At 42.8% G+C, this 63,463-nt stretch overlaps 6 protein-coding genes across 7 annotated transcripts; 3 read left to right on the top strand and 3 right to left on the bottom strand.

Moving 5' to 3' along the window:
* Window positions 1–713: 713 nt before the first annotated feature.
* Window positions 714–9,679, top strand: LOC307255189 (protein zyg-11 homolog). The gene is made up of 14 exons (XM_080033832.1): window positions 714–826; window positions 1,731–1,896; window positions 2,489–3,270; window positions 4,064–4,204; window positions 5,120–5,296; window positions 5,572–5,636; window positions 5,937–6,036; window positions 6,317–6,367; window positions 6,802–6,963; window positions 7,353–7,400; window positions 7,764–7,964; window positions 8,070–8,122; window positions 8,528–8,625; window positions 9,466–9,679. Exons 1-14 carry the CDS (start codon window positions 824–826, stop codon window positions 9,636–9,638), a joined length of 2,220 nt encoding a protein of 739 aa, XP_079889958.1. The 5' UTR covers window positions 714–823; the 3' UTR covers window positions 9,639–9,679.
* A 4,616-nt stretch (window positions 9,680–14,295) lies between these two features.
* LOC307255419 (leucine-rich repeat-containing protein 52-like) lies at window positions 14,296–25,271 on the bottom strand (the record flags this gene model as incomplete). Its single annotated transcript, XM_080034101.1, has 3 exons — window positions 24,399–25,271; window positions 17,798–18,085; window positions 14,296–14,354 (listed from the first exon to the last, which is right to left on the bottom strand). Exons 1-3 carry the CDS (start codon window positions 25,045–25,047, stop codon window positions 14,296–14,298), a joined length of 996 nt encoding a protein of 331 aa, XP_079890227.1. The 5' UTR covers window positions 25,048–25,271.
* A 5,816-nt stretch (window positions 25,272–31,087) lies between these two features.
* On the top strand, window positions 31,088–33,507 carry mgst3a (microsomal glutathione S-transferase 3a). 2 transcript variants are annotated; one of them, XM_080034703.1, is made up of 6 exons: window positions 31,088–31,285; window positions 31,837–31,963; window positions 32,182–32,255; window positions 32,377–32,434; window positions 32,621–32,693; window positions 32,809–33,507. In XM_080034703.1, the coding sequence occupies exons 2-6, from the start codon at window positions 31,847–31,849 to the stop codon at window positions 32,964–32,966; spliced, it is 480 nt and encodes a 159-aa protein (XP_079890829.1). In that variant the 5' UTR covers window positions 31,088–31,285; window positions 31,837–31,846; the 3' UTR covers window positions 32,967–33,507. The 2 variants fall into 2 exon arrangements, with proteins under 2 accessions (XP_079890829.1, XP_079890828.1); XM_080034702.1 differs by having other exon boundaries at window positions 31,091–31,290.
* A 514-nt stretch (window positions 33,508–34,021) lies between these two features.
* On the bottom strand, window positions 34,022–41,015 carry LOC307255802 (uncharacterized protein). Its single transcript, XM_080034592.1, has 5 exons — window positions 40,602–41,015; window positions 39,130–39,426; window positions 36,067–36,390; window positions 35,784–35,944; window positions 34,022–35,254 (listed from the first exon to the last, which is right to left on the bottom strand). The coding sequence occupies exons 1-5, from the start codon at window positions 40,669–40,671 to the stop codon at window positions 35,210–35,212; spliced, it is 897 nt and encodes a 298-aa protein (XP_079890718.1). The 5' UTR covers window positions 40,672–41,015; the 3' UTR covers window positions 34,022–35,209.
* A 489-nt stretch (window positions 41,016–41,504) lies between these two features.
* LOC307255157 (importin-13-like) lies at window positions 41,505–50,291 on the top strand (the record flags this gene model as incomplete). The annotated part of the gene is made up of 21 exons (XM_080033793.1): window positions 41,505–41,595; window positions 42,256–42,381; window positions 42,911–43,551; window positions 44,009–44,149; window positions 44,317–44,458; window positions 44,566–44,732; window positions 45,510–45,630; window positions 45,889–46,036; window positions 46,215–46,396; window positions 46,469–46,495; window positions 46,754–46,888; window positions 47,074–47,220; window positions 47,426–47,506; window positions 47,682–47,819; window positions 47,922–48,018; window positions 48,103–48,155; window positions 48,248–48,314; window positions 48,896–48,954; window positions 49,062–49,151; window positions 49,287–49,468; window positions 50,207–50,291. The coding sequence occupies exons 1-21, from the start codon at window positions 41,530–41,532 to the stop codon at window positions 50,289–50,291; spliced, it is 2,895 nt and encodes a 964-aa protein (XP_079889919.1). The 5' UTR covers window positions 41,505–41,529.
* A 316-nt stretch (window positions 50,292–50,607) lies between these two features.
* fzr1b (fizzy/cell division cycle 20 related 1b) lies at window positions 50,608–58,626 on the bottom strand. The gene is made up of 13 exons (XM_080033451.1): window positions 58,517–58,626; window positions 57,737–57,838; window positions 57,568–57,631; window positions 56,934–57,061; window positions 56,756–56,838; window positions 56,469–56,652; window positions 55,965–56,030; window positions 55,756–55,858; window positions 53,825–54,006; window positions 52,969–53,202; window positions 52,254–52,358; window positions 51,770–51,862; window positions 50,608–51,288 (listed from the first exon to the last, which is right to left on the bottom strand). The coding sequence occupies exons 1-13, from the start codon at window positions 58,592–58,594 to the stop codon at window positions 51,247–51,249; spliced, it is 1,464 nt and encodes a 487-aa protein (XP_079889577.1). The 5' UTR covers window positions 58,595–58,626; the 3' UTR covers window positions 50,608–51,246.
* Between the last annotated feature and the right edge of the window lie 4,837 nt (window positions 58,627–63,463).

Below are 63,463 nucleotides of genomic sequence, written 5' to 3' on the forward strand. Positions count from 1 at the left end.
CTCAAACTGTCTAATAAAGCAGAAGAATGCCAAAAAATTATCTTAAACAAATAAAATGCGTGTTTCTCACACAACACAGTTATACACACACGTTACCCTAAGATGATCTTATAAATATGATAATATAGAAACAAGGTACGTCGCTGTTGTTGACCCAACAATCAGCTGTATAGTTACAATGTGCTCAACAGCAATTTACAACAAACAAATGCAACATTATTGTAGCAATGCTATTAATCCAAGAGGCAATTTTACTGAAATAAAGGACCTAAATATCAACCACTGAGAATTTGCAACGAAGTGTAGATAGATAGATAGATAGATAGATAGATAGATAGATAGATAGATAGATAGATAGATAGATAGATAGATAGATAGATAGATAGATAGATAGATAGATAGATAGATAGATAGATAGATAGATAGATAGATAGATAGATAGAGATAGATAGCCGTAAAACTGTGTAAACATGAATCAACCATAAGACTGTAGGCCTGTCAATATACTGTATATGTAGGAGTAGGCAATAGGGCCCATATATCAACAAGTCAACATTATCTTTAACAAGCTCTGGATGACGTCACGTGGACTGGCCAATAGGAGGCGGTCAGCCTGTGACAGTTGATAGCATACTGTTGACGGTTAGCTGCAACGGCTGAAAAATCCAAAACAGAAGATTTCGCCACTTCTCCTTTTCTTTTAAAGCAATGACATTGGTTAAAATAAGGATGCCTTTTCGTTTACCAATTTGTTGAACTACGTGGTACCGTCATATGTTTTTATTTTGTTATTCCTGACGACTGTTTAGGCTACTTTTCAAGCATGGTGAGTGAGTGGCTGTGTGTGTGTGTGTGTGTGTGTGTGTGTGTGTGTGTGTGTGTGTGTGTGAGTGAGTGAGTGTGAGTATGTGATCCCCTTCTGTTATGTTTCTCAATGTTTTCCTTTTTTGTGTGTGTGTGTGTCTGAATTTCAGACAGACGCTTTAGCTCACGAACAGCGCTGGGACCAAGTGTCTTTGCCCACCGTGCCAGAGACCGGTTGGATTAGGCGATTTAAACGGGCTTTACTACTTGTCTCATCTGTTGCGGTTAAAATTAGACTCGTGCGAGGTCCTGTGTCAATGTATGAGCCTGACAGACAATTCTCAGGGCATAAGTGTGTCTGAGATATATGAACAAACAATAACAAAAAGCCTCTCGAGTCTCGAACAAGTTAAGAGTAGTACTTCACAGATGTATTGCACACTGTAAAACATAATTATTCATATCAATAATATATATAAGTATAATATGGCCTTGTATAAAATATAAAGGCATAGGCTGCAAAGGATTTTTACACCTAAAATGATTTATTTTTATTTTCAATATATGGCCCATAGTATGTTAAGTTTCTTTGTCAAAGGTACATCAAATTTCGTTCTTTGCATATCCCCTCTCAAGTGAATACAATACGGAGGGGGTCAGAGGTAGAGCGCAGGGTCAGCCATTACGGCACCCCCGAGTTCTCGGTTTAGTGCCTTGCTCAAGGACACAATGGTAGAAATGGTGGGCAATGGGCATGTACATGTAATACCAGCCACCACTAGTTTTACAAATAACACCCTACCACCCATAATGTAATGTTGTTAGATCATTTTTGGTGAATTGAACCTTAGAAGTGACTGCACTTGCCCTATATGTTAAGTATAGTATGATATGTTCTGGTAGTAATACCTGTTTATGTGTTGCAGGATGCTGAGGGGCCCCAGGCCCTGTGCGACCTCTGCTTGGCCAAGGTGTGTTGCAGCCTGGACGCTCTGTGCAGCAGGCGAGCAGACGGCTCCATGTGCCTCAGCTGTGTCCCACTCTTCCCACAGGAGATGGCTGACCAGTTACTGCTAAAGATGGCAACTAATGGTAGGTCAGGAGTTGTAGGGGAATTTTAAAAACAAGGGTGATAGTAGTTCTGTGGAAAGTTCTAGAAAAGGGACAAATGTACCATAACATGTGACTTACCGATAACCTTCATGTAGTTGAAATTCCCCAGGCACACAACATCATATGCAAAAAGTAATTACAATGTGAGAATATCGTTAATGCCGTTATATGACAGTAGTTCAAAGTGTACTTTGCCAGGCTGAAACTTTGGAAAAAGTAAATTCCACAAACTTAAAGGTGGAGGCAGCGATTCTTAAGAATGCTTCTTGTCAAAATAAGTGAGTATCTCCCCACGATGTTTGTGCACGCTGAAGAAAACATAGCTCTGTAAACTGGCATGTAAACAAAGGGGGCCCACCGTAGCTTACAAAATGCCCATTTACAGAACCTAGGCTGTGTATCAACACAATACGTACAGGTAGCGGATCATGAGGAGATATTAACTGATTTTGACAAAAAGGGGATTTGGACAAGTAGCATTCTCCAATATCGCTGACTCCACCTTTTTAAATGTGGCTCAATTGATGCTACATTTTCAACAAAGTCTCTCTTGATTTCTTCTCCCTTCAAGGGATACTGAACGACACAACTGTTCGGATTTTCCAAAACTGCAAAGAGCTCCGTCTGCGGCGAGCCTCCATCCGCTGCTGTCCGGTATCTGCTGTAGCTTTTCGCCTGGCCCTGTGCCCTCACCGGCTCCAGGAACTAGATGCCTCCTGGGTCTCTGGCGGCGGGCTCACTGGTGCTAACATCATCTCGGGCCTGGCTTCCAACCCTGAGTGCAGATCCAGCGTTCAGAGGCTGACCCTTAGTGGACTACAGCTGGACTTGGGGTCTGGACCTGGCTTTAGCTCCCTGCGGGGCTTGAGAATGCTCAACCTTGCCCACACAGACCTGACTGATGCCGCCCTCGAAGACATCTGCACCCTCCCTCAGCTAGAGAGCCTAGATATCTCCAGTAGTGCCGTCTCAAAGCTAACCGCACTGCTCGACTGCAAGAACACGCTGAGATCTCTGATGGCCCACCAGCTACGGCAATTGGATATGTCTCCAGCCAGGTTACTCTTTGTCCTCAGCCAGCTTCACGCTCTCAGGTATCTGGACTTTTCATACGACCATTTTACTGTGGACGATGGTGACGGAAAAGAAGGGGACGAGACGGTGAGGCAGCTTCTGGAGGGCAGTCCCCAAGTTCTCCCTTCACTTGTTTCTCTAGATATCTCCGGACGGAAGGGAGTCACAGAAGCAGCGGTCAGAGCGTTTGTGGAGGCCAGGGCAGGACTGCTCTTTTTGGGCCTGCTAGCCACCGGAGCTAGCTCCTTGGATATCCTGTCGTCACTGAAAAACTTAAAAGTAAGGACCAAGCAGGGTTTTTGTTGCCTCAGTCAGGATTGGCCTTTGGGGGTTGGCTACACGGATACATTTTCGTGTCACAACTATGTGCAACAGTAACGGCAAGAAGTCGGTGTTATCTTATTTAAAAAAAAAAGTTTTATAATGCTTGAGTAAAGGAGATCCGCCCGTATTCTGTGTAAGTGGATCCATACTCTCACTCTAGGGAAAACGGTTGCATCAGAAGAACTTTTTGTAGTTGAACAGATGAAATTTTAATATTAAGGTCGCACGGATTGCATTTTGGCCTGCGCTGCGTTACCATAGAGATCACTGACTCTGAGCCATGGGAAATCTCCGACGTGACTCAATAAAGAAACCCTAGAAATTATTTACTATTTATCCAAACCACCGAAACCGCAAAAAATATGGGTAGAATTTGACTGAACTAGAAACACATTATTTGTATTCTCAATTTTTTTTTATCATTTTGGCTAAAGTGATTTTCCTTTGGGTCTGGAAAAAACCTCTTTGGGTGGTGCCAAAAATTCCGCTATGAAGAAAAAACCTGCAGTGCCTGCATCGGACGCAGAGTGAATGTTTGTGACATGTCAGGGCATCAGAGAATGTTATGGCTAGACACGTGAGCTTGGCTCTCGCATATGTTTCCCATTTATTTGTGTTTGACTTTAGGCCCTGTTTGTATTTATACTGAGTGTGCCCGCTGCATTTCCTGTCTCTCTGACAGCGCTGCTCTGCTGTTTGTGTGTGTTTGTGTGTGTGTGTGTGTGTGTGTGTGTGTGTGTTTTTTCAGGTAACCGGAGAGGCTAATGAAAGCCAGGTGTGTGAGGCCCTGAGAAGGTACAGAGACCGCGAGTGTTTCATACGAGAGGCCCTTGTCCATCTCTACAACCTAATCACTGACATTGACAAACCGCGACCAGACATGCTGCAGGTACTATGGTTGGCATTGTGTTTAAATTATAATGTTTTGAAGGATAATTCTGGTTTATTACAACACGGGTCTCACTTCTGTGATTTTGAACATCATTTAGTTTGGTTATGATTACATTGGCTCACAAAGTAAATTGCTCAGATCTTGAATGCCGAACAACAATGCTAAAACAATATATAATGGTAGGTTTAGAAAAGGTTAGGTAAGCCACTTGATTAAGGTAAAGCTTAGGTACAAGTTCAAACTGTTTAAAGTTAAAGGTGCTCCGAGGAACTTTGAGTTTTTGTTAATTTTGTACCCTTCATAAAGTATTCAGGTAAAACTATATGAAAATAGCATTCTTTGCACTGATGGTCTTGTTTGCTGTAACATGTCATTTATGATCATCAGAGGAAACATAAGACCATTTCAGTAATATTTAAAAAATAGTCGTAGCACCTTTTAAGCACACCATAAATGTCAAGTGATGTTTAAGCGATGTCACCATAATCACTGATCTCAGCTTTCCTCGGTACAGTGTTTTTAATATAGATAGCCTTTTGTAAGGAGCAGTTGTGTTGAGATTAGTTTGAACATACTGTACAGCTAAAGTGTCTCCTAACCTGACATTAAAAGTATGTTATTATTAGAAAGGGATTGGAAATAGAAGGTAGAGGCAGATTCTAGTAGAGCATTAAGATTCAAAGCTGGTTTGAAAAGTAGTGTTTAGGAGGTGGGAGGGTTACACAATGACTATACTAGAGAGATAACCTGTCCCAGTTCCGGATTCAGTCAAGCAGCTGATCGGTAGAAAGAAAAACAGTCACCCATATGGGAAAGAAGAGCACACATGCTTCCCCTGCACCCCTCATAACAAAAACACTTTGTTATTCTGGAGCACATGTGATTATGACACAAAGTTGTTTTGTCCTGTAGCTGGTGCTGAGTGGGATGCAGAGCCACCCCTCCTCCCTGAACGTCCACCTGGTGGCCTCAGCGTGTGTGTTCAACCTGACCACTCAGGACCTGGCAGAGAACATGCCCGTCAGCCTGATCAGCTCCACTGTCTCCCAGCTGCTGTATGCTATGAAGACCTTCCCCAACCACCATCAGGTACGGGGAGGGGGGGGGGGGGGGGTGGGGGGGGGATATGCTCAGCGTCTCCCATAGTATACATAACAATATTGTATAGTTACACAACAGCAAACTGGGGCACAATGTGGTTCTGTTGCTACCAGCTGCCTTCCTCAGATTTTGACCTCATATTTGCCGTCTTTGCTGCTACCATTCTGCAACCTTCTTACAGTGTTTGGAGTTAACTTCATACACATTTTTTTTTTTTTTACCCATATTGTTTTTCATCTCATAAACTATTTCCATCTCTCCAGGTGCAAAAGAATTGTCTGCTGGCGCTCTGCAGCGACTACATCCTCCAGGACGTCCCGTTTGACAAGTTAGTTTACTCTCTGAGTTGTAATATGATGTACGAGGCCCACGGCTGCGCAGTAGCCAAGATAAGCAGTGTGCTCATAGAGTGGCACAATACTGTTTTTCTAACAAATTGTGTGCAAGCTCATATATATTTTGTCTTGGAAATGTAAGTGCCAAAGGAAATAGTTCCTCCAGATGTAAAAGTGCATACCCAAACTCAAATTCTTTCCCAAGGCTTGTCTGTACATCAATGGTATATTTTTCTAAAACTGTGTGTTGCCATGTTACCGTACCTTATGTCCACACTGTGATCATGGTTCAGGTATTTAGCAGCAACGCTGGTGATTAACTGGCTGAGCAGCCACGAGGATCCGACCCTTCAGAGGATGGCTGTGGCTGTCATCTCCATTCTGGTGGCCAAGGTCAAGACACTGCTCTATTAATGTGTATTAAGTCTACTGCAGCAGGGAAATAGCATGGCACCTGTTAGTCCCACTTATTAAGAGCCTCGTGCCTCAGTGTGTGTGTGTCCCGCACCTCTGTGACCCTAGCTCCAACAGTCGGCTTTATGCTTTCATTTAGTCCATTTAAGTGGGATGCGATTTCTCTGTGCGATTAAAAGCACAGTTTGTTGTAGTTTGACATTTGGGAAAATGGGTAGAATTCAAAAAAGCACGACTCAACTATTTGTTTAATTTGCAGTTGTCTACAGAGGAGACCGCTCAGCTCGGCAAGGACGTCTTCATTATGAAGGTACTTTGACACTTTAGAGTATTTAGCTTCCCGGCTTAGCACTAGATATGTGTAAGTGTATTTCGAGTTCTCTCTGTATCTCTCACCTGCTATATTTTCCATTGCCTCCCTACTGTGTGCACCCATTTACCCCAGTCCTCCCATTGCACCAAGCATCCATCTTTCTCAGTTCACTGTTACCCCATTATTTACTCAACTCCATATTTCTCTCTTTGTGTACTGTATGTAATCAAGCTTCCCTCTACACTTCAGTTATTTTTTTGTGTATTGTATGTCTGGGGATATGTAAACAATTTTATGCAACCGCAAAATAATGTTTCTCATTAGCCTAAACATTATTATTTACAAACATTCATATCCTTTTTCTCATTTTTGGCTGACCTACCATCCATCTCTTCTTCCCACTACCTCTCACGTTTGTCTCTGTCTCACAGCAGCTGCTGGCAATAGTGCAGCAGAAAGCCATGGTGGGAGTGGTGGACTCCACTCTGAAGTTTGCCCTGAGCGCTCTGTGGAACCTGACAGACGAGATGCCCAATGCCGCTCGCAACTTCATCGAGTGCCAGGGCCTGGAGCTGTACGAGGAGGTTCTGGAGGTGAAGGAGCCCCAGAAATACACATTTTAATGGTGGAGTCAGCCATTTTGGAGAACGCTTGTTAAAAAAAATTGCTTTAAGTCAAAATCTGTACATACCTCCCCACGGTACCCTGTCTGTCCGTACTGTGTGTGTGTGCACTGAAACAAAATCTGGTGATAATACACAGCCTAGGCTCTGTAAACCGGTATGTAAACAAAGGGGGGCCATTGTAGCTAGCAACAAGCCTGTTTAGGAGAGATGCACTGATTTTGACAAAAAAAAAAAGTGTTTGACTACAAGCATTCTCCAGAATTGCTGACTCCCCCTTTTAATAAGGAACATGCAGCACCCACACAGAGGGTCAAAAAACATTTCCACTCTTATGCCGTTACTTTTTTGTGTTGCAGTCCTACTACACCGAACCTTCGGTTCAGCAGAAAGTCCTTGGCCTCCTGGTGGGTTAAGTGTGTGTGTGTTTGTGTTGAGGGTTTTGTTTTTTATTGTATGTTGTTTTTTTTAATTGTGTGTTGATGTTTTTATAGCTTGTTTAAATTAAAAAGTGATTGCAGTGTTTACAGCAGATTGTGCTAATTTTCTTGAAGCAATCACTCCCACATGTAGGGTGTAATGCTGTATTTCCCCAAACATTTTCCAATTATTTGACCTAGACTAGAGGAATCAAAATCAAATCCGTCTGTTGGCAATCCGACACACAATAGTTCTTGTATCCTTTCTGGCCGTATCACCTATCTGCAAATTTACATCCAACACTATAATGGCATGTTATCGCTGCTCCCATTTGTCTTGCTGTGTTTCAGAACAACATAGCAGAGGTGGAGGTGTTACAGGCAAACCTGATGGAGGAAGACCTGCTGGAGCACATCCTCAGCCTGCTGAAGGACTCCCAGGTAGAGGTGGGCGTGCGCTACTTTGCAGGAGGGATTCTGGCCCACCTCGCATCCAGACCAGAGGTTTGGAGCCTGGGCGAAGAGCTACGTAGCACTATACTGGAGCAGCTGGTGCGTGGCGAGAATCAGTCTAGGGTTTTCTGGTTTGCATTTATTTAACAGACAGTTCAATTCACCAGTTGGCCCATTTCAACAGTGTCTCTCTTTCTTTTGCAGCATGCATCCATAATGACATGGACCCAACTGGAAAGAGAAATGGTCTCTTACCGGTGAGAGAAAAAAAAAATGCCTAGAAGAAAGAAAGCTTTGTAGAGAGGCAGAGTCATCTTTAATGCATTTCCTCATCCAGTCTGTTCAATTCATCATCAAATGAGTGAGCTACACGTTGCGTAACACTTCATTTAAATAAGTTCCCATCAATAATACATCCTACGTTTGCTCTCAGCAGTCTTACATAAAAGTTGGCCCCGCTGTTGCTGATTGAACACAATCGTAATTAATTGTATTGGCACTATTTGGGAAAGCACTTTAAACTCTATTGAAAATCATTTGCTCCGAGTGACACCTCAATTTACATTCCCCGGGACAGCATCAGTGCCAAAGAAAATCGACCGTCTGGTAGTTCAAATTACGCTCAAAAGTACAACGTTTTCTTCCTTGTGTCCACATTTCAGGTCGTTCCATCCATTTGGCCCTCTGCTGCAGACCTGTCAGCCCTCAGGAGTGCAGCTGTGGGCTGTCTGGGCGATCCATCTGGTCTGCAGTCAAAACAGTAAGACACATAAACAGCCTGCTGTGGGGATATCAGTAGGGGGAGGTTCACTATGGAGAGCACTGTGGGTGGAATAGCAGGGGCGAGCAAGTTAACACTTATTTGTCATACAGCACTGTCTGTGTATTACAAACTGAAGCTGCAAAGGTTTTGCTATTATTCTGATTAATAACTATTATGATAATCAATCCATCATTAAAGCAATGTAAGCCTCTCAAATATGAAGATGGTTAATTATCATATTATAGTTCTATACATTTTTCACTATATTTTGACATTTTATGGAATAAACAATTATAGGGGGAGTCGGCAGATCCGGAGAATTCTTGTTATGTTGTCAAAACCCCTATTCGTCAAAATCAGTGAATATCTCCTCACAATCTGCAGCCTGTACATGCTCTGAAAGAAAATCCAGTGTTATTACACAACCTAGGCTCTGTAAACGGGTATATTGCTAGCTACGGTGGGCACCTGTGTTTACATACGCTTTGTTAACATACCAGTTTACAGAGCCTAGGCTGTGTATTAACGCCATTTTTTCTTCGCACACAGTAAATTGGTGGTGGATCGTAAGGAGATATTCACTGATTTTGACAAAAAGTGCTTTTGATTAGCGTCAACCTTTAATTGATAGAAACATTAGTTGCCGGCCTAAACATTACCCATTTTGATGTCAAACAGGATTGTTTGTTGTCCTCTTTTATCACTTTACATGTGCCACATCAGGTGCACCCTATGCAATGTTAAACAGATTCATATGGACTTCTTCATAGTATAAATATTCAGATGGTGGTTTTGCTCTATCACTTTACATTGTAATCTCATCTCTCTATCCCCTAGCTCCACATTACAGCAGCATGCTGGATAGGGAAGGTGTGACTGAACTTCTGAAGGCTTTGGCCGCACATCCCCAAACACACAGGGACATCAAAGGACTATCAGACAGCATCTTGCGCATGGTAGATCGTCACCCAGGGCCCCTCAACAACCAGACGCGACCTCAAAACTCTTGACAAATGGAAGATTTCTTGTATTTGAGCTGTGGCAAATGTGCTCGATTTCAGTTTGCAGATAAGTACAGACATTTCTTGTCAATCTGGCTTGGAATTCAAGTTAAATTGATCTAATTATGAACTATGTATATTATAGAGAGAGTATTTTTATCTATGTCATTGTCTACTTTTAAACTGTTGATATAGTTTGAAATCCTTTTGGAAACTAAAGAAAGGCTGTTTACAGACCATAGTGAAAGTCCTAATGAATATGTGCACTAATTAATATGAGGTCAATTTGCTGTTAAGTCTAAAAAAAATGTGACCTTATGAAAGCGTTCCAAATAAACTAAAGGTAGAGAAAGCCTGTGTGTTTGAAGTCATGCATAATTCCAAAACCTGTCACTAGAGGGTGCTTTAGTAATAACTACGGCCTACGGGGCTGTCTTGCCCTCCTTATAAGATCGGTTAAATTTCATCATAAAAGGCATATATTAAGCAGCAAAAATTCGAAACCATCTGAATCTGGTGTGTTTATCAGTCTGTAGCAAGGGCCTCATTATAAAGCAGGGTGCTCTAAAATAAGTTATCTCCTCTTCCTCTTGCCGTCTCTCTCACCCCCGGGTGTCCTGAATAAGGAATTCATTATATTTTATGTAACACTGCTGGAAGACAGAACTGCTCCTAAACTTCTTCACAGTCTATTCTAAGTTGCTCTATAAATAATGAATGGATTAACATCCTCACATGAATCATTTTGAGTTGTACCACACCACGTTCAACTTTTAGGTGTCAAATGTCTTTGATTCACTTTTCTAAAACCCATCAAAGGAATTCAAAGGGCTCTAGCAAATAGGATATGTCTCTGCGTGCTTGTGATTCAGCCAAGTGAGTCGTCTCCTTGCCAGTTATAAGTGAGAAAAGAACTGTGTGTAAACTGATCCGGGGTCAGTGTTTAGCAACGTCTCCGACACCTTAAAACATTAATGTCACACCGGTAGCCATGTGTGGGATCAAAAGGTCAAGTGTGCATGGTGTGGCGCTACCATGACAAGATCAAGGCAAGTCATGGGGATGGGAAAATCCTACTGCTTGCCAGGAGCTGTAGGTTATTCTAGTATAGCGTGGATGGTGACTTTGCACGGGTGTCTGTTGTGCACGTGGAAAACGTAGCATGTGAGGAGATGAGTTGAACAGAAGAGCTTAATGTTCGTCGTGGTGTGCATTGCGTTAATCAGGTGTTGAGTTTCTGTTTGCGGCTCAGCGATTAACGTGAATATTCAAGAGACACACGAGACAGACACAAAAGACGTGTCAAATAGCATCCTCCTTTTAGAGTAGTTCATCAATTTGGGAAATGGCTTTTTTTGCTTTCTTTGCAGAGATGAATAGAAGTTGATTACCACTCTCATCTCTGTGCGTTAAATACAAAGTGACCGCTAGTTAGCCTAGCGTTGCATTAGGACTGGAAATAGGGGAAAACAGCTAGCAATGTCTTTCGAAAGGAAACAAAATCGGCCTGCAGGACCTCTTAAAAGAATTATCAACTCATTATATCTTGTATCTCTAAATTAGAACAAAAAAGATAAGTATAAACATGTCCAGTTGTGGTTTTACTCCAGGAAATCACTGCTCGTGAAAGGGCCAGTAGTTGCTTTTTTTTTTGGTATCGATTAAACAAACAAGATACGATATGTGAATTTGTGAGCTTTCGAAATACCTGTAGATGGATTTTATCTTATTGTTTTACGCTGAACTAGCCTCGAATTTACCGTAGAGACAGGAAAGTGGTGTCACATCTCATTTAACGCTAGGCAAGAAAGCAAATAAGCATATTTCTAATAGTGTCAAAGTGCTCCTTTGAGAGAACAGAAGGATAAGTATGGGCAAAAAGATCGAAATAGAGATGTCTGCAGGGAAATTGACAGGTTCAAAAATAGGATTTAAATGGCCAAAAATATCTTGAGACTGATTAAATTAAGCGTGGGCTGGATGCAGCAGATAAGGGGAATGGAGTTGGTCAAAGGAAATTAACAAACCCCTCGGGCTCCACGACTGCTTGTGCAAAAATATTACATACCCCATTTCCCCCTCTCAGTTTAAAATATAATTGTGCTCCTTTTTGGTGAGAGCTTAGCGTGAGCAAGCATCTCGTTATCTCACTCGTGCAGCCTGCTCCATTGGATTAACATAACTGGAAACTGGTCAGAATCCCAGAATACACTAATGTACAACGGAACAATCTCTCCAGCTGCGAACATAAGTGCGTGTGTGTGCACTTGTGTGGCAGTGTTCTCAGTGCTCGTGTGTATTCGTACAGCTTTGTCTGTGAGCTAACGAGGGCCCTTAGTTTTTAGACCATAAGGCAGACATACAGGTTTTTTGATTGGACGCTAATTAGACACCCACTAACCTTTTGAAATACCCAGAGGGCAGAAGAGGGGAAAAGTACATTCAAAGAACATAAAGGGAGGTCGAACAACAAGGGGAAAAAATCAAATAACCCACTTCTCCTGGCAGAACTGCGATGCACAAAATGACAAAGCATCTCTTCTCAAATGACCTTTTATTGCTGGGGAAGTATACAGAGTTGGCAGACAGGCCTTGGGGCCCGTATGCAGATGATATGTAACGGCAGAATGACCATCATCCTCTCTGCCAAGTGAAGGGGCTTCCTCCCTCACCCTCAATCGATAGTCAATTTGGCAGAGGAGGGCTAAGTTGAGCTTGTCGATATAAAGTTCAATAGAAAAACAAAAATAATCTGACAAGAGGGTCGAACGCAATCATTTCATTAAGTTGAAATAAATCCTAGCTGATAATAAAAGCTTCCTGATAATTATTTCATCATGATGAGCAAAAACAACCGGCCCTTTTGTGGATTCACTTCCCTCTTCTGAGCTTCAGTGTGGTCAAAAATGTGAAGTGAGAAATACTTCAAGCAAAAGAAAGAACAAAACGGGAGCATTCACTGTAGTCTGTCTGTATGTTTACGATGATATGCATAAGAATGTGTATTAAACTCAATATAAGTTGCAACTCAATATAGTGTAGCATTGCGGCATGGTTTGTTGGACTTAGCTTTTGGTGCTGTCATCCATATGCGGCTGTGATTAATGATCAATGATTGTTAAAATAACCGAAACACAGGCACCAGTCTCCGGAAATGTATCCCTCATTTAGAACTTTGGTGAGTCACGCCATTGATCCGCGACGGAAGGATTTTCTTCCAATGTTGCCCGTGTTTAAGTGTGAGTGAGCACACGTCTAAGTTGATGCGTCAGAAAGCTATTATGGTCGGTTAGAGCCACTCTTGACTTGACGTCACATCTCCCATCTGCTGGCCTTTTACACTCAGCTCAGTACAGATGCATACAATGGGGGGGGGGAAACACACACAACTGTAAGATCAACGGGCAGGAAACAAGCCTGGAGGAGCTTCCGCATCCAATAGCTGTGTGCATTTGCTCGTCTAACCACTGAACCGGCTTGCTGTCACAGCTGTGCTATTGATGTGGCCATAGCCAGCTGAGTGCATCTCTGTCCTCAAGCACATCATGACCATTACCTCAGCCAGCAGGGCCGGTGAATGATGGCATACAGAGACAAAAATCAACCAGTCTCAAGCACAACAACAACATACCCATTATTGCCACTATATGTCAACTCAAAGCTGTACTACAACATGTTTGGGAAATGTGCTCATGTTTTTTTCTTCCCAAGAGTTAGGTGAAAAGGTTGTTGTATTATTTGAATGTCTGTATGCTGAAGCTACAGCCAGTAGCTTAGCTTAAAATAAAGAATGGAAGCAGGAGGAAACCGCAAGCCTGGCTCTGTGAAAACCTAACAATGGGGGGAACTAAATGTATTAAATCCATACAAAGGATAAGTGTAAAAAGGTCAATTATAGGGAGAAATTAATTCCCGGGTTGTGTCTGAAATCACTCCCTCGTTCACTCACTCACAACTCCCTAGACATTCGACCGTGATCAGTAAATATAGAGAGTTCATTCATACGAGTCCTCGTCAGGTATTCTGTTGTCCAGCTGTTATTTATTAGTGTGTCATTGTTAGAATGCAAGAAGGCAGAGACAGTAAATGATAGTCAAATGGAGAGCTTTAAAAGTGCCAGTAGGTTTGTGTACATTTGGTCAGAGCCAGGATAACTGTTTCTTTGTCATGAAAGCAAATAAGCACATTTTCCAAAACATATTTTTTGATATTGTTCGTTTTTTTTTGTGAGAAGATGCTGTTTTGGTTGCCAGCAGTAATGTAGTTTAAGTGAGAGTAGAGCACTTGTAAGCTTTTACACAGTGCACTGTGCTCACAGGTGATTCCTGTTGGGGTCGGTAATGCACTGATGCTTTTATCTCTGAGCACAATGCATACATGTGCCTAAAATATGTCTGAGTTTGCCGTGTGGGGGAGTAAAAAGGGTCCGCAGTCTCCATTTCAGCTCATCCACTTAGTGTATTTTTGAAGCTGGCATATTCAGCTTACCTTAGCTTTAGGGCCTTACAAGTGCCCATATGGAACAAAAGCTGTCAATACCAAGAGTTTCCACGGCCAAGAATAGCAAATATGTACATGTTTATTAAGAAAGGGAGACATGTGACTGACTTTTCCGTAGTCATTCAATCCGCCTTGCTGACATGAATTGGGGCAACCAGCTATCCTATTACCAGGCCGCACTCTCACGTTTTCCTGTGGCGTCACATGGCCTGATCAGTGTGCTTCCTAGAACGCAATACACCTTCACAGTTGAGACATATATGCATGTGTTGTGTGTAGATATAAATGAGAGTTTACATCACAGACCTCCATAGACATGCACATTAGGCAACACATACACCGAAGGAGCCCATGCAAATATTACATCCAAAGCCATGAGAGTAACCAGCCACCATTGACTGAAATGCTAACAGGCATATCTCAGCATACTGCTTCGGTAGGCAACTTACATGTACAGTACACGGGTCACTATTTTGGATCGACACTTCTGGCATCCAATTACGTATGCTATGCCGGGGAAGTATGTTTAGATGCATAGATATGTATGAGCCGAGATTACTCCCATATTTGACGAAAAAGAGTGCAAGCAAAAACAGACGTACACATCCGGTTCCCACCACTTTCTCACTTATTGCAACAACAAAAACATTACTTTTCACTGCAGGGAAAGCAAATGTGCAATTAAAATCACTTTTGATGCATGACACCAGATCCCTTTACCCAAGACAAATTTCCTTAACAGGACAATAAAGTTTACCCTGACCCTGACCCTGACCCCTGACCCTCTAATGCTATCATAAGTCAAACACTGACACTACAGAGTCCATCCACAATACTGTATATTACACAGTTGTTTTACTGTTCTGTTCCAGTCAGTCAATAGTTGGACAATCCAACAGCTAAAAAAGACACATAGAGAGACATAGACATTTTGACATGTCACAGCAGTTACTGATAACATTACCTATGGCTCTGTTATATTCCTTTAACACTTTAAGCCGTGATAGTGTGATAGTGAGCCAGCATGCACAACACCAGGACCCTGTAACTGAAACAGCTAGATTGAATTCAGCCGCCATTCATTTTATTATCTACACACCTAAAGTGTCAAAATGTCTTCTGTGGAAAAGGAATTTTTGATTTAAGGATGAGGGGGGGGGGGGGGGAAACCAGCTCGTCCAAACATTTTGAGAGGATATCCCTTCTTCTCAGGTCACTCAAAGGTAAAATGTAGTTATTCAATGAAAAAATCCCAGACATATAAGATTATACAGATACAGTAAACACACAGAGGACAACCTATCGGAGCAGCTTTCTGATTGATAGCTCTGGCCCAAACAAGATTATTTTTTTCACAACTAAGTTAATTTAAGTTAACAGTCAATGTGAGAGATAACTATAAGCAAACATATGGAAGTGGTCATTCTGCTCCAAGTTTGCGATCAGGGACGTTGCAAACTGCGGGTGTAGATATTTACCATTGGGATCTAAAATGATCCTTTCACATTTTTTTTCCTGACAGCAGTGTCTTTGCTATTGCTGTAAAACTGTTACAATCGTAGATTTGGTAAACAACAGGTTTTATGTAATTTCACTCGATTTGAAATGTACATACAAAGTAAATCACTTTACTTAGCAATAAGGATGGTCGTTTTAAGAAATGAAATCATTATATTTAGCATCTTTTGCATTAAATCCTTCAGCCTCAAAGCTTGTTACCATCTCATAAGACTTTTCGGTGCATCAACAGTGCATGCAGAAAACGATAGGTCACTGCACTCAAACCTGTTAGTTACCAAACAAAGAGCGGCTGACTCAGAAATCAAATATCCCACTTTCCTGTTTACTTGCCATCTAGCAGGGGCCCACTGCCAAAAAAGACCTCAGCAGTTGGCTCCCAAATTCACAAATAGATCTGCAACACAAAATCATTGACTGCAGTTTGTTTTCTGGATAAGAACTAACCGTAAGAAGCAACACACCACTGGACCATAGAATGACACGCATACGTCGCCTGCAAAGGCTCGGACACACGTACAGCTACACGGTATACTCTGATGTGTCCATGTGTATGCACACATTTGTTCTCCTACACAGACACACAGTATGCATTGTGTCACTGCATGTTATAATTTTCCTTGCGTACCTATGGGGAGATTGCCCACACAACATAAAATGTCACACAAAGAGGTTGGATGCAATCTTTCTATGCTTGCTGCATCATGGAGGTCAACTGTCGACCGGTTTGTGTGCCATTAATGCTAATTAAGAAGGGTCTAAAGTTAGATTGTCAGATGAATTGGTAGAAGGTGTAACCGACCAATTAGTAAACAAACAAAAAAAAACATTGCATAATAGAATTAAACCAAGTATTCTCTGTTTATTGAAAAACAGCTTTTGTGTTTAGGTTTTATTCTCTACATCTCTGATTTTGTGAAAAGACCTTATGTTCCACACAAATTAACAATGGTTTCAAACACTACTTTTAGATGGGTGATGGTATTTTGATGGGTGACTTATTGCTGCTCCATAGTTAGTCTTACCAGGTGGTGGTTAAAAAAATAGTTTGACTTTTTTGATAACTGGTGTCATTCACTTTCTTCCCAAGAGTTAGATGAGACGATAGATACCACTGTCTGTCAATTATAAAGCTACAGCCACCAGCTGCTTAACTTAGCTTAGCATAAAGACGGGAAACAGGGGCACTGCTGGACTGGCTTTTGTGAAAAGTTAGGAAAATAGCACCCCTTAGAACTTACCAATGAACAATCAATCAACAACAAAATTCGAAGGGCAAAAATGACAATTTGACGTTTCATTGGGTGTCACATGCCTGTCAAATTCTAGGCTGGGAGCAGTTGCAAGGTGAGTGGTACGTTGCTGCTCTTGGCCAAGAAAACAACAACAAAAAACAACATGACATTTGAGTAAGAGAGCTTTAGAAGTGCTGGAAGGCAGATTAAGAGTCAGGATAGCTGTTTCCCCCCATTTCTGGCTTTTATGCTAAACTATGCTTTGCTGTCTATGGTAGCCTCATATTACACGTACAGTTGTGAGAGTGGGATCTACCTTTTTATCCAAGTTTAAGCAAGGAAGTGAATAAGCACAGTTGCCGAAATGTAAAACACTTTTTAGGCTGGTAAATGTGACCATTCACTGATTTCCAGCTAAAACAAGCTCCTTCTGAGATGTTTGGCTAATATCGGCTCCTTTGTCAACCCGTATCCCAGTCAAATATTAGGCTACAGAGTGACAAACCATAGGCATATAGCAAAGACATAGGCCTACAGGAACAGGAACACCCTAGGGGCTGGGGACCTCCACAACGGCAGCCACTGTGTGTGTGTGTGTGTGTGTGTGTGTGTGTGTGTGTGTGTGTGTGTGTGTGTGTGTGTGTGTGTGTGTGTGTTACATCACATGAAAGCACACAAAATAAGAGGAATGACATTTATCGTCTCTGGTTGAATCCTCTCTCTCTTTTCCCATTCAGAGCTGAGCGTGCTAGACAAGACTCAGTTTGACTGGAGTGTAATCAGACTTCACACAGACAGACAAGTCATGGAAGTTGACAGGAGGCACTGTGGGAAATCCATGGTGTGTGCGGAGTGGGATTAAATCTATTTTTTTATTTTTTTAAACAGTATGTTGCATTTTCAAATTCCCGTTGCCATGGTCGCCCCTGGGTCCCTGCATGTCATTGTCATTGTCCGGTTCGTCTTCCGGGTCCAGCTGTTCGTCTTTCTTCTTGATGTAGCGCTCGTACAGCACCATGACGACGCCCATCACCCACGCCGACACCGTGCCCGCCGCGAAGATGACAAAGCCGATGACCACAAAGAAGAGGTAGTCCCAGGAGCCCAGCGTCTGGTGACACAACGTCCGTAGCTGTAAGCCCACCTCGCCCAGCCGACGGCCCTGCATGTCAGCAGGCGCGCCACACACCGTCTGGCCCTCATCTAGTCACATACAAGACACAACATGAAGGAATGATGAGCATTAATCATAGCCTATAGGACGACAGGATTTTTAAATACATCTTGTTCTTCTTCTTCTTATTCTGGATTGCACGTGCAGGATAACACTAAACTTTAGTGACAAAACCAAGGACAGAAAAACAAATACATGAAGAGAAACCTTTTCATGTGAAATGACTTGTTTTAAAGCTATAGGGGAGAACGGGGTAATTTGTCACACGGGTTGGTTGTCACAATCGTTATATCTCGGAACCAGAAGGCGCTTGTCTGTGAAATTTTGGTATGTAAATATCCAGAATTAGGATCAGAGGTCACCTACATAGTCTTCCTTGGAGTTAGACTGCTGAATTTGAGGTGAGAGGACTGTTTGTGTTTTTCATGTCAAATTGAAAATATTTAGCTCCTCAGTATTTTTCTTCTAGGCTTTTACAGAATGGGTTTATAACAAAACACTTGTTACCCATAAAAAGTGTGAAGGGTAAACTATAGTTTAGATTGTGGTTAGCAAGCTAATTAGTTGTCAGACGGTTGTTGGCCTTGATGCTAGCAAAAAATTCAAGTTGGGGTTGGTCGTCACATTTTTGGGGGGGTTGGTTATCACAAGTTATCCAAAGGCTACAGCCAGAAAAGGAACCCAATAACGAAATAAATTGTCAAGCTGTATCCTCACTGACACCCCAGAGAAGGATAGAATAGAGCAGGAAAAGGCAACTAGCATGCAAAGGAAAAAAGGGCAACAAAATCAAAACAACCCAGTGCATCCCAAACTAGACAAGCTGCCAAGGCTACGGTAAGTTATATAGGCCTATTTGTCAACTTGACAATGCAATTGCATTTTCAAATTTAGTTCTACTTCCTTTCCTTCTTTTCAAGATTATTCCCATTAAGATAACATTGTGACAAACAACCCCATAGTGTATGACAACCGACCCCTTGATGGGGTTGATTGTCACAATGTGTAAGGGTGTCTTTGATGATTCATTTCTTCTTTATTACAATAAGATAGAAAAAGTGAGGGGTACACATTTCAAGCCAACACTTTAAGCTTCAATGTAATGTAGGAATGACTATCGAAAGATGTTTAGTTGATGAGCAATTCTCAGTAGAGTAAAAAGTGTGCCTACTTACCCCGTTCTCCCCTATTGCGTAACTTTTTAATATAAATGAATGTCGGTTACATTCAAGCCATCGCAGAGTTGAAACAAAGCTGATTAGGCACAACAGAAATCTCTATTTGTCAGTATGGCAGAGTTTACAAACTGTTGTTGCCCCCCTGACACTGGCGCAGGAGCTCACAAAAATCCCCAAAAGAGCACAAGAAATGTTCCAGTTGTTAATTCTACTGCTAAGAAATAACTTGGACGTACAGCAGAAGGTATAAAATCCATGCATGATCACTGAAGCTGTACCTCATGTAGACGTGCCGACTGTGTTGTTGTCATTACTTTGAATTAGGCCTACTTATGGTAATTCAATCCTATTTATCCATTAGAAAATTGTGTTCAGGTACAACTCTGTCACTCAGAGCGGAATGAGTAAATATTTCTTCAGGGCCTTCGAAGCGTAAAGTACCTTTATTTACTGATCGCAAACATGTACACAGCCTCAGCATATGATTTTCGTTTGATTTGAAGGATCCTTCGATGTTGTGAAAGCCATAAAAAATGCACAAGTAGCAAATAATACAATTCTCATATGGCATTACACAGAGCAGCCTGTTATTCAAGCATATTACTTTGTATATCTATTTGCATAATACGAAACTAAATGTTTCCATAACATATTCAAGTTCACACAGCTAAAATCCTAAAATGCAGATAACCGCTCAAGCATATCAATGTTGCCTTCTTTATCGGAAAGCGACTAGGCTTTAGGAGCTCCCTGTGCTCCCCAGCTTTGAGTTGATGCTGCATTAAATTACAAAAAAATAAATATTATAATGGGGGAAAAAATCATGGATGAATTATTCAAAACTCCTTACTCCCACACAGGATTAGAGAGCGACGTTGGCCTTTGTGTCTGGCTATAAGCACAGATAAAATGGTTCATTCACCGGGTATGACTGTGTGTACGCCTAAGAAGACCTCGCTGAAATCCACAAATCCAAATGAAAATGTTGAGTCGCTTCTCGTTCATAAAACTACAGTTGATGGATTCTGCTTTTTAAAGGCCTATCAGTTGAATTAAATATGCCACATGATGGCCGTGGAGCTATGCAGCAGCTGACAAGAGAGGCATTTTTATTTTTTTTACAAGAAACAATCTGGGACACTGGCTGAGACTTTTGTTAGCGTGAGCAGAAACTCAGCACAACACAGTGTTGTAATACGGCCACTTTTTTTAATTAGGTACTTTTCTTTTTCTTCTTTTTTTTTTAAATATTTTGTGCTGGGGGGAATTCCCACTGGGAGAGATCAAAAGACTTGGAAGTTTCTGCACAGGGAACAGTTTTCTGTAACCCCATTTCTGCACCAACTGCGCCTTTGAACTCCATTCTCATTATGCTGGCATACTGTTGGGTTTTTGCACACATGTAGACCTGATAAAATATGTAGAATCTGCACGGAGACGAGCTGATTTCACAATGTGCACCCAGTAAGACATTTTGGGAAAAGGTGGTCTGTCAGGGAATAACTGTATAACAATCCTACACTAATAACTCACCAATATGGTGTGTTGTCGATACATGTATTATTGTTTATCTCACCTTATGATTGTTTGATGTTTACAAATGTATGATTCTTGTCTCATGGAAAAACTGCATAACTATTCATGATGAAAATGAATGTTAGGTATTGTTATTTCAAGCATTTAGCCTTTGTTAAGAAACTATTTAAACCATTTATAGATTACCTTTAGCTAAATATTTTAGTTGTTTATCCAATTAATTTAAAGTCATCATATCAATTGTTTATCCTCTCTTAATTAGCAGCAATTTGACCTAGTTGTACTTCTCTTCTATAGCTTTATTACTAGTTTTCACGCACACTCAGTAGCAACATGAGGTGTTGAGTTGTTATGACTGACTTAGATTGGCGAGCAGTTTGACTTGACAGAGGCTTGACAAGAGGCTGAGGCTTGACAGGAGGCTGAGCACATACTGTTGCTTTCAATCAAATCACATGACAGATTCATTTCATAGGACGACTGAAAAGCCCATTTTTCACTGGCTCACTGATCTGAAACCAGTGAGCAGCTGAAGAACACAAGGACAGTCTGCTTCTCTAAGCTCCAGCTCCCACGGAGAATGTCAAAGCCTATACTCTGATCCTCTCGGAGGCTGCTGATGTGCACTGTTCAACTTCACACAATATGCTGTGAGACACATCTATGCACACACTCACACACACAAACCCCCTCCACGAGACTTAACTTTCCCATATTCTATCTCCATCCTTGAGAGTATGCTAATGCACATGTGTGTGTGTGTGTGTGTGTGTGTGTGTGTGTGTGTGTGTGTGTGTGTGTGTGTGTGTGTGCGCGCGGGCACTTCTGTCTGACAGCTAGAAAAGGAAACCCTTCTGGCTTCACCCCCACACCCACCTCCTCATCCCCCAAAGGGACAGGCATCAAAGAAGAGGGCTTCCCCCCCTCCCCCCCTCCCCCCATCCACACTCTGCTCTATTTCTAGACACTCTCCTTATATAACAGCTGAGAGAGTGCTAATCTAGCCAGGAAGGCGAGACGGAGGAGAATCTACTGGTTCCTTCCCGAAGCTCTCTCACTCTCTCTCATGCTCACTCGCTCGCTTATTGACGCCTTCCCTAAAGCGAGGTGACAAGCACGCGCCGATGCATGAGCCAGGTGAGATACAAGGCAAAGAGATAACAAGGCTTCACAGACTAGAGCTCGCAGGCGGGACGCAGCTGTCTCCAAAATGTTCTCCCTCTGTTCCCCTCCTCCCGTGTCCTCAAGCAATAAAAGTGGGCTTTATCTGTGTTCACGTGTGTCTAAATGTAGAATCAGCTAGTGTGTATTTTGGGGGATCCGTATGCATGTGTGTCCATGACTTTCCACATGCTTTAGTTAAGGAGACAAGGTGCTCGGTTTGAGAGAGGTGTGAGGCACTGGCTGCAGTGGTGCTGTCTCCTTGGGAGAAATGGACAGACTGTGTTAAAACATAAACAGAGGTGGAGAATGTGTTGTTATCTCTGCGTGTGCCTTCTTCCTTGCTGGCGGCAGCTGTCACCGGGAAGAGGCTCCACTCCAAATTAAGCTAGACAATGGCAATAAGCAGCAGGAAAATAGGACAGCTCTTGCAGGACTTGGTTTGGAATCGCCCTATAAGCTTCACAGGGACCATGGTGTTATGAATTATAGTGTCTGTGTGTGAGTGTGTGAGTGGGAGAGAGAAGCAGGGAATGCCTCTTTAGTAAGCGTGGCGGGTGCATTATAGCTATGGTGTTCAAATTATAAATGGCTTCTCGCTCAGTTTAAGACACATTATAAATAGCGGCTGCCCTTTTGCATAGTGACACATCCACACTCCAAAGCATGAGCACAATAACTCTAAGTAAGAAAGATTGCTGTATATCAGACACATCTATCAGCTTGACGGTAATAAAAAGAATGGGGGGGATCGATATTTGATGGTGGAACTATGCTCGATTCATCACATCTGTATCCCAATATCTGGATACAATAGATGATTTCAAGGTAAACGATTCTCTTGTTTTCCTCCAAAGAGTTGAATTAATGAACACTGTCGCAAGAGGAGTAATCCAATGGCTCCCTGCCTCCGATCTTCTTTCCCCCTCTTTGTTATCTGATAGTCTGCATGCTGTCACGCTCCAATGCCGTCACCTGTCTCCCATGATCCAGCTGAAAGCTGAGAGAGGGCTGATCTTTGCAGACCAAACTGCATGATGGTTATGTGGTGGTATACATAAGACAACATAACTTTATGTGCTACACTGTATCTACTACGGGTGTAAACCATTGGTTTTATCGTGATGCGATATAAGATTGTCCGTCGCACTACGAGTACGATTTCAATTCGATTCAGGGCCCTGCGATCGATATGAGACGTATATCAAAGACGGCGTTGTGCATTTTGGTGTTGCATCAATGCTGTATAATCTTTTGCCAATGAATCGATATATCAATCTGTATGGATGTATGTTGTACCCCTAGTATACCACACCGTAATAGAACTGAGGGAGATGATGATATGGTCTGTTGTTTGTGACATGGCGGTTTTTTTGTGAGGGCATTCCAGCTGTGCAGACTCTTCATGTGTTTGAAAAGATTGTTAGAACTGGATTCAATCGTTCTCTGATACTTTTACAGCAATGAGGAGTTCTCTTTTTTACAATAGGTTTTTTGTTTTTTACCTCTCCTCTTTCTATGTTTTATTGGCACCAACCATTTAATAAGACACCTGTAACTGAGGGCTTATAAATAAATCAAAAAGTATTAAACCGATATAAGTCATTAATGAAAATAGTTTTAGGGTTATCAGGTTGTGAAAAATCACTCTGATCTCGGATTAGCTTAGTCATGCTGACGGAGGATAAAGATCACCAGGTGGGAACTGGTTAATACTAATTTCCTTGCAAATGAATTTGGCAAATAGTGAGCAGTATGCAGAACAATATGTGACAAGAGGGACATAATGAGTCCCTCAAGGTACATCCTGCTTTTTTGTAATATGTCAACTATAGTATATAGACACATATTATACCAGTTTTACACGTATTTGTTATATATTTTGAAATTGTGTTTTCAAAGTGTTTAATCAAACCTCAACCATATACAGTCCAAAGCTAGTGAGGAGAACGGTGTTGATATGGGCTTTTGCCAAGGAGCCCAACAGGTCAATCCAGAAAGGAGGATTTTTTCAGAACCTAATAACATGAAAGTTGGCGTTATAACTGATATATTAAGCATTAGCAAATGGTTGTTTATAAACCACAAGTTACTTATGAGCTTTTTATAAAGGGTGACAGAGGGGGGAACTATACAAACCTAATCTAATATTTAGGCCTTCTCTTTCATAACTATTTATAGAATGTTCCAAATTAATATTTAACAATACAGCTGCATCTTGTATAGCCTACAATGTGGAAGTTGAAAATGTTTTCATCTGTTTATGGCATATGGTTTGTTTATTGAGGCCAGCCACCTGCGAAAGGTCACTAGTTTACGTAACCCATTATGTATCATCCTATAATTAAAAACTGGAGCACAGCAGTCGTTATATGATTGGCTCTCTGGGCATGAGTATATGGACATGCTGGGATTATGTCACCTTTTATGACATAAGAATACAAAAGAATATGGTAACGGGTTAAACCTTGGAACTTGAAGCCCTCCAGGTGGACCCACAGACACAGGTCCTCGTTCTCGCACTCGCAGCTCCACGGGTTCCCGCTCAGCCCCATGGAGCGCAGGCCGGGCAGCGCGATCAGAGAGGTGATGTTGAGGACCGTCAGGTTGTTCCTACTCACGTCCAGCACCTGCAAAGCCGTGTTTTCTGCAAAGGCTTCTGGGTGAATCTCCGAGAGCCCCGGGTTGTCGGTCATCCTCAGCATCACCAGACTGTTCAAGGGGCCGAACGTCCTGTCCTCAATCCGGATCAAGGTATTGAAGGATAGGTCCAGGTAGGCCAGCTTTCGTAGATTCCCAAAAGTAGACTCGGAGATCTCCGTCAGGGAGTTGTTGCTGCAGTCCAGGTACACCAGGTCGGAGAGGTAGTTGAGCGTGAGCGGCGGAAGCTCCGCGATGCGATTGTTGGAGATGATGAGCTGCCGCGTGGCCAGCGGCAGGTTGACCGGGAAGCGGGTGAGGTGCTTCCCGGCACATTGGACCACCAGCTGGTCATCACACACGCACCTGTCCGGGCAGCCCGAGGAGAGCACCGGGGACGTTATAACCCCAGAGTTGAGGAAGAACAGAACTATGAGCCGCAAGGGTCGCGCGCTTGGCTGCGGGGCAAGACGCATGACACCACCGAGGGCTTCATCTAGCCTACCCCGTTTGGAGAGAGTCAAACGTAGTCACATACTTCATTGATACAATCCTCCCCCAGGTGTTTGTCCCAGAAGTGATTCCCACAGAGGTCAAATCTAACGCGAGCCCGTGGCAACCTCTTGCGCGTAATGTCTCACTTCATCCTGTCGTTGGTTCTGGATCCAGCGGTGCATCCACTGTCTGGAACTTGACAGTTAGCCTTAATGATGTCTCAAAATGTCATTGAAATATCGGGTTCCTTCCATCGGAACAAATCTATTCTCACATTGCATACGCTCACGGCGTCCTCTCATGCTACGCTGCTTGCAATGATCACGGTCAGTTGTTCCACAGCGTGTTTGTCATCCTGGCTTTCTCCGAAACTGAAACCAAATGAGGGGGGAGCACTGAGCTGCTCGGCGGAGGGCGGGGGTGCGCTGTGGAGTGAGCTCACGCGCTTTGTAGTGACGGGGGGGTGGGGGGTCAGTGTAATCCATGCACACTTGTGGAATTTATAGTGAGGGTGACATTCAATGCTCCAGCATATAGACACAGGACGTACAGCCACACTTGCCTCAGGTTTGTGTGTGTGTGTGTGTGTGTGTGTGTGTGTGTGTGTGTGTGTGTGTGTCTGAGTGTTTTGTGTGTGTGTCTGTGTTTTGTGCGTGTGTGCTTATGTTTGTGTGTGTGCATATTCCTCGTTTTCCTCTTTGTGGGGACTTTTTTAGTGTTTACACAGTGATTCTGTGGTGACTTGCTTTCCTTTTGGGGACAAAATTGAAATCCCTATGATGTAAATAATTCCAATTTAGTTTGAAGACTTGCTGTGTAATATGAAATCATCACAACAGTTGGTCCCTATGGCTCCCGTTCAGAGAAGCATCAGAAATTCTTCAAGAACATTCCAGCTGGTAGTTCTGATGGACACAGTGTGGCCAACTGTTCCATTCTGTGCTTCTGTAGAGCTGAAGACATTCCAACTATGACGCTTCCAAAATGGTGGCGCCCATGCCTTGGTCCATGGTATGGAGAAATATGGAGATATAAGAGACCCTTTCTAAGGGAAAAAATAATAATTCTAAAAAGAAATTCAGCTATTATGCACTAAATTAAACGTACTTAGGGATATTATAATTATTTTCTAACAAGTCTGCTATGAAAGAAATCCCAAAATTCTACACACTGCAGGTTTAAGGTAAGGGTAGAGTTCCGCTTAGGTCAGGGTTAGGGTAGGGGGTTAGGCAAGTGTAGCGGTTATGGTTAGGGCAAGTCTCAAGAAAATTAATGTAGGGGAGAACGGGGTAAGTAGGCTAGGCACAGTTATTACTCTAGTGAGAATTGCTCATCACCTAAACATCTTTCAATAGTTATTCCTACATTAAATTGAGGCTTAAGGTGTTGGCTTGAAATGTGTACCCCTCACTTTTTCTATCTTATTGTAATAAAGAAGAAATAAATCATCAAAGACATCCTTACACATTGTGACAACCAACCCCATCAAGGGATCGGTTGTCACACACTATGGGGTTGTTTGTCACAATGTTATCTTAATGGGAATAATCTTAAAAAGAAGGCAAGAAAGTAAAACTAAAGTTTAATTGCATTGTCAAGTTGACAAATAGGCCTACATAACTTACCGTAGCCTTGGCAGCTGGTCTAGTTTGGGATGCACTGGGTTGTTTTGATTTTGTTGCCCTTTTTTCTTTTGCATGATCGATGCCTTTTCCTGCTCTATTCTTCCCTTCTCTGGGGTGTCAGTGAGGATACAGCTTGACAATTTCTTTCGTTATTGGGTTCCTTTTCTGGCTGCAGCCTTGAGATAACATGTGACAACCAACCCCCCAAAAAATGTGACGACCAACCCCAATTTGAATTTCTTGCTAGCATCAAGGCCAACAACCATCTGACAACTAATTAGCTTGCTAACCACAATCTAAACTATAGTTTACCCTTCACACTTTGTATGAGTAACAAGTGTTTCGTTATAAACCCATTGTGTAAAAGCCTAGAAGAAAAATACTGAGAAGCAAAATATTTTCAATTTGACATGAAAAACACAAACAGTCCTCTCACCTCAAAATCAGCAGTCTAACTCCAAGGAAGACTATGTAGGTGACCTCTGATCCCAATTCTGGATATTTACATACCAAAATTTCACAGACAGCGCCTTCCGGTTCCGAGATATAACGATTGTGACAACCAACCCGTGTGACATATTACCCCGTTCTCCCCTACTTCTATGTTGTGTCCTCAGAAGTGTTGAAAACACGACTGTGTGTGTGTGTGGTTGTATGTGTGTGTGTGTGTGTGTGTGTGTGAGTGAAGGTTACATCCATATTAATTAAGAAGGAGTGTCTGTGAATGTAAATATCGGTTTCTGTGAGCATGTACGTGTTAGTGTGACCTTCGTCCTGTGTGCCTGTGGACGTGGAAAAAAGCAAGTAGGCTATACACCTGACACCTTGGAAGCTCAGTATGTGATCTGATCACAGACAGGTTATTAGGCTTTGGAAACACAAGAGTGCATGGGGCACTGATTAGTGTTGAGTGAGGTGGCTTCCCTAATAGCCTTATCACTCACACCTAAATGTGCAATGAGGCTCATACAACATTGGCAATTACGTGACCCCCACAAATTCAAGCAATTCATTTACAGCCAGCGAATGATTACATGATATGTGATTTTGCAGGGTGGTCTCAGGCAGCAGCAGTTGTTTTTCTCCCTCTCTCCAGTCTCAGTATGAGTCGTCCTGAGTCTATTCTTGGTTCTCCATGTAGGTGTTGAAGTGCTGAATCAGACTCAGCATGAGGATAGAGGAGGAGGAGGAGGACAGATGTGCTGCTGACAGTCCGTGAAAGAAACCTCCCCGAGTCGACAGTCAACCACCCCACTGCACAGTGACCTCGCACACGCACACACACACACACACACACACACACACACACACACACACACACACACACACACACACACACACACACACACATCTATAATATGAAATTTAGCCCTCTTCCCTGTATGTATTCCCAGCTGTCAATAATAGAGGAGGAGGCCTATGCATGGACAACCTAATGCATCTTCACAAATTCTCCTCCTGTGTGGACTGAACTAATAAACACAGTTGTTTTGTCTCAAGGATATTCAGTGACTTGATGAGGACATCTAGTGGCGAACATGTGGTAATGTTTTGCACAGTGAGCATATGCCATGCAACAGTCTTCCCTACTCACTTTATTTTCTGATGCAAGATCAGAGCTTGACTGGTAATTGCCCATGCCATATAATTGTATCTACTTTGTTTTTAACTAAATGCAATGGTCTATTCTTTAACTTCTGAATAAGCAGTGGCCTACGCATTACTCATCATGCCATACACTCATATATTGTTTAAACCCAAAAACTTATTTATTTTAAATTCTGGGAGAGATCCCAAGTTTCCAGAGAGACCAAATATATCTGCCATCATTTTCAGAAAATGTGTAATAGCCTATGTCTTAAAAATGTCTATTTGATGGAATGGTTCTGCCACAAGAACCTGTAGTCCTTCATATTTCATGAAACACCATGTAGCTTCTTTGAGGTGAGACGGACTGGAAGAAGACTGTTAAAGACTAGGCAAATTGTATGTTATGCGTTTGAACAATAGTCCTTTAATACAGACTTACTCTTCAATGTTTTTACCCAAAGAGGTTGGTGCTGACAGAAACTACACAACTCATGTCTACAAAATACAGGATATATGTTTCCTCCAGTAAAGTATAACGTTAGAGATGTGATTTGATCTCCTTCCTGGTCTACACTCTCACACCTTCAACTGTGCACATGGATTGGTCTCCACCTCAAACATTCTTGGTGGACAGTTATTACACATTAGTATGACAGGTACATTGTACAATATATAAAACACACTATCAAACCAGAAAGGGTGTAGATGTGTTTGTTTTATGTAATCCCTTGGTTTACAACACTCCAGCTCAGTCACGTTTTCCTGTAGTTGCAAGGACTTGCCTCCCATAGTATAGTCTCTGGAGACAATCAGCATTCATAAAAGAAAACTTGTTCAGGTAATACAGCGCATGTGATTTGATCTCCTTCCAGCTAGTGTTATAGGTCATACAAACATAACTAGACATAAAAGCCTCTCACTGCTGTTTGAGTGACTTAGCAAAATTCAATTCAATTGCAGTTAAAGGCACTAAGGAATTTAATACATATTCAAATACATTGATTTATATGGTTGTGTTATATCTTGTTTACTCTGATACTTTTTCTTCTTTTTACAGAATGATGTTGATTGTTTTTTTTTTAAGATAATCTTTTGGGCATTTTTATTCTTTAATAGACAGTTTGGAGAGACAGAGATTAAATGGGGCAGAGAGGGGAATGACATGCAGAGAACGACCAAGGGACAGATTTGAACCTGTTGTCTGCTGCTTCTGAGGACTGAGCCTCTATGGGTGGGCACTGAAACCACTACACCACAAGCCCCCCCCCCCCCCCCCCCCCCCCCATTATGTTGCTTGTTTGAGAAAAAATCAATCAATCAAAGAGACACTATTAACAGTGGATTGCATACCTCAACATGATCTGATAAGAACTCGGGCCTGCCAGGTCACTGCTCACTTTTTCATTGCCTTCCATTTAAGTTGACCAGGATCAGGGCACTGCTACTGTGAACTTGCATATTGACATTGCATACAGGGGCCACTTCAAAAGGAAGGAGCCATCTTTAATGTTTGAACCTGAAAGTGCTTTTCCTACCAAGTCATACGGCTGTCATAAATAACAATTGCAATGGCAATAAAATCTGACACTATCAGATATACTGATGCCTTGTTGAAGATATTGACCGTTGACATATTTCAATCTGAAATATAACCGTTAATAATTAACTGTTTTGAACAATCTGTATGCATTTATTAAAGCGATGGTAAATGCCCCTCCGGTTATGGAACAAACCAGATAGGAGGAGGTGATCACCCATGAGGTGTATGCATCACCTTATCGTCCCGAATGCAGCCTTTCTTTCAACTTGTTTCATGAGACAAATGATATAGCCTACTCGTTTTTTCCTTTCCTCTGGTAGTCTTGTGGAAGACAACTGTGTCTCCTTTAAAGAATAATAATAATAATACATTTTATTTATATAGCGCTCTTCTCTCACTCAGAGCGCTTTACAAAAACAAAACAATAAACAAACAAAAATGTCATGTAGAGTTGGGTTGGTGGGTGAACTAGGGGTAGGCAGAGGAGAAGAGATGGGTCTTGAGTTTGGACTGGAAGATGGTGAGGGACTCAGAGTCACGGATATGTTGGGGGAGGCTGTTCCAGAGCCTGGGAGCTGCCCTGGAGAAAGCTCTGTCACCAAAGCTGCAGAGTTTAGATGTGTGGGTGGAGAGGAGACTGGCTGAGGAGGATCTGAGGGCCCGAGGGGGTTGATAGGGGGAGAGAAGGCTGCAGGTTCCCAAAGTTTTGCTTGATGAGTGTAATATTAGTGAATATTGCAACCCCAATTTGTCACTGGTACTATTATACGTTTCTAAGAAGTTTAGACAGTTTTCAATTCTGAATGACAATGTGAAACCCCACACACACACAAGCTTAGAAAAGATGTTAGGTAGCACACAAAAAACCCTATGTAGTAGGTAACACAAAAAAACCTGTGTGTTAGGTAGCACAAAAGAGACCTAAGCCTATGTAGTAGTAGGTAACACAAAAAAACAATTAGGTAACAAAAAAAACTGTGTTAGGTAGCACGTCATTATGTGTACATTATAAATAGGTTATTTTAAATATTTTATTAGACTGTGTATGGCATGGCATGCTCGTTGGGAGATTGACCATGGTGATAAGCGGCTTACCTGCTGTGGGCTTTATATGTCCATGGGGGGCGCGTGAAAGATAGGCCGTCAAGTGGAACTGAATCTTTGGGGAAATGTTGCTGAGGAGCATTGTATCTCTCGGAGTAGTATCACGGAAAAGCAAAACCGGATGTTACCGTGACATTTAACACACATTCGTCATAAAACCATGGAACTATTATGCATAAAACCGGTCCAGTAAATTATTATCTAAACGGCTGTCAGTCTCTGTAGTAGGCAGGCTAAGCGGCCACCACGCCCTCGGTGTGTGTTTGCTACGCAGTAGGCTACGTTACGCACACTTACGTATTTATTTGGAAACTTCAGTGTGGTGCTGTACAGCTGCCAGTCTCGTACATCTCTACATCTGTAAGGTAAACGCTTCTGCTCTGGTTGTCTCTTTGAATAATATTGCCTAGATGTTACAGCTCTGTGTATTCTTTTGAAGTCGTTAGTCTAAAGTCAATTGCGCCTGTTGTATCCTCATTTGACCTTACGTTTACAAGGCGTCCTTGCTCTTCGCTGTTGCTTTTAAATCCGCTTTTTTCCCCCTTCTTTGACAAGTCTTTAAACCATGTGTTTGGCGCAGGACAAGGAAGCACACACGCACCCGAATGATACTGCATCGATATGCTCGAAAAAAGCTGCATTTTCTGTTCTATTTTTGACCGACGAATCCTCCCCTCCCATCGTCCTTTTTTTTTCTTCTTCTTCTTCTTTTTTTAAAGCTAGGCCCCCAGCCTTTTAAAACTTTTTTATACACAGTCTATGCTTAAAACATGAAAACGAATTTGTTTAAAATTTAAAAGGAAAGTTATACATTTCAAAACCAGGCGAAAGTTGAAATAAGGGAGCGATATGTTATTTGGAGAAACAAAACTGTGACTAACTCCTCGGCTATGTTGTTTTCCTTTTCTCAGAATCGTCAGGATGCCGGCGCTGTCTAAAGAGTATGGATATGTGGTGCTCACTGGTGTGGCCAGTGTTGTGATGGTTTGGCATCTGGCCATCAGAGTTGGCAAAGCCCGCAATAAGTACAATGTGCAGGTGAGCAAAAGTATTTAGCTGTGTAATAGAATATAGTGCACCCTTTCTTATTCACATGGTTTAAAAATCTGCACCCACCCCTTTGAAACACCACCGCAGCATGCCTATGTCTGTTTCATAGATAGTATAATCTGTTTACATAGTTGTGTAATGTGGGCTGGGCACTGCCTTTATGTAAAGCCACTGGAACGTACCAAAAACCCTGTCTTGCCTTGCAGTTACCTCAGATGTACAGTGACGACCCGGAAACTGGGAACATTTTCAACTGTATCCAGCGTGCCCACCAAAACACGTACGTATGAACCGACTGATATTAAACCGCACTTTGATGATTCAATCATGAATTAGTGATTGAAACAGTGGGAGGGGATTAGGCCAAAGTTAACATCCTCGCCTCTATCACCTTTCACCAGCCTGGAGACCTACCCCATCTTTCTTTTCTGCCTTGCCACCAGTGGTTTGAATTGTCCTGTAAGTTGAGTTTTTACACTGTCATACCGTATTACCAACATACTGATTAAAATAATGTGTTCCATCCAACACTTTAGCAATTAAAGCCAAAGTTTGACATTTTTTTATATTAAAATGTATGTAGGGCCTGTGGGATAAAAACCCTGTCATATCTGAATGTATTTCCTGTCTGTCTGCTTATCACAGCGTCTCGCCAGTGGACTTGGAGTTGTGTGGATTATAAGCAGAGAGGTCTACGCAAATGGATACTCCACAGGAGGTAAAAACGTGTTGTGTGTATTGTCTTTCACGTCTCAATTCGCAATTTCTTTTCTTCTGAAACAAAAAGCAGGGTGAGAAATACATGCTAATAGTGTGCTATTAATCTCAATCAGATCCTGAGAAAAGAATGCGGGGGGGGAAGTTCGGTGCCTTGGCGTTGTTGGGGCTGATGCTGACCACAGTCAACTGCGGCCGCACCATGCTCGGCTGGACGGGACCACCGATGCGCGGCATGCGACCCTTCCGTCCAGTTGGTAGTCCGCTTGCCTGATGGGAGTGAGGAGGAGGAAGGCTTCAGTATGGGCTCACTTGTTCATTAACCTTATAATCAAAGCCACTTTATTACACTTATGGACTGCAACATGTGTGCTAACCCCCTGGCCAGTTTAACATTGATCTCAGGTGAAGTTTTAACTTGTCGTGTCACCTGACTAGTTCTTCAGGAAGGGAAATGCTGGGGCCCAGATGAGGATGATGAATGTAGTGTATTTGTTGGTCGGCACTGTCACAACGTGCAAGACCTGTCTTCATGGCATTTTCTGCTGCACCCTGATTTAGCCATATGCCTTCGTCTGTCTTTTAGCCTTAAATGAAAATGCTGTACTAAAAAAAGGGTCATTTGAGAGAGAATTTAGCCATGTTTGACAAACTTTGTCACAGAAGACTTTATCTTTGCATTCCCCCAGCTGGAAAAAATGGTTACATTATTGGTTAGTCAAAATTATTGCTGTCCATATAGTCACAATTATCTTTGTTTATATTTTCATTGGTTTTGACTGGTCATACTGATGACGATAAACATTAAAAATGGTTCATAAATGTGCTTTTTTTATTTTTTCAGAGTTGAATAGCTATTGATTGAATGTGAGGTCTTCTTTGTGTGTGTGTGTGTGTGTGTGTGTGTGTGTGTGTGTGTGTGTGTGTGTGTGTGTGTGTGTGTGTGTGTGTGTGTGTGTGTGTGTGTGTGTGTGTGTGTGTGTGTGTGTGTGTGTGTGTGTGTGTGTGTGTGTGTGTGTGTGTGTGTGTGTGTGTGTGTGTGTGTGTGTGTGTGTGTGTGTGTGTGTGTGTGTGTGTGTGTGTGTGTGTGTGTGTGTGTGTGTTTAAGGGAGCGGCTAAATAATTGTGCAAAGTCCACATTAATTGTCGAGGCAGGTGGATATATATCTGTGCAGAGCTGTTGGGCACAAAACCAACTGTCAAGAAATGGCCTTTCACACAGTGACACAGCATAGTGCTTCAGAACTAGCCCACATACTATCAGTACTTTATCAAGGCCACACCCTCTAAGCACGGGTGAATTGAGGCCAGCAGGTTGTGGTTTTCCGATTTTATTATCAAGGTGATCCTTATATCAATAACTTCTTACATTCAACATTTCAATGACATGTTGTCATACATCTCTGTAGCTCAGAAAACTGGCTAAAACTGACACAACAGCTTAGTTCTAGCACATTTGCATTATACTACAAAAACAGTTTACTAACATCTAATCGGGGATGCTCCCTTGTGCCTCTTGTCTCCACTTGAAAAGCATTTGGATGAAACAATTACATCCTTTATGAATACTAATGTTACAACACATTCAACAATAACATCAAATTTTACCTATCAATCGTTATCAATTTACTGGTACTTGTTTGTTAATTAGGTGAAGCAAGATCTCCTCGGCGTGCATTGGTGGGTTCAACATTCGTCATTCAAAACAACCAAATTCAAGATTCATATACCAGCCTCCGACCATCGTACAAGTTCCACAGCACGTTTTCCCTCATATATATTGTGGTCTGTTGGATATGAACAACTGTCTTGACTATGGCTTTTGAATTGTAAAATCACTAGTTTCTGAATTTCTGTGTGGATTTTCTGTAACACCTCACATTTTTAAGACAATACGTGCAACCTGGCAATGTGGTCTGAAAGTGCACTTCACTAATATTTGGTCACCTAAGGGAGCATACTTAATCTTCCTCCTTTGTTTTAGGCATACTGGCAGCTTTCCCGTGTGTCGCTTCATATCCTCTTTCTGCCTCCTATGCTCTTTTTTTTGTTAACCTGAGGTTGTGTATTAATAAATACATAAGAGGACTTTATGCAACCTTGATCCACATGGCCGAAGGTGTCCCCTAGGGGGCACTGCGGCCATTCCTGCAACATTAAAGTGCTCAGCATATACTGTACATGAGGAGTCAGTCAGGGGTGCAGAGGAGCTATTCAACTCATCTCGGGAAAGAAAAACAACAAGGTTCCATCAGACTGAAGATCTCCGGAATTTTAAAGGGAATGTAGAAAAAGAAGTTCCTCTGAAACCTCCCATTTAAAATACTTGATGTATCTTTTCCCATGGCGCCTAAGACAAACATTTTCATCATCACTGACCTAAAGGTCTCAGTCACAAGGGGGAACTCATCTACAGAGACACAGCTGCCTCCAGGCAAAGGCTTTCTCTTACATCCACACTGGTCTGCTTTGCTTCTGTTCTCTAGAGTGGTGGGAGTGACCCACCGGATGCTTCCATCAGTACGAGTATCTGGAGAGTGGTGTGTCCTCCATCAAGTCATCCTGGAGGAGAGGTTTAAAACAGGATCAATTGAACAAGCAGAATGATTTACACTTTTGCTGAATAGCGTAACAACAAAAGAGACTTAGTCCCTTTTGATAGTCATTTTCTAATGATATCTAATTAGGCCCAACATGATGCAAAAGAAGCTGAGACAGTCTGACTTTTACTGTCACCCATTAGAGCCCAAGCAGACATCACACAACTGTTTTCACAGGCTGAGTAGTACTCTTTTGTACAGGCAAACGGACCGTTATGTGTGAAAACATAGGTTGTAGCCCTTTTAAAGGTCACATATTATGCTCATTTTCAGTTTCAAGATTGTAATTTCTTATTTGGGTTTTTACCAGAAACTGTTTTCGTGGTGCAGTGCTCAAAACACCCTTGTTATTTCTTTCAGTACCATTGCTGAATCTCCTCTTTTCAGCCACTGTGTAAACCGCTTAATTTTAGAGCCTCTCAATCATGGAGGGTGTCTTTAATCAATCCTACTTTACTGTAACACATGTATCCACAGAAAGTGTACGTTACCATGGGTAGATCCTGCAGCCGATGAAACTCTGGGTGGTTTGTGCGCTGGCGGAACTTGAGGAAGAGGACGACGAAGACGAAAGCAGTGGTGACAATGAACACTGACAGTAGACCAGCCAGCACGGGGTCTAGAGGGGACCTTGAGCGGGGACGCTTGATGTCTTAAATGACACAACAAAATTTAAAAAAGCATAATTAAACACATTTTTAGGTTTGAAAGGATACATTTTTCTTCTTTTTTTTAGACATAAAAAATACACTTTAGCCTCTTCCATTACTTTACCTTCATCTCCAACATTTAGTTCAGATGGGACCTCCTTGTGTGTCGGCCCCACGGGACCCCGGCCTGCAGTTGAGGTCAGAGGGAGTCTTGCGGTTGTGGGCTGCTGTGTGGTGGCTGCTGGGGTCAGGGATTCAGACTGTGGCTGGATGGTGGAAGCCGTAGCTGTGGCTGTGGTGGTTGTATCCTGCAATGAGTGGGCCAGCTGAGATGAAGAGGTGGCAGGGGGATCCGTGGTGAGAAGGGCCCCTCTGGCTTCAGTGGTTGTGTCGATGTGTGGCGGAGGGGGGCTGGTCGGGCTGGACGATGAAAGACTGTCTGCAGCAGCTAAAAGTGGGGATGTGAGGGCAGTGCTGTATCAATCCAAAACAGTACAGAGATTTTCTTCAAAGGGAGCAGCCAGTGGTAACTCTACACTTCAGAACCACCCCATGAAAACTAGATCACTCCCCCTGACATTAAAGCTGCTTTATCCAAAATGTTTTGGTTTCCAGGTCCCTCCTGGCTAGCCAGCACAGTGGCAACTGCCTGTTACACACACTGTTTGTATTACAGAGCATTTCATCATAAATTAATTAAACAGCATAATGATGGCGGTGGTGGATATCCCCACTTTGCTGATTAAGCATTATAATGTCTTAAAAGTGACCAGTTGAAAGAACATCTATTGGTAACAATTTTGATAATCGATTAAAGCAGTTTTCAAGTAAAAATGGCAATAATTGGCTAGTTCTAACCTCTCAAATGTGGATATTTTCTGGATTATGCCAGTAAACTGAATATATTTGGGGTTTGGACTGTTGTACAGACAAAGGCAAGACAGTTCAATACTTCGCTATAGGTTCTGGAAACTTACTGATCTCATGACCAACTCATTAATCATATAATGGAGAAAACAGGCTTACTGTGTGTCTTTCCACACAAGTATACTCTTACTCCACTTGAAGCACATGTGTCTGCTTACGTCGGGGTTTGACAGCTCATGCCAACAGCTGGGGGGGGGGGTGGGGGGGGGCTGGTCAAGAAACTGTGAATGCTGGGTAATTACTTAGTAAGACTACTCTCTCTCTACTGTTTACATGTAGGACATAATGAAGGGGCAAGCTGCTATTGTTGCTCCTTTGGGCATAATGGCCTCCTCCTCATTCAACAATGATGCTCAACACTTTTGGAAGGACGGTGTAACATATTTGTAGTTACTCTGCATTTAGGTCAGAAAGTAAATCAAAGTAGTTAAAGAGATAATTCTAAGAGACACCCCGACTTTCAACAACGTAACAACCTACACATATTATTCTACAGGGAATGACAGATGAAGTCAGCAGCTAAAAAGGGTCAACAGTAGCCCCTTTTACACAGAGATTGCGGCATATTGACGGAACAACATCACTCCAATATGCCGGCTTTGCTTGCTTCTGTGTTATTTACACAGAACCAAGCAACGCCGGCCTGCTGGCGCATCAAGTAGTCCCTTTTACACAGCGCTCCGGAATGAAAGAGGTGCTTGTAAACAGCGTCAGGTGTGACGTAAACATTTAGCGCCGCGCCGGTCAGCTGCTTTACAACAACAACAATGGCCGGTGAATTGAGAGCAGAAGTGCTGGAGCTTGCAGTAAGAGGGGCGTATTTTACTGTCCCCACGATGTGCCAGTTGATCTCGCTACGCGCTGAGTCCAACATCACTGGGACAGTTAACCAAACTGACTAAATCAATCCGACCGCTTCACCTCTGTGTGTGTGTGTGTGTGTGTGTGACAGGTTGGTTGTGAGCGAGTCTCTTTGTGAGGGCAGCGATCTGCCAATCAGACATACACATACACACAGTGTGTGAAGTCACGTTACTGTAGACAGAAATAAAGTGTGGATATACGCTCAGACTTAGGATAATAATAGCGGCGGCGGAATGTGTTAGCAAAACAGTAGCTCTGTGGCTAACAGCTGAGCCGGAGCCTTCAGTCAGCTGAAGCAGACAGTCTAGCGGGGCGAGCAGACTATTCCCCCGTTACTAGGTCGACCTTCAAGCTGAACAAGAGCCCTCCGCTGCGCGTCGGGCTCCTGCTTCAGCTTGTCGGTCTTTATTTCTAGCAAGTGACCCGTTCGCTATACTTTATCCCTTACTTAGCCTAGCCTAGCTTTCCATTGTACAACTTCTCCTGGGCAGAAATAGACTCATACACTCTGCAAAATGAAGCGCGGGGGTTTGGATTGAACAACGGACCTTATGATCAGCTAGATTATACACCGTTCCTTTTATTTGGTGATTTTTACGGGACATCAGGCCGCCGTGGTTAATGTTTTAAACACACGTCCTTCAACTGCTAACATGGTCGCATGTTTAGAACGTAGACTATGAAACGTCAAACGCCCCCCTGTTCCGCAACAACAAGCTGGAGCATTTAAACAGAGAGGCGGAACTGATCGTGTCGGGAATCTTACTACCCCCCGAGGTAGTAAAATTCCCGGAACGATCACTCGCACCTTTCTTCCCTCGTTCCGCAACTGTCGCATTTACACAGCTGGGGGGAGGGCCGAAAGGCCGGCATATTCCCGGCTTTCACTGGCTGTGTAAAAGGGGCTAATGTCATGTGTCATGGATTATATACAGTTTGATCTGATGTGGTATATTGTTTGGTATTTTCTGAGCGTCTCAAAGAGGCAACATGGTGTCATCTCATGGGGGGTTATATTTATCTGATCTATAAAAGGGAATCTTGTAAATAAGGTTACGACACTCTCACTCTCACTCATTCCCAATCTCAGGCCAGTCATATGAGGGTCAGGGGGAGGGCTATGTTCCTGCAAACGCTGCTGGCAACTGAGCTGACTGTTTGTGAGGATGTGTGTGTGTGTGTGTCTGTGTTTGCAAACAGCTTTCAGTGAGTGGGATGTTTTATTTCAGGATATAGGGACAAAGTAAACAGACGGGAATGGAAAATTACACCTGCTGCAGTTATAGAAATATGGACCAAATGATGAACACAATTTCTGTGCTGCTTAGTTTCAGTAAATGCCTAAACCTTAACAAAAGACAAATGCAAACAGAACATGCTGTTTTTTCTTGGTTACCTGAGGGTGATGGAGTAGCAGTAGGGGCAGTAATGAGGAAGGGTACATTCGAGTGTTGGGATGTAGCCACTGCAGAGCTTGCAGTCGACGAGCTTGATGTGAATATGGCCTTTGTGGCCGTCTCTGAATGGACTACAGTGGTGTTCATGGTAGTGGTTTCACCCCTGGCTGTAGGGTTATGTGTCCACTGCAGGTCATCAGTCCCAGCATCTTCTGTCAGGTGAGGAGATGCTGAGCTGACCGCAAGACTAGGGATTGCAGTCAGGGTGGTGACAGGGAGCAATGCACTGCCATGACCTGTGAAAATAAAAAGATGAATCGATAAATATCAATTCCTTGATAATGGTTTCCTCTTTAACTCTGTCTTTAAAACACCGGAACTAAGTTTTCAGACGTGAGAAGTTAGAACCAGAGAAGTTTGGAATTACTCCTTTTAGAAATCACGTAAATAAAAACACAAAATGACTCACTGGTTATCAAATAAAGTTGCAGATTAAAGGTGGGGTCAGCAATTCTGAAGAATGCTTGTTGTCAGAATCACTTTTTACTGTGAGTGCGCTGGAAAATAAAAATCCAGTGTTAATACACAGCCTATAGGCTCTGTATAAAGGCATGTTGCTAGCTAATGTGGGCCCTCTTTGTTTACAAACCCTTTTTTACATACAGTACCAAAGTGTACAGAGCCTAGGCTATGATTTAACACCAGACAGGTAACGGAATTTGAGGCGATATCCACTGATTTTGACCAAAAGTGATTTTGACAACAAACATTCTCCAGAATCGCTGACTCCACCTTTAATTGAATGTCTAGCTACTTGATTAGTTTGCTCATTGCAGCTTTGAAAAAAAAATATATATATAATCAGTTCAGTCTCAGAAAAAGGTCTACAAAAATCAGTAAACCTATACATATGAAGCTGGAACCAGTGCTAATGACTCATCTGATAAATTGATGATCAACATAGTTCTGATCAATTTCCTATCATCGACTTATCACTAATGCATTGCACTTGCCTGGTAGCAATGTTGTGCAATTTTAAGGTTAAACTGTAGACTGACAGCAGTATTGAGTGTATTGTATTATGCTGCTGTCCTGCATAAAAGGAGATCAATAATGGAAATGAGACAAAAACTGAGAGGTAATTGAAGCATGCAATGTGATCAGTTGACCTGTAGACCCTATGCTACTAGAATAATCACTAAAATAACTGAAAATAATGATAACGATACATTGCAACCAACAGCCTGCAGCTCTGTGTGAACTGTCTATACAAGATCAGTAGACGGTCTAGAGAGCATCATGTGTTGAATCGATAACGAGTACAAGTCTGCAGGGAGTCAAGTCCGTCCACATACCACACAGACGAGCACCCACACCCACACACGCGCGCGCGCGTACACAAACACACACACACACACACACACACACACACACACACACACACACACACACACCAAGGATGAGACCTTACCTCTTGTCTGCGATGAGCCGGTAAGGACCACCACCAACACGCAAAACACCAAATTAATTTCAAATGGCATCTTATGCGCGGCCTTCTCCCTAGTTTGCAGATCTTGATTTAGAAAAATAAACGGACCGAAGCGGGCTCTCGGCAGCGTCTCTGCTTTTTAGCTCTGAGGATGTTTCCGTTACGTGATATGACAGGGCACATCACCAGCGCTAAAAATATCCTGAGGGAGTCGGGCAGAAGAGAAGAAGCAGGGGTGGGGCCGCATGGCAGGCAGGCTGCGCGCGGGCGGCGGTGGGCGCACACGAGACGCACGCGCTTTATTCTAAAACACGCGTCAACGACCCCACTGCCAATTTATGTTTCACTCTCCATTTCTCTCTGTGGGGGTGTGTGTCGTTTTTTTCCTGTCGTAGTCACTAGTCTCGCTGCACCTTTTTCTTCCTCCGAAACGCATCAGTTTGCAGTCGCTCCGCTACTCCAATCAAATGCCAGTGCGTCAGGGAGGGGGGCGCAGCCGTGTGCGTCAGGAGCGCCTGTTGGGAGAGCGCTGTAGCATTTATCAACACACACACTAACAGGTTGTGATCAAGTTTTACTGTTTTCATGATTCTCACAGGCTCGCTGCAATACTAAGTGTGTAGACATTAAACATTGGCAGTGGGCGAAGTGTGTTTGCCCGTGGTAATGTGAGACAACAACTTTTTCAGCCCCCACAGAGGTCAGCGTGTCGTCACGCCTGAGCGCACTGCCCACATGTGTACTGTGTATGGGCAGCTGCATGACCGGCGGCGTCCTCTGTCAGCGTGCTTTGACACACTTCGGAGGACAGTGGATCCTCGTCTTTAATCCTTTCTCTCCTTCTTTTTAACCGGAAAAAAGGCTTTAATTCCTGAAGGATAGTACCCGGGAAGACACCTTCTTTCTCCAGATGGAGCCGCCGCCAGCCAATCCGGGAGACAGCCCGGTGGAGTTGACAGTGGAGAATGTGGAGTCGGTAAGACTTGTGTCAATTATCAGTCCCTTCAATGGAAGACTGTTTTTTAGTGTGCCTGTATAGCTTCATACCGACAGCTAATATGAACACATTTGTTTGTCAAAGTAGAAGAGCTGCTGCAGCATCATCATCTCATGTTGGTTTGGATAGACTAGGTAGTCCTAGTTTATTTAATAAAAGTAAAACAACAGATGGTTAAAAAAAGAGAGAAAAAATAATAGAAAAAGGATTTTGTCACTTTCAGTTCAACATAGGAAGATTTGACAAAGTGGACCAAGGTAACGTGATACTGGCTATAAGCATATGCTGTCCTAATAATAACTAACACCAAACGCCTTGGGATTAGTTGCTATGACAACACATTTTTAAACTCTTGTCAAACAATTGCTTGTGGTATGCATATTTATCAATGCATGTTGTACATGCAACTGAGACATTCAATATAAAGCTCCTAAATAACATTTGTCAAGTATCAACCATGTTACACAAGATAAGACACAGATGCATCTGTTGGATGGAGATGGAGTATCTTTATTATGAAGAACTTCATTATGATTTTGATGATGAGGATTTTTGACTCCTCCCCATGTTTGTACTGTATTACCAGTTTACCTTTTCTGTAAACGTTCCCTGTGTATTGGTTCCTCTGTGCTCCTGCAGGCTCTCTACCAGCTGTACTTTGACCCAGACATGGAGCGTAAGAATCTGGCCCAGAAGTGGCTGACCCAGGCCCAGGCCTCTGCACAGGCATGGCAGTTCTGCTGGGCACTGCTTGAACCAAGCAAGGTCTGTTGTTGTCAACATATTTTTCTCATAAGACAAGACACCGCTGGTACATTTTTACTTACAAAGATCTTCATGAAACGTGGCAGGGTGATAACTGAAATTAAAACTATAATTTTTTTCCAGACAGTGTACAAAGTTTTTCGATTTTGGATCCTTCTGTAATAACTTCCAGAATAGTGCTAAACATTATTATGGAAAGTTTAGTTGATGTAGCTGCTTAAGAAGTTGAGATTCCTTGTTCAAAGTTGTTGAGATAATAGCCATTAAAGATGGCTGTGTAAGAGGAATATACAGACGCAAACAGATGTTGTTTAGTAAAATAAACTCCTAAAAATATACTTTGGACCTTGTATTTATACTCATATGAAAGAAGACATGTTATGGAAGAAAAATGGGCAAAAATCTCAAAATTGACTAGTGCTTGAAAAAACTATGTTATTGCCTGCAGTGTCTCACCTTAAGTCCAAATAATAATAAAATACATCAACAGCTATTTCATCCCTTACAGTACCTGTGTCTCTCTTTGCAGATCCCAGAAGTGCAGTTTTTTGGCGCCAGCACCCTCCACACCAGGATTGCCCGTCATTGGAGCGACCTACCCACAGACCAGCATGAGAGCTTGAGGATGCAGCTCCTCTCCCACATCCTTCACTTCTCCTCGGGCCCCAAAATGGTCCTCACGCGGCTATGTGTAGCCTTGGCCGCCATGGCTCTTAACTTGATCCCACAGGCTTGGTCCCAGCCTGTGGCGGACATGGTGCGGGCCTTCCAACCGCACAAGCCTGACCCTGAATGTGGCTCTGGTGCTGAGGCCACACAGGACCCTCAAGCACACTGTCTGGCACTGCTGGAGCTCCTCACTGTGCTTCCAGAGGAGTTCCAGAGCAGCCGGCTGCCTCAGGCTCGTCGTGCCCAGCTGAGGGAGGCCCTGGCTGGGGAGTGGGTGGTGGTTTGTCCCATGCTGCGCCAGTTGCTCCAGAGCCAGGACTCCTCCAACTTGGTGAAGGAGAAGGTGCTCCGCTGCCTGTCCAGCTGGTTAGGGCTTGACGTGCCGTTGGGGGAGAGTCACGAACTGGTCCAGGACTGTTTCAGTGCACTGTCCAACCCAGAGCTGTTTGACACAGCCGTGGAGACCATAGTTAATGCCATCTCACAGCCTGACTGCCAGAGGTGAGAAACACTCTGGATCTCTAAAAGGTGTAGTCAGTGATTCTGGAGAATGCTTGTTGTCAAAATCACATTCTTTCAAAATCAGTAAATATCTTCTCACTATCCGCTACCTGTCCGTACTGTGTGTGTGTGTGTGTGTGTGTGTGTGTGCTGAAAAAAAATCCATTGTTAATACACAGTCTATAGGCTCTGTAAATGGGCATGTTGCTAGCTACGGTGAGCCCCCTTTGTTTACATAGCCTTTTTTTACGGTTTGGTTTACAGAGTCTAGGCTGCGTATTATTATCAAATATTTGTTCAGCCAACACTTTACAGACAGGTAGTGGATCATCACAAGAAATTCACTGATTTTGACAAAAAGTGATTTTGTCAAGAAGAGTTCTCCAGAATTGCTGATTTGACCATTAAGCGCACGGTGCATTTCCAGATGTGTGAATGACACCATGTGTGTGTGCAGGTACACTGACGCTCTGGTGAACTTGATGCCTCTGGTGCTGGGTCTCCATGACCAGCTGAAGGCAGCAGCTCAGGACGGAGACATGGAAACCTCACATGGTATCTGTCGTATTGCTGTTGCTATGGGGGAAACACACTCCAGGTACACACACAAAACACACACACACACACACACACACACACACACACACACACACACACACACAGACACACACACACACACACACACACACACACACCATCATCCTACAATAAGCTTCAGTAAACGGCTGTCATTTCTTTATTTAGAACTATTTGTTTGTGTGCCAGGGTTTTGTTGGAACAGGTGGAGCACTGGCAAGAATATCTGGCTTTGGTTAACATGATTCTCTTCTGTACCGGCATCCCTGGACACTACCCAGTCAGCGAGACCACCAGCTCCCTCACACTCACCTTCTGGTACACTCTGCAGGTAATTGAATAAATAAGATAAATACATGATTTGAACAACGAAAAAAACACTTTTCATTCTAGTAAGTTCTAGAGTATTACCCCAAACTTGCCTTCTTCCCTGTCCAGGATGACATCTTGTCATTTGAGGAGGAGAAGCAGGCCGTTTACCTGCAGGTCTACAGACCCGTTTACTTCCAACTGGTGGACGTGCTGCTTCATAAATCCCACTATCCCTCCCAGGAAGAGTACGCCTCCTGGTCCTCTGATGACAGGGAACAGTTCAGGATTTATAGGTAAGACACAAAACTAAAGTAGGTTTTTTTAAGGACCTTTAAAACTACTTACTAGAAAGAAAGTCTTTAGATCTGGGTGAACAAAAAGTACACATCTGTCTCCCTGTATTACACACAGTTACATGCAACAGTGCTTCTACTTCAGTAAAAGACACAATTATAGCATTTAAACATGCTAAAAGCACAACAAATAAAAGTACTCATAATAAATAGGCCGTTTCAGAACAAAAATATGTTGTATTATTGAATACTCATTTTAATTGCATTAATAATAATAACATGACTTTAATGTTGCAGCTAGTAAAGCCACAGCATATTGATGATTATTTACTGTATACTGCCAGACAGCTTGTGGAATTTCACCCCATAGTCTATCTATACCAACATCATTTATTTGTTGATTATATTTTGTATTATCAATCAGAATAGTAAACAAATAAATGTATTGCAGTGAAAATGCACTACATTTAGTATAATGTTTGCCTCTGAATTGTAGTATAGTAGAAGTATAAAGCAGCAGAAAACGTGAATTCTTAAGTGAAGTACAAGTATCTCAAACTTTTACATTACTTGAGTAAATATGCTTGGTAACTTACATTAAACAAAGACGACATTTAACATTGTGGCCTGTTGATGGCGCTGCATTAAAGAAGAAAAAAATCTGTCTGTTGAATAGTCATTGAGGCATTTCTCTGCTTGTGGGATTACAAATCAGGAAAGATTGAGCTTCTGGATTTTGATCTCCTCCTGTGTTCCCATGGCTTTCTTGCATTTCAGAGTGGACATTTCAGACACTCTGATGTATGTGTATGAAATGCTGGGAGCAGAGCTGCTCAGTAACCTCTATGACAGGCTGGGCAGGCAGCTGATGGACCCCCAACAGTCTGCAGTATGGCAGGTAACATCATGAACAACTGACTCCCATAGAATATACATTGTATGTAAGTGTCATCATACAAAGCATGTAGAATATTGTCTCTAGTGGATAATATCCAGGGTTGGACTGTAATTCCATCTTTTTTACGCTGTTTTAATCATCATTTGTTGCCCAACAGATATTTATATTACAGTGCTACCTACCACGTCCGGATCCTGATTGTGTTTCCTTTTCCCCTCTCTCGACCTTACATCACACTTTGTTTTCCTCCGTCTTAAGGACACAGAGGCGCTGTTATTCGGCTTCCAGTCCATAGCAGAGACCATAGATGTTAACTACTCCGATGTGATCCCTGGGCTTATTGGTCTCATCCCCAGAATCAACATCAGCAACGTTATGCTGGCTGACACCGTCATGTACACCATTGGTATGTCCTATTGTGACTCATTTTATCACAGTCTCAAGTCGAATTACCACCAGAATGATTTATGACTATACAGCTACATTTTTGTTATGTTCTACTCTGCACTCGACTGTAACAAAAACCCATTTACATTCACTATCCATGACATGTAGAATTGACTGAATTTCCCCTGTTGGCTCAGGCTCCCTGGCTGAGTGGCTGGCTGACCACCCGGTGATGATTGGTGGCATATTACCCATGGTGCTTCAGGGCCTTGAGAAGGCAGAGCTGTCTGTGTCCAGTGTGTCCACTCTGAAGAGGATCTGCAGGGAGTGCAGACTCGACCTGTGTCCCTACGCTCAGGACATCCTGACTGTGTCACAGGTGCGACACACAGACTTGTCTCTATTATCTTAAACTTACTGTCTTTGTATTAACACTTGTGTCCCTCTGTAGGACGTGATGCTGAAAGACATCCATAAGGTGAGTAAACAGCCTTCAACATGCGATGCTTGTTCTTTCATATTTTGTCAACATGAACGCAACCAATCGCCACACTCACGTATGATGTGTGTTTATATATCCCTGTGTGTGTGTGTGTGTGTGTGTGTGTTTGCGTGTGTGTGTGTGTGTGTGTGTGTGTGTGTGTGTGTGTGTCTGTGTGTGTGTGTGTGTGTGTGTGTGTGTGTGTGTGTGTGTGTGTGTGTGTGTGTGTGTGTGTGTGTGTGTGTGTGTGTGCAGAGCAGCCAGTGCATGTGGTTGATGCAGGCTCTGGGTTTCCTCCTGTCTGCCCTGCCAGTAGAGGAGATTCTGGCCAGACTCCACTCTCTCATCACGCCTCAGGTGCAGCAGCTTGGTACACTAGCCCTGCAGGAGGTAAAACACACTCGCCAGTATAGTAATATTATATGTATGTGTCATATGCTACACATAGCATATTAATATTTTGGTGCAATATCAAACGTACCTTTTTATGATGCAAGATATTTTCTTCAACTGTCACTATATTCATCACAAGGTTACGCATCTATCAAAGCCATCCACTTTGTCTCCCTTTACAGCCTAACCCCGCCAACAAACAGTCTATTATCCACATCCTGGGGATGCTGTCCAGTCTCTTTACCACTCTGGACATCAACAGACAAGCAGACAGCTTAGAGGCAGCCCCCAGCCCGAGACACACTCCCTCGGAGAGCACCCCAAATCCTGTGAGTTGAGCCATAGAAACTGTAGACAGAGCGCCACCAGATCCATTATCATATATTTTACCAACTGTATCTTTGCTACTGAACATGGAAAATACTTAAATACACTGAACTGAAGCAAACACACTAAAATTTAAAACACAAAATACATTTCTGTTTACACTTCCACGATCGTGTGTTCATGCTGCCAATTTTGATTTATCTTCAGGTTGTTGTCGTGCTGCAGCAAGTGTTCACGTTGATCCAGAGCGTCCTCAGAAAGTGGCTTGATGACTCGGAGGTGGTGGAGGTGGGAGCTGCTTTCCTGCTTGCATAGATATTGGCTGTGCATGTGTGTGTGTGTGTGTGTGTGTGTGTGTGTGTGTGTGTGTGTGGGTGTGTGTGTGTGTGTGTGTGTGTGTGTGTGTGTCTGTGTGCATCTACTCACACTCACTCTCAGCCCTCCCTTTGCCCCCTCCCCGCAGGCCGTGTGTGGGGTATTTGATAAGTCAGTTCGAACGCTCCTCCATGACTTTGGGCCCATGGTGGCTCAGCTGAGCGAGATGCTGGGGCAGATCTACAGCGCCTTCCCACAAGCCTCGGCTCTGGACTTGGCGCGACAGGTACGCCCCCCCCCTTTACGGATCTGGGCCTGAGTAAAAACGGATAACCTTCAAATGCAATGAAGAAACTTTGATCATTTTGTGAATTTTCTTTTTTTTAAGATGGTTCACATCTTTGCCGGAGAGGAACAGCACGTCTCAAACATCAAAAGCCTCATGGAGGTGTTGACTTCTGCCACACTCTCTATATTTCAGCAAGGTAATAAACACCTGCAAAGACACTTTTCCAAGCATCTTAAGTACATAGGATTTGTTCTCGCCTCACCTTCTCCTCATTTCACAGGTGTACGAGATCATCCTGATATCGCAGAATCATTCATGCAACTTCACGCCCAGGCAGGTTGATTATTACAGTGTATTTGTCCATTGTCCATCACGCACGTCTGCATTAAACTTTGCCTAACCAATTAGTTTTTCTTTCCCGTTAGATTCTGAAAAGGAAGCCTGATTTGTACCTGTCTGACCTGCTGGATGTTAAAGCCCTGTTTTACTGTGGTGAGTATGATTACGTACTGTGTGCAGGTCATTCTCACAGGTTTATGTTTTTTCTGAAGTACAACATATCCCATAAATGGTCAAAAGGAATTGCATGGCATCATTTTACCCCTTTGATTTAACGCAATCTGAACTTTGAGAACCTTTTTCTCCAGAATGAATTCACAACTTTTCTTACATAACGATTCTGGAGAATGCTTGTTGTTCATAATCACTTTTAGTCAATATCAGTAAATACAGTATCTCTTCACAATCCACTATCTGTCAGTACTGTGTGTGCACTGAAAAAAATCAACCGTTAATATACATCCTAGGCTCTGAAAACTGGCATGTTGCTAGCTATGGTGGGCCCCTTCATTTACATACCAGTTTACAGAGCCTAGGCTGTGTATTTTTAACACTGGATTTATTTTCAACGTGCACAGACAGATAGTGGATCATGAGGAGATATTCAAGGATTTTGAAAAAGGACTGGATTTGACAACAAGGGTTCTCCTGAATTCCTGACTCCACCTTTAATAATTGTCTCGTTCGTGAAAGCTTTCATTAAATGTGTCTTTTGTATCGTCTGATTTCTCCAGGGATCCTATCCCTGAAGTTCCCAGAGACTCCCACAGTAAAAGCTGCCAGTCTTTTCTTTGTAAGTTGAGGCAGAGATACAGTATGCGTCGTCCAACTTGTCGGCTGTGATTTAGATTTCATTTCAACTCAGTACCTCATAGGTTCCTGTTTATTTCTACATTACAGACTGAGCTATTGCCACGTTGCAAAGACATGCCCTCGCTCGGTGAAGTGCTGCAGAGGGATGGAAAGATCCTGACAGAGACCATACTCCATGTGAGTCAGCCAATAGAGATAGGATGAGAGTGCCCTTCATAACTTGGATGTTATTCCTAAAATTTGGTGTCATTTTTCCAAACTGTCTTGAATTAGGACACTGTTGCATAAGGCCTGTTTTGCTCCTCGTCTCAGGCGGTAGGAGGCGGCTCACCTCGCAGCCTGACAGAGCATTTCTCAGAGGTGTTGTTGAGTCTGAACAGACACTGTCCGGCACTGCTGTCCCAGTGGCTCAAAGAAACACTGCAGGCCCCAGGTTTCCCCTCCGCCCAGGTCTCCACAGAGCAGAAACACATCTTTAGCCAGCAGCTTCTGAGGTAATCATTTACCTGCTCAAGTCAATCTTCTTACAGTCAAACAAACAGAAGAAAACATGCTGGTGTTTCAAACATCAAACACCCCCCATCAAATCATAAGGTCAAACCTGCAGTTGTGTAATGTTGAATTTACAAAACAGTCTCATTATTACATCTCCATATCTTGGCAGTTTTTTAAAGCTATTGTGCGTAACTTCTGTCCCCCCATGAGGAATTCTGAGTTATTACAACAGGTAAGTCCAGGTGTTTTCTTAGCAGTAGCATCAACAAAGTGAAACATTTCTTGTGAGCATTTTGGGATTTTTCTGAGCTGCTGCGCCTGTTTGTAAAAATGCTGCTTTACCGAGTTTTGTGGAGCTGATAAGCTGAACAGACTTTGTGTCAACTCATTTGGTGATGGATTGAATATACCAACCTTCATTTACTTGGAAATAGGTATCCAATGGTTTCATGTGATGGAGAAAAGCTTTAATATTATAAGACATTTATATACTTGAAAATAAGTTTTTGATTTGAAGCTTGAAAATAAATGCTATTGATTAACACTAATTAAAAAAACACAGGGATACCCACTTTGCACCATTTGTGTGTGTTACGTTTTTTTTTTAAATTACTGGACGTTGCCTTGACTTTCAGTTCAGGAAATAATGTACTTCCTCATTCCAAATGATCGACTTGTATGACGGATCTGTGCCGAAGTGACACTGTATTCCACTGACATGGTTTTCCTTCTTCCAGGGAGCAAACCAACAAGCGCCGCGTTAAAGAGATCGTGAAGGAGTTTTCTCTGCTCTGCCGGGGCCTGCAGGGCTCTGGATACTAGATTACCTCAATTGGACAGGTGAAGCTGGACTATAATAAAGTGTGATACTTGGACTGAACCAAAGCGGAAAAAACACAGATTAAGTGGGCTGTTCTTAGGACTACTGGACCTCTGTGCAAAATGTTTCTTTATATATATATACAGTATATATATATAAACTACCTTCGTCACTTTTAAAGCAGGATAAAATGACCGAAAAAAGTGTCAAACTGCCTTTCCTGCTATGCTGGCGTATGGTATGGATCCATCGGACAAACAGACAAAACACCAATAAACAGTTTGTTGTTTACAGCTGCATGTGCAACTGTTTCTGAGTGTTCACTTATTTATTGTTTCTCTTCTGTTGTATACTGCTCTCGGAGATTCATAGTCACACATTATCAAAATATATAAATCCCCCCCTCCCAGACATACAAACACACACACACACACACACACACACACACACACACACACACACACACACACACACACACACACACACACACACACACACACACACACACACACACACACACACACACACACACACACACACACACACACACACACACACACACACATCAGAGCCAGACTCCTTCTTCTCAGTTACAAAGCAGAGCCTTTTCAAAATGTGACGTCATGATGACATTATATATCTTTTGAACTCTTGTACATGTATACTTCTGCTAATATATAATAAAAACAATTTCATCACATCCACAACAGAAAACAAAACAAGACTGACTTTTTTTTATGCAGCGATGTGTACTGACAATAAAATGTTTGTGTTTTTGATCAGTGACATGTCTTTGAGGGACGGCAGTTGCCGTTTGGAGGTTGGGACTGAGTCCTGTGTAGAAAATGTAGGTTTGAGAAAGGACTGCAGCTGGTGCACTGAGCGATGGTGACGAGATGAGAGCATTGTTGGGGACCTCAGCTCAGTAGGCTCCACCTGAAACCAGTTCTGACACCACTATCGTATTCTGGTGAAGAGGTTCAGCACTGACTTTGATTCCTGGGACAAAGACAAAGAAATGAAATGGTGTCAAAAACATTCAAAGGTGCCTTACTGTTATTGAATCCATAATTGCCTTCGTCTGAGAGGAGAGGGTTGATTTCAAAGAATCTTAGAGTGCACTCATACTAGGCAAAGTTGCCCCGTATACCGTGCCCAAAGCACAATTGCCTCCCCTCCCGACTCGTATCAGGCTGGTACTCACAATGATCCAAAACATCCGGGCCAAGGCACGATTGCGTCTATATGCAAGCGGGTTTGGGTTTTGGAGCCTAGGCCTAGTTGTATCCGATTGTTCTTTAATATTTTCATCCGGACAATTTTGCAGCAAACCACCTCCATATCAGACCAAGGAGAACCCCAACATTTTCTTAAATGTGTGTTGCGTGCATGGCGCATCGGATATATTGGGTGGCGGGGAACGGTCTCATATAAATTGATGTAAGGATCGCAGTGTATGTGCGTGATAAATATAAAGTACCTTTGTGCAGCGTGTCTTACTGAAGACGTTCCAGAAACGTAGTGTCTCGTCTCCTGCTCCTGTAACAATGGCTTCCCCGTCGGGGGACACAGCCTGAGAACGGAGGACACAGAGAGAACATCTAGTGAAACGATGACGTGACATGTTAAGACATTTAAAATGCTGCATACATTTTACTTACAATTGCCCTGTAGTCAAGTGCAATTTTTTCCAACGAATAAGAAGGAGGAATTGCTCCGCTTTCACTAGCGACAACATTGAAATGCCACCTGTACTTTAATGTATCAGTTGTAACCAAACAATGATATAACGCTAAAAATATAACATGTATCCAAGTATATTGTTTGAGCATCTGAATAAGTCCTCCACCTTTGGATATACAGTATATGAACACACTGGACGTGTGAATGCTTCTTGTGCCTTTCAGAAACCACAAGCAGGAATGAGTTGGCTGACTGGTTCCACTGACACTGAATGACCTTACCAGATAGAGCACTCTGTAGGAGTGTCCAGTCAGCTTGGCCACCTGTGTGAGAGACGGATACTTCCACACCAGGATCTGGTTCTGAGAGTAGCCGTGTGTGCTCACCTGTAAAGAAAAAAAGGGGAGGACAATAAGCTAAAAGCACATATTGTAGATTTATATTCCTGACATATTGTATGGAATCATGTGGTACTGTACATTTGTATGAAATATAAGGGTATATTGCCCTGGCAAAATTTTACAAAACATTCCTTTTATAGACACAAAACATGGTAATAATAATGTTTGCCTCATACTGTCCTACTACTCTGAGAGTATAATACTTGTTCACTTTTCTGACCATGTCATCCGTTCACACAATATGCAGCCTATCATTTTCATACAAAGATGTGATTCATTCATTTATTAATAACAATTCCTGTATTCAGAAGGAAATGTATTTTTACCAATAATAACATTTTGGCTAGTTCTTACTTCCGGACAGACCTTTAAAAGGGCTGTTTGAGAATAAAGACTATGTTTTAAGGTTCTGGTTAGAATAAGGTTTAAGTTAGTAAGTAAGTTTAAGGGTTGGGGTTAGGCAATTAGTTTTCATGTATGCAGTGAATGCATTATGTCAATGAGTGAATGTCCTCACAAGTATAGCTCTTCAAACGTGTGTGTGTGTGTGTGTGTGTGTGTGTGTGTGTCTGTGTGTGTTTGTCTCCCTTCTCACCAGTTCGTTGGCGTGCTTGGACCATGCCAGGTTGCAGACCTGTGAGCCTGTGTCTGTGCTCTGCAGTGCCTGACCCGTCAGTGTGTTCCAGAAGCGCAGGCAGCGGTCAGCAGTGCCTCCCCCTGAGGCCAGCAGCCCGTGCTGGTGAGGGGACCAGGCGATGGCCTTCACTGCTGCCAGGTGGTCTCCATACTGCTGCACAGGGAGAAGGCTGGAGCTGTTCCACACCAGTAACTGTGGAGCCAGGAGACAGCAAGGAATCCTGAATGTGTTCACCTTTTTACTACCGCAGAGTACTAAAGTTAGCGCAGGATTTGTTAAAGGTGCAGTGTGTAAAGGTGTGTTTTAGCGTCATCTAGAGGTGAATAATCAAAATAGCAAAACACGCCGTTGCTATCCCTCCTGTTCGGAGAATTTACAGAAGCTACGGTGGCCATCAAGGAAAGGAAGCTGGTTACTAAAGATGGCATCATCCACCTTTGCAAGCTCATCAAGTCCTTTTTCCACAATATGAAGTGATGAGGTAAAGATGTATTTAGTTATTTATTCTAAAGTGTTTGACCAGCTAAATTTCCAGCAGACACCCACTTTCTATAAAAACGCATAAGGTTGTAATGTTTGTCCGTTCTGTGCTACTGTACAAACATGGCAGTGCAACATGTCGGCACGCCCCACTCCTGTGAAGGTATTAAACGCTCATTCTGAGGTAATAAAAAAACATTTATTTTCCAGCAAATATACACTAATCAAAACATACTTATGAATATTATATTCCATTTCTGTCCTGTAGAAAACGCCCATTGCCTTTACGCACTGCAGCTTTAAGTCACAAGGTACGTTTTTTAAAAGGGCTCACCTTGTTGTCGTTGCCTCCGGACGCGAGGTGCTGGTGGTCCGGAGACCACTTCAGACCGCACACTTCCTGCCGGTGACCTTGCAGCCTCCTCTCAGCAGTAGGGGGCGTCCTGATGTCCCGCTGTAAGATCACTCTGTCCCGACTCCCCGACGACAGCTGCTCTCCGTTCCACGCCAGGGCACCTTGGGCACGAAGATTAGCACAGGAGCAGTTTCTCACATTACACTGAGGCTGTCAAGAGAGTGTGGCCTTTCTTGACATGAAAATAATAAGTGCTTTTGAAAACTGCCAAACAAAAATATTTTCACATCCTCTGTTCGTCAGGAGAACTTCCTTTTACTGTGCTTAAAGCCTGTGAAAACCTAGTCTAAAATAGTCTAAGGGTGTATTCACACATGGAAAGTCCGCTAGTTCACTTGCTTTGGTCCAGACCAAATAGAATTTCGATTTTTTTTTTTGGTGTGGTCCACTTTCATATTGCCCCTTTTGCAAGTGAACCAGCATTACGAAGCAAAACCACACGTGATCTGAGGTCATTCATTCATTGGACAGACATTCTGGGGTGGAGAGAAGCAGGAAGAACGAAGTAAAAACTGCGAATTTATCATTGTTATAATATGGGGTTAAAAATAATAAAAATGCCTACATCTAGCCTATAAATAAAGAAGAAAAACATCAAATTATTGTTGTTTCATATGGTTATAATATGTAGCCCTATGACAATGCCACGTTATGTGGCTTCTAGCCTACGATGTGAAACATAATTTTTACTGTATTTTTGCTGCTGGACGCGCGGCTCGCGTGAAGAATAGGCTCAAACTGAAACACAGCTGATTAAGCTGTGTATCAGCTGGGTGTCAGTTCGGCGCAGTTCAGCACCAAACTGACACAGGGACAGTATTGACGGTCCCGTTGGGAAGAACAATTCATTTTCATTTTTTTTTTCATTTAACTTTTATTTATCCTCGAGAGACCAATTGAGGGGTGACCCTCATTTTCAATGACGTCGAGTCAATAAAAACACACACTTCATGCAAAGCGCAGCGTGAACCTGTTGGCACTGTAGGCTACGGGAGACGCTCCTCTCCATCTGATCGCTGAACATATCAGCATGTGTACGCCGCACGCGTCATTATCAAATGTAATATTTTCGCCCGGTCAAACCACAACTAATCTTCCTAACAATGGCGACAACAACACTTTCCCATAATGTGAAGCTGATGGCGATTTATTAAAAAAGAAAAGAAAGAAAAGGCGCAGTGCTTCCTGCAATTGGGTCGGATCGAGTCCGGCCAAATTCACACCACAAACGAACTGCAGCAGAGTGCGTTTTGAAGCGCATCGAGACCACCTCTTCAGCTGGGTCTCGGAGCGTTTGTTTGGTCCGCCCCCGAGTGCGATTGCTGTATTCACACCTGTCTGAAAGATGCGCACCGAAGGTGGAAGTGCACCTGAGTTCGTTTCAACCGAACTAAACACAGCATGTGTGAATACACCCTGAATCTGAATTGGGTGTATCAATGAGCTTTTACAAAAATCTGATTGAAAATAAATGGTGATAAATATTATAAAACTTAGTTAAAAAAACTTTTTTTACTGTCTAGATCGTTTGACAGGACTGTGTGGGCATGGCCATGTCAAACGGTGATTATGGCAACGGTCATTGTTTTTATAGAACGATCGGGCAGTGAACTGCAGTGATTGGTTCAAATTACGTGTTGTGTCATAAGAACCAAAGCATAGCCCGCCTCATCTAAACCAAATTTCTGTAAAGTTTATCACACTTAAATGACAATATTTTTTATTTGATATTGTTGCTTATTATCATGCAACTAACTGCCGAATTACACAATAAGAAGGATTTGGGTTTACAGAGGCATTTACAAAAAGGCAATCTCAAAGAGCTTTAGCAGAGCAGTTGTGTGACTGACCTACACGTGCTGAGTGACCCTCCAGACTGGTCAGCTTCCTGCCTCCTGCTGCGTCCCAGATCTGAACGTAACCCTTGTGGGTTCCAACGGCGACGAGACTCCCCTGATGGGACCAGAGCCAGTGTCAAAATGCATTATTTTCTCTTTGACAATCAGTTACACTACTAACACACTACTGTCACAAATAATAAGCAGTAGATTGAGCTCACCCTCTCATTCCAACACACTGATGTGACAGAGTCTCCGTCCACCGACAGGTCACATAACCTAGTCACCTGTGAAGAAAGAAAGCCACAAATCAGACACATTTACAACTACAATTCCACTTTTCTTTTGTGCGAGTCAGACACAGACTACATTCCTTCACTACCATGAAAAAAACTCTACCTATCTTATTTCCCCTTCATTGCGTATGTACAGTATGTGTATGAAGTATGTATATATGTTTTGCATATTTATGTATATGTTATTTTTTTGGGGATAATTTATGTAAATTCATTATTATTACAAAAAAAAATCTCTCTCTTCTTGGATAACCTAAACGCAAGGACATCTAAATGTATGTTGTCATGTGTTGCTTCGTACTAGGGTGGGACGGTGAACACCATTGTCAGTGTTGTGAAAAATGCTTTTGCTATCTGGTGGTCTGAATCATTGTATGATGATAAAATAACATTAAAATAAAATAAAAACTCGGCCGGCCCTTCTCTGACCTGGCTGGTGCAGGCACTCCACAGGTAGACACAGGCTCCCAGGCCCACACTGAGCAAGTTGCCGGCCGACCAGTCTACCAGGTTGAGGTAGAAGTCATCCTGCAGCTCGGGGGCGTCCAGCACCTTGAAGGGGATCTTGGAGATCTTGCGGGCTGGTTTACGAGGGGAGCGGAGCAGCTTGTGACTAAGTGGAAAGGGGGTCAGGGAAGAAGCGTTATGCAACGGCATATTTTTTAAAAGCTCTGTTTACAATTCAATGTGCCAGCATGTGAGCCGCCGTGTCTTACCTCTTGTTACTGAGCGGTGAAAGGGAGTATGGTGAGACTTCATTATCGCTATCAAAAGGCACTCTCTTTGTGTGGACAGTGTACTGCGGAGGACAGACACACAAAGCACAATACTAGTTAGGAATCAAACACAGTTTACACTATCTGATTTTTTGATTCATTTGTTGTATAATCTTACCCTAAAAAGGCTGTGAGAGTCTTGAGAGAGGACCGTATGCCTCCGGTCGTCCGTGTGAGGGTCAGGCACGGTCTCTATCCCCGCCCCCAGTAGCTCATTCCTCAACAGGGCAGCATAGGCCACAGCATCTGGAGGAGGGGGGAAACCAAAGTGGTGGTTCAGATATACTATAGCATAGGGAAATAATAATAATAATAATAATAATAATAATAATAATAATAATAATAATAATAATAATAATAATAATAATAATAATAATATAATAACGCACATTTTTAATTAGATGATTAATGGTGGAGTCAGCGATTCTGGATGAAGCTTTTTGTCAAAATCAGTGAATATCTCCTCATGATCCACCACCTGGGTGTGGTGTGTCTGCTGGATAAAATAAATCCAGTGTTAATACAAAGCCATGGCTCTGTAAACAGTCAAGTTGCTACCTATGTTGGGATCCCTTTGTTAACATACCAGTTTATAGAGCCTAGGCTGGCTACCCGGATTTTATTTCAGCGCGCAAACACAGTACGGACAGGACAGGTGGTGGATCGTGAGGAGGTATTCACTGAGGTTGACAACGAGCATTCAACACCTGATTGACTGACTCCACATGTAACAAGTAGTACACATGTCTGACCTTTGCTTGAGTCTGCGCTGGCATCCTTTGCTTTATGGTTCTGATTTGGGGACTGACAGTTCTCCTGCAGAGAAAATAGGGAAAGGTACAGGTACATGTGATACCTAGATGTATTTTAGTAGGAGCAGTGTAAAAAAAATAAACTTAAATGATATGACTGCCTGCTCACATTGGCATAGTGGAAGTTGATGCTCCAGTTGCTTCCAGCGCGGGTGGGGATGTAACGGTCTCCTGATTTGACACTGACAGGACTGCAGGTAGCGCTTACACACTGGGAGGACCAAAGAGAGACGGCAAAAATATTTTACAAAATCAGCAGAGTTATAACAACTGTTTTGAAAAAGCAGAGAAGAATTTTCTCAGTTCTAAGGACATCATTATGCTTGCTGTCCCAAATGTCCACACAGAACAGGGAAAAGGGGCTTCTGTGTACTCTGCCTCCTCTGCATGGAATACACTGCTGAATGACTTAAAACTTAATTAATTAATCTAGCCTTTAAGACAAAATGAAAGAAATGGAGGCAGGCTTCTCAATATAAGGTGTCAATGTTAATAATGTTCATTGTTGCAATACTGGCTCATTTAAATTGATATTCTGTAATAAGAATTAGTTTAGTTGTATTCATATTTTCCTCTTGTGTTTTCTATCTGTAGCCTAACTACTAGCCTATATGTTTTATTATGCTATTGCTGCTGCCTGTTTTGGCCAGGTCTCCTCTGAAAAAATATATTTGTAATCTTAATGGGTTTCTCAGGCCTGTAAATAATAAATAAATACAAATTCAATCTTAACCCTTGCTCTTACATTAGGCTACAGTCTGGATACCGAGACACGAATTATAGCCTACAACCACATCAGTTTCACAGGGGATTAACACTGGCCAAGCTATCATGTGCAAACACCGTCAGTCTGCTCCATAAACAAGCACTGTCTGTCAAACAAACTCACCTTTGACAGGCGGGCCTCTGTCGGCAGGTTCTGGTGGTTGATTTGCCTCAGCAGTCGTCTCTCGTACTCTTGGTCCATCTCCCCCGGGCAGACGTGCAGCAAGGCCCCTCTGCTGCCCTCCGTCCCCGCCCCCACCCCCTTTCTTTAAACCCCCGCTCCCTCCCGTTCAGGAAATCCACACCGGACCTCCATCTCTGTGAGAAACAAAACAGGTAAGCTTTATTCACAACCGAGACCAATGTTGAGTAACACACAAGCAATCTCTCTTTACATAATACGACCCGGTTGGTTAGCAGTTGTCAGTGGCCGTCAGCGCACTGAGTGTTATTAATGTTAGCGGTGCAGGGTTTAAACACCGAGGTCTGCCTTTGCCGTTTTAAGTAGAATAATTAGCCTAATAAATAAATAAAAAAGCAGACAGATATCGAGGTCAAATCTCTAAAACGTCTCGTGCGCTACTGACAGCTGCACCGTTGTCATGGCATCATGCTCGCGCGCACAACAACCCGTTTACATTACAAGCAGTGTTGAACATCAGCTGACGACCCTGCTGCAGCTGCAGCTGCTGCTTGACAAGCGGGGCTCTCCTACCGGACTGACACGGCGGCTCAGTGGACCAACTCAGCCGTCACGTCCCGTTGAAAAGGTCAGCACTGCAGCGGGAAGACGGCAGTGGCTTTCCTTATCGACGACAGCGGTGTTTTTTCAAACGCCACTGCGACTCGCTGGTGTTGTTTATGTTCGCGACAAAGATGGCGACCGAATCAGCTGTAGCAGAAATTCTTTGGCTGACGACTCCTGCTGGCTGCCTGTGTGCAGTCAAGGCAGCGCGCGGCTCAAAGCGACGCCCGCTGGCGACGCATGCTTACTGCACGTGAAGTCGCACTGTGGTTATTCCCCATGTGACCACAAGGTGTCGTCGCTGCACTGCAAAATAATTGACTATATTACAGACAAGATTTCAAATTCTATGACAATTGCTCATGATTTTGAACTGATGACTGATGACATCTTTCAGAATTTATTTTCCAAACTAAATGAATGTATACTTGTACATCCATAACCCGTAGCCTATTAACATTTTGCCCTTTTGGTGCAATTGAGGTAAAAAAAAAATAAAAAAAAGCTGTACGTATCACCAAAAAAGTTTGTAGGGAAAATCCTTCCCTAGACCACAATGACCTTAGAAGCCCTGGACTCTCATAAAAATGCCTTTTTAATCAGCTTTTAAAACCAAACTTTAGCATTAGTTTCCATTACCCTCGGTGCGGTCATCAATAGTTGTGCGTCAAGCAGAGAGTGAGAGTATTGATAACACATGTTGGCCTTAGGGGCCCCCAGTGTGAGCGTGACTTCAAAGTAAATAAAGATCTCACATTTGCCCTGGTATATACTACATTTTCCATCCCCTGCTAATAGCCTCAGTGTGCACTCCTTGCAATCGAAGCAGGCAGATAAAGGTTTGATGCTTGATCTCTTTCATGTGTGGTTTTTGCTCTCAACCACGAAAAACACTGAAAAAGAAAAGAGAGCGAGAGAGAGAGAGACACAGACAGACAGACAGAGAGAGAGAGAGAGAGAGAGAGAGAGAGAGAGACAGACAGACAGAGACAGACAGAGAAAGGGAAACTGTCCAGCTGCTTCCAGGCCTTTAATGAGACTGAGTGACATGGTAGAGTGGAGACCTGGCATGGCATCTCCGGTGGCACTCTGATCTGCACGTAGGCCCGTCTGTGAGACCCTCAGTATACATTTACATGTCAGCACTGCACACACTGTTTATAGATCGTCCGATATCTGTGTGTCATGCAAACACAGCATATACAGTATGTAGCCTTCATACGTTATCAGTGGCAACTCCAAAGTACCCCGGTGCAATTTTGATGTTCCTGTACTGTACTTGAATTGAGTATACAGCCCCGGGAAAAATTAAGAGACCACTCCAAATGTTCAGTGTCTCTTGTTTTACTCCTTAGAGGCATATGTTTGAGTAAAATGAACATTTGGGTTTTATTCTATAAACTACTGACAACATTTCTACCAAATTCACAATAAGAATATTGTCATTAAGAGCATTTTCAATAAGTAATGTAGAGATGAAGATTGAAGAAAAATCCAGACTGGTCTCTTAATTTTTTTCCGGGTCTGTACTGTATTGTATGCTATTTAACTTCTACTCCACTACAGTGAATTATTGCACTCTTTATCTACTTTTATCTGACAGCTAAAGTTACTAGTTACTTTTCAGATAACATTTTACACACAAAAATCCATTATATTGATTTATTACATAACTCTGAACTTACTGTTTTAAATTATTAAACATTACTTAAAACTATTTAAAATGTTCAATTACTATTGGTTATCTGTTTCAACAATGTACCTCCCTACAAGCTACACCAACTAATACCACAAGCATCAATGCATCAGTAATAATCGTATAAAGTGATAGACGATACACAGATTTTGCTGGAAATGCTGTACTTTTACCTGCAGGCCTTGTACTTGAAATGGATTGTCTAGGAATGAGAATTGAGATTGTTGTAGCCTATTAGTTATTTCACCTTAGTTCATGGTGCACACATTCCAACTTATGCAGGCACAAAGGGACATGTTGCTCCTTTATTTCTACTCACAAACAAACACCAGTGTTACTTACAAGAAGGAGCTATCTGTCCATCATCACATTTTGCTCTCAGACAGCCCAGTCACAATAGCCCCTCATATCTGCATCCTGCATCAGTTCTACATGGAGCAATGTGCGGCCAGGCCCACATTGGTGGAGCCCCTTTTGCCCACGTGTAGGGCAGTGTCTGTTGGTTATAGAGAGGCTGTCTGCACCGGTCAGGATGGAGGGGGAAACGCTGGGGCCTTATCGCTATGGTGATACAGAGGAAGCTAGCTGGGGCAGTGCTCGCAGACTGTGACGACGCACTCAGATCCTTACTGGAATTAACAACCAGACAACAACAGGACTCTGACTAATCTCATCTCTCGTACGATGACAAGAAAATAATAATAACAGTTTCAGTAGAAGAGGGAAACAATCAGTTTACTGTGTGTAACACTGAAGGTGTCTTCCAGGCAAGCACCAGACGTGTTATAATTTCACATCCTCTCAGAGAAAGTTGTTGTGGAATAAAGTGGTGTGCTGCTGATGCATAATAAACCAAGAGCTGGAAACATTCAGCAACAATATAACTGTAAAACAACACGTCATGTCAGCCGTGCTGCCACATGTTGTTTGTTAAGTCAAAGCCTGCTGTGCTATTTACAAATGGTGTTGATCAAGAGTGACCATTTATTTGAACTGTGTGTGTGTGTGTGTGTGTTTGTGTGTGTTTGTGTTTGTGTGTGTGTGTGTGTGTGTGTGTGTGTGTGTGTGTGTGTGTGTGTGTGTGTGTGTGTGTGTGTGTGTGTGTGTGTGGTGTGTGTGTGTGGTGTGCGTGTGTGTGTGTGTGTGTGTGTTTTGGTGACAAAGAACAACAAGGCAACAATAAAACTCCCATCTCATATTCAGATCAAAGCCTTCTATGACCTTTGAAGGAGGTCGCCATGCGCTGCACAGCGATAAAGGTTGTGTTTGTCCCACCTCTATAGATGTGGCATATTTGATATTTTCATAATGTGTGTCACTCCCCACTGTTTATCTCACTTTCAGTTGCTTTCCCTCTACCATAACTCTGCACCATGTTGAACAACTCCACCCACGCACTCGCTCACTTTGACAGCAGAGAGAGAGCCCCTCTCTCTCTCTCTCTCTCTCTCTCTCTCTCTCTCTCTCTCTCACTCTCTGTCTCTCTGTCTCAATGTCAGATGAGGACAATTATCGATCTGGGCAAAATCAAGAGAAGGTCACATGGATTAAACAAAATGTGATTTGGTTTACACTCAATGTTAATCTTTCTTCAGAGAGAAATACCATCATTTGGTGACAAAACCAACATTCTGTGTTATTGCAATAGTAGAGATTTGTCATGAAACTAGTATGTTTACCGACTGTCTGGATGGGTTCCGGTTACTCATCTCTGCATACATAATCAATATGCACTATTGCTTTTTCCCTTTTCCCCCTCTTATATGCAGTGGGTGTCACATCTGTTCTTCTGTTATGTCACCATTTTTTTTTTGGTGTGTGTGTGTGTGAGCACGCATGTTCCTCACTGTGACATATTTGAGTGTGCATGTATGATCCCAGGGGTTATTTGTTATTTTTATTATTAGTTTTTGACAAACAGTGTGTTCTTGTGTGCCGCTGCGTCCCCACAGGGATGTTCCCTTCCATGTCCAAACGATTCCAGGCCGGCTGCACACTGAATGCCCCCCGAGGAATCAGCACAAATGTGAGGCTGGTGCCATGTCCTAAAATGCATCATGATGAATGTGATTTGACACAGACAAGTACATTACACACAGGCTTATAATGTCCAAGGACCCACTCATTTTGTAATTGTGTAGATCAAACAATAGCATATATACTTCCATGGAATTAGTCAAGCTCATCAGAACAAAGGCATTTGTCACAGATAATTACCATAATATGCTTATCAGTCAACATATCTATCTGTGAGTTATATCAGTACACTGCAGGCATGCAGTCCCCTTTTCCCCTCATGGAAAGGTCAGAAATTAAGCTCACGTCTCACGTTTCGGCTGTGTTTTGACATTTCTCATGCCTTTGCTCATTCTGTGGATTACAGCACTGCACTGATGCCATACACATTCTAGGTATCCGAAGATATTTGAGACTGTTGCATGCAAAGACAAATCCGCGCTGAGAGAAACAATGGCATATCTAGGATGACTGCCGCTATGTTTGATAACTAGATGATTTGTGACATTTTCTGGGAAGGACACATCCTGTTATTGTCATTTCCACGAGTCCACGCAATGCAAGACACGCAAACGCACACAGACACAAGAGGCCATAGAGGAAGTTGCCTGCCT

Source organism: Ammodytes marinus, assembly GCF_949987685.1.
Source record: "Ammodytes marinus genome assembly, chromosome: 9".
Classification (NCBI taxonomy): Eukaryota; Metazoa; Chordata; class Actinopteri; order Uranoscopiformes; family Ammodytidae; genus Ammodytes; species Ammodytes marinus.

Excerpts from the sequence above, each read along its gene's own strand:
- LOC307255189 (XM_080033832.1), top strand. Across the intron at positions 4,205-5,119 it reads CGCGACCAGACATGCTGCAG|CTGGTGCTGAGTGGGATGCA; the intron begins GTACTATGGTTG and ends TTTGTCCTGTAG. Across the intron at positions 5,297-5,571 it reads CCTTCCCCAACCACCATCAG|GTGCAAAAGAATTGTCTGCT; the intron begins GTACGGGGAGGG and ends CCATCTCTCCAG.
- mgst3a (XM_080034703.1), top strand. The coding sequence starts at position 31,847 with ATGCCGGCGCTGTCTAAAGAGTATGGATATGTGGTGCTCACTGGTGTG. Across the intron at positions 32,256-32,376 it reads CAGCGTGCCCACCAAAACAC|CCTGGAGACCTACCCCATCT; the intron begins GTACGTATGAAC and ends ACCTTTCACCAG. Across the intron at positions 32,694-32,808 it reads AAATGGATACTCCACAGGAG|ATCCTGAGAAAAGAATGCGG; the intron begins GTAAAAACGTGT and ends AATCTCAATCAG.
- LOC307255802 (XM_080034592.1), bottom strand. The coding sequence starts at position 40,671 with ATGCCATTTGAAATTAATTTGGTGTTTTGCGTGTTGGTGGTGGTCCTT. Across the intron at positions 36,391-39,129 it reads TGCTACTCCATCACCCTCAG|CTGCTGCAGACAGTCTTTCA; the intron begins GTAACCAAGAAA and ends CCCCACTTTTAG. Across the intron at positions 35,945-36,066 it reads ACTAAATGTTGGAGATGAAG|ACATCAAGCGTCCCCGCTCA; the intron begins GTAAAGTAATGG and ends GTGTCATTTAAG.
- fzr1b (XM_080033451.1), bottom strand. The coding sequence starts at position 58,594 with ATGGACCAAGAGTACGAGAGACGACTGCTGAGGCAAATCAACCACCAG. Across the intron at positions 57,062-57,567 it reads CAGCGCAGACTCAAGCAAAG|ATGCTGTGGCCTATGCTGCC; the intron begins GTCAGACATGTG and ends CCCCTCCTCCAG. Across the intron at positions 56,653-56,755 it reads TCACCGCTCAGTAACAAGAG|TCACAAGCTGCTCCGCTCCC; the intron begins GTAAGACACGGC and ends CTTTCCACTTAG.